Source organism: Lagenorhynchus albirostris, chromosome 6 (assembly GCF_949774975.1).
Source record: "Lagenorhynchus albirostris chromosome 6, mLagAlb1.1, whole genome shotgun sequence".
Lineage (NCBI taxonomy): Eukaryota > Metazoa > Chordata > Mammalia > Artiodactyla > Delphinidae > Lagenorhynchus > Lagenorhynchus albirostris.
In genome coordinates this window covers 120,769,275-120,840,036 of record NC_083100.1, presented here as the reverse complement: position 1 = coordinate 120,840,036, position 70,762 = coordinate 120,769,275, and the positions used below count along the sequence as shown (strand labels likewise).

The window sequence follows — 70,762 nt, the reverse complement described above, 5'->3', positions numbered from 1 at the left end:
CCAGCACGACGCCCGGCCACTAGCGTGTGGTCGGCATGTCGTTGTGCAGTGAATGCTGATCGAGTGCCGGCATCTCCGGGTGTTCAGTGGGCGCCCGATGATGTCACCGCCCCCCCATAGTTTAGATGTCAGGATTTGAGGGCGGCGGCAGGAGGAGGTGACCGACTCTACCCCCGTCAGGTTATCTGTCCCCCGTCTCAGCGCATTCCAGGAGGTCACATGCTGATGGGTGTGTGGCCCAGGTGACCTGTGGCTCTAAAGGTTCGGGGCGGGAGGGACCACAGGAGACGCCGCGCCTCTGTTCCACATTCTGAAATGTGCTGGCCCCCTTCTGAAATGGTTCACTTGCCTTATCACTGAGCGTGGCAGCCACTGGGGAATTTCTGGAGGGAGGAGGGGGTCCTGGAAGGAAACCGCCCTTGGCCCCACTGTTTCCTTAGAAGCCCAAACACAAAGAAAGGGTGGAGTAGAGGTGGAGCTGCGGAGGGGCTTATTTTTTCCCTTCCCATCCGGCCAGCCCCAGGCAGAAAAGGAAGGCTGTTGTCCTTTTAGTCCAGTGCTTCGTTTCCTCTCCAGAGGGTCTGCATGTAGCTGGGATTTTGGCAGCTGGGGACAGGGCTGGGAGGAGGGGGGTTTCTGCATGAAATCATGGTCTGCAGGTGGGTGCAGCGAGTGGGACCCAGGTTGTCCTGCCGGGCTGCACGGTGCCCCTGGGATTCAGATGTTAGCCTTCTCACGTGGGAGGAGAAGCTCAGAGAGGTGAGGGGGCTTGCCCAGGGTCACACAGCAGGTGATGATGGGGCGTCCCCTTTGGCGGGAGAAACAGCAGGATACACACAGGCCTGGGTCATCCCGGGCCTTCCCTCCGTCAGTGCTTCCCACGTCCACATGCCAGCCTCGCGGTGGTGCCTTCTGCTGTGCGTGCCCCTGGGTCAGTGAGGGGCGGCTTCCAGGCATCAAGCACGAGTGCTGGGGACTTCGGGAGACGGTGTCCTCACGGTGGGGTTTCCGGCCGCCACCGATGCTGCCTTTGGGTGGGGCAGTGGGAGCCCAGCTGCAGGGGGAGAGGGACGGCCTCTCCTGGGGACCTGGAACAGAAGCAGAGTCAGTGCTGGGAGCTGGCAGGGCAGCCACCGCCACGGGGCCCTGATCGCGGCAGGAACAGTGCGGTGCGTCCTGGCGGGGCTCGGCTCTGGCGCCCGCAGGGAAGGCCACGGGGGCCGCGCTCACCCGGCGGGGAGAAGCCGCGCCCCTCGCCTGCCCTCTGCCCCCACCCCCAGAGGGCCTATCCTGAGCCTGCCCAAGAGGGTGGACTGAGGTGGCCCCAGCTGTAAATAACCCCCGGGGGCCACAGGCTCAAGGTCCCCCGCAGGGAGGGACACAGCCCGTTTGCCTCCCAGGGGCCCAGAGGACCAAGAAGGAAGCTCAGGACAGAATCACGGCTCTAATACCCACGATTTGCCTGCTGGGAGCGGGGTCCAGAAACAGGGGGAACTGCCACCTCACATCCCTTAGGATGGCTGCTACGAAAAAGCAGAAAATAAGTGTAGATGTGGATGTGAAGAGATCGGAACCCTTGCCCGCTGTTGGCGGGAATGTAAAATGGCGCAGCCACTGTGGAAAGCATTGTGGAGGGCCCTCAAGAAGTTAAGAATAGAATTACTATATGATTGCAGTTCCACTTCTGGGTATACACCCTAAAGATCTGAAAGCAGGATCTCAAAGATACTTGCATGCCCGTGTCCATAGCAGCATTATCCGCAATAGCCGAAAGGTGAAAGCACCCCAAGTGTCCACTGATGGGTGAATGGATGACCAGAATCTTATATGTATATATATATATGACACATGCTATGTGGATGAACCTTCAGGACATTAAGTGATGCGAAACAAGCCAGTCACAAAAAGACAGATACTGTATGATTCCATTTATACAAGGCCCCTAGAGTAGTCAGATCCCTAGGGGCAGAAAGCAGAAGGCTGGTTGCCAGGGGCGGGCGGGGAGGGGGCCTGGGGAGTACTGTTTAACGGGGACAGAGTTTCAGTTTTGCAAGATGAGAAGAGTTCAGAGATGGCTGCACAACGATGTGAACGTGCTTAATGCCACTGAACTGGGCACTTGAAAGTGGTTGAGGTGGTGAATTTTATGTTGTGTATTTTACCACGGTTTAAAAAATAATAATAAATGAATTCAAAGCAAAACAAAGTCAAGGAAACGGATGTGAACCAAAGGGCCCGTGCAGGCCAGGTTGGCGTCACATTATTTAATCCCCAGCATCCTGTGTGAGCTGACTTTCTCCTGCAGGCAAGAACGCTGAGGCTCACGACCTCCCCGGCGGTCCAGCGGTTGAGACTCCGCGCTTCCGCTGCAGGGGGCGCGGGTTCCATCCCTGGTTGGGAGGCTAAGACCCCACATGCCGCACGGCGTGGCCAAATAAGTAAATGAATAAAATTACTTAGAAAACTGAGGCTCAGAGCCATGACACAGCTTGCCCAAGGGCCCTCGGCCAGGCTATGGCAGGCCGGGATTTAAGTCATCTGTGTGTTACGGGTGGGAGCTGCTCCACTGTTCATGCTGGGTTGCAGCGTCCGGCACTTGGCCTGCTGGGGCTCCTCACGCCCCCAGGACAGCAGAAGAGAACGTGTACTTGGTGGTGAAAATGTGTGCACAGATCAGAGAGGCCTGAGTCATGGGGAGGCTTCTTAGAGGAGGGGGTGGGACTGGATAAGGCCTGGAGGGGCACTTCCTCCCCCATGCCCCCCCAGGGGTAGGGCTGCCACACACCATCTCATGTGAGCCCCGCTGTCGTTGCCGGGGGGACACGCGCATGCCTTGGGCTGGGGGGTCCCTCTGTCTGGGCCGGCCACCCTCGCCTCCCTTCTGGGCAAGCCCAGCAGCTGGGGCTTTGAAAACGTTGGTGGGTGTGGGCCGCTGATATTTGCCCAACCAGAGATCCCTGGGCTTGGGCAGGCTTGTCAGATTTTGCAGATAAAAATACAAGAGGCCCAGCTGAATCTGAATTGCGGTCATCAGTGAATAACCTGTAGTATAAATATGCCCGCAGTGTTGCAGCTGTAGTCGATGTGGCCACCTTAGTAGTCGCGGCCGTTGTCCACTGAGGGAGGTGGTCTGGGTGTTCCAGGTCAGGGGCCTGCTGGCATTGGTCATCAAGGCCAGGGCCCAGCCTGTCACGGCTCTGCTGAGACATACGCGGTGGCCTTGGGTCAAGCCGCTACCCAGCGTGAGTTGACCAGGCTGACAGCAGGGTCTGTAATCGCCAGGCGTGAGTAAGATGGGCCGTGTGCTTGACCTGCTCTGCGTGCCACACGGAGCCTGCAGTGGGAGGCTGGTGCTGTCAGCACGTTGGGGGCCTGTGCTCCTGACCTGGCATGCTGGTCCCTGCATGTGCCTTCCCTGCCTCCTGCTGTACCAGTGCCTCCAGACGCAGCCCTCTGGCCGCCACGTACCTTCTGCGGTGTGTCGACCACCTCACATCGGCCTCACCACGCGTCTCCAGTTCAGTGAATGCCACTGCCTTGTCCTAGAGCCTCCCAATCCTATCCTTCCAACCATTCTCTCATCCATCCACCCATCCATTCATCCATCCATCCATCCATCCATCCGCCCACCCACCCATCCATCAGTCCATCCGTCCGTTAATTAACAAGTATTGAGGCTTACTATGGGTCAAACACTGTAGCAGGCACTTTGCATAACATCTCAGCTGTAGGAGGGATTAAAGGAATTAATATTTAAATGTGAGTGGCTGATGACAGCCATCAGATATGAACAAAAGGACCCAGTCTCCCGTGTTTCAGCAATAGGTCATCTGGGGAGAGATTCTCTAGCCCGCCCTTTATTTTATGTTATTTTATTTATTTATTTAGCTGCGCCGGGTCTTAGCTGCGGCATGCGGGATCTAGTTCCCTGACCAGGATCGAACCCAGGCCCCCTGCGTTGGGAGCACGGAGTCTTAACTGCTGGACCACCGGGGAAGTCCCTGGCCTCATCCTTTAGACGGCAGCCACTCCTCCAGGGAAACTCCTGGAGAGGGCTTAGGCTGTGCTGAGGTGGGAGCAGGAACACGGGGTGGGGCCTCGAGAGCAGGGAGCTGTGCTGGCGCTGCCAGAGGCGTGGCCTCCGCCTCGTCGGGTGCCCGTCGGGCGGCGCAGAGCACAGGGCCCGAGAAGCACTCTGCCCTGACAGCTGGTGCCTGGCAGAGACTTGAGACTCTCACGAGACGGAGAAGACCGAGGTCCAGAGAGGGGAGGTGACTTGTCCAAGGTCACACAGCCTTGCAGCCACGGGCCTGGGATAAAGAGTGTGGACTTGTCAGGCACACCTGGTTTGAGGCCTGGTCTGCCTCTCGACCTCACTGACCTACCTGTGAACTGGAAATCACACCTCCCTCTTGGACTGTGCGACACGAGACATGCTGAGAACCCACTGTGAACTGCTCGGCCTGGGACGTGGCAAAGTGCGGCGGGGGGACGGGCTGGACCCCGGTCTCAGCCGAGAGGCTCCTTGTGGCCTCAACCCCACCCCTGCGGCCTCCTGAGTCTGGGCCTCGTCTCCTACCTGTGTGAGGTGTGGGCAGGCCGGCTGGCCCTTGCCATCATGCTGTGGGGCTGTGCAGCCCCCTGGGGCCCGCCTTGCTTCCTGCGGTTTCCGGGCCTGAGTGTCCTGCGGGATGTGCCACCTGCGAGGGCTGTGGAAGGAGGTCGCCACCCCATCCTTCTGGGGCTTTCCCAGCAGGGACCCGGCCTCCATGGGAACCTGCAGCTTTCCCAGCCCTGGGGGCCATGCTCACCTCATTGCCACTTTAACCTGGTTCCTGTCTACCCAGCTTCTTCTTGGCTGTTGTAAAGAATTAAAACTCGTGTTTTAGTGGTCTTGCTGCTGGAGGAGGGACTAGGGGCTGGGGGGCGGGGCTGACTTTACTGGTGGTAGTTTTCCTTTCCTTCCAAAGCAGGGGCCCCTGGCTCAGGGGTCCCTTATCCCCCACTGGCCACCCCACATTCCTCAGCCCTCTGACCCCTTAGCCTTGCCCTGCTCTCTGGAGCGGACGCAGGGATGAGATGGGCTGTCCATAAGAAAAGAAAAGAAAAGCACAGTATAAAAAAAGTGCGGCTCACGAAGAGAATCACGGAGCGGGGGAGGGGCAGAGTGACAGTGGCTGAGGGGCGGGGCAACCCAGCCGCTGGAAGGGGGCGGGGCAACCCAGCCGCTGGAGGGGGCGGGGCAGGGGCGGAGGTGCAGCCCAACTCCTCCCCCAGCAGCCGGCAGGCGGTGAATGAGGCCTGGGGCGCCTGGTCCGCGCTGGGAGGCCGCCAGCAATGCTCTGGCTGCCCTAGGCCAAGAGCAGAGCCAGTTCAAGGCCAAGCTCCGGCCGGGCTTGACCTCGGGCTCTCCGCCTTGGTCCTCTGTGCTCAGGGGCCTCGTCTAGAAAGGGAGGAAGCGCAGCAGCATGGGCTGCGCGCGGGCGGGAGAGAGCAGAGGCCAGTGCCCGCGGCGCACCCAGCTCCTGGGGAGGAACTTTCCCGGCCCCTTCTGGGTTCTCCCGGCTGGCCTAACTAGACGCAGGGCAGATTCACAGGGGAAGTCGACTGTAATTAGGTACATACAGGGGCTCCCTAAGAACACGGGCCCAGCACAAGTCACGCAGGTGAGCCTTACGCGCCATCCAGGAGGAGAGCGGGTGGGGTTGGCCTTCAAAGGGGACGAAGGCAATTTACAGGCCGATGAAAGAAGCAAATGAGCAAATGTTGGATAAACAGATGTTTGCCGGGCTGTGCAGGGGCATTGGGACACGGAGGCGCTCTGTGATCGCACGGGCCTTGCTAGTTTCCCCCGTCGACCACCCCTCCTCACTCGTTATTATATTACGGTTTTCTGCAGCGATAGTTCTTCCCGGAACAGGCCCTCCATCTAAATTCTTTAGGCGGTTAGTTAGGGGGAGGGTCGAAGTCTTTTGGGCCTTGATTGTATTTAGCTCAAAATAATGTGCACGCCGAAGAGACACATTTTGGGGTGGCAAGGTTCGCTCCCCTACACAGCCAGCATCACTTCTTTCCTCATCCCTCCTCCTAGCTCAAGTCTGTGTGTCCCCGCGTCCTCTGTGTCTGTCCGGGTGTCCACCTAGCCGCCCAGAGCTAGGCTCCGTGGGGCTCATGCATCTGCAGCTCAGGAGCACGGCTGGGCTGGGAGAGAGGATTGTTTTCATGCTGTTAGAGGGGGTGGCTTCCTGGGAGACCATGGCTAGTGTTTCGTGTTGGAGAGCGCTCAGCACAGAATCCAGACACTCGGGGCTCATTTTCGCTCCCCCTCGAGGGCTTTGCCGCTGTCACCCTGCAGGACTTTTGCTCTGGTTGCCGGGAGGTCACACTGGCTCTTGGTGGTGGTTACTGTGGAAGCACAGAGCGCGTGTGTCCCCAGAGTGGGAAGGGGAGAGGATGAGCTGGCATGCGGTGGGCTGAGCCACAACGACGAAGACTTACTACTTAATGGCAAGACAGACTTGCCCTCATTTCTGGGGGACAACTCTTGGTAAGCTGTGATGGCAGAAGGATAAGTGCAGCTGATTCAAGAGCTCAACTGGCAAGGAATCATTGTTTTCTGATGTGCGTCCCAAGTGGAGTCGCCTCTTTGGGAAGGGGAAAGCTCCTCCACCTAATTACGGGGCTTCTGCAGGGCAACTGCTGGGATGTCGTCTGGTTAGTTCCTGCTGCCTGGCTAGGTCCGTAGAGACCACAAGGAAGGTGGTAACGGTGAGAGAGAAGCTCTTGATAAAACAGTCTTTTTCAGTGACAGTAACTAAACTGAACACCAAAGGCAAGATTTTGAACACGTTTAGGAATAAGTGAGCACCAGGGGCTTTTGTTGGTAGCTGCCAGCGAAAGGCTGCAAGGAAGGGGAGGCTTGGGGCTGTTCCCCATACTTTGGAGGAGGATTCCAAGTGAGAACTCAGGAGTCGGGACCTCTTCCCGGGGACGGATAAGTCACTCCATGCTACTTGTGTGAACTAAAGTTCTCTGGTCCTCCCCTAAATACTTGCCCTGACCTAAGACTTCAGGTTTTAGTTTTGGACGATGCAAATGCCCAGGAAGGAATGGGAACCCACAGAGCCGTCTTTTTTTTTTTTTCTTTTTGGCTGCGCCATGCGGGATCTTAGCTCCCCTACCGGGGATTGAACCCGTGTCTCCTGCATTGGAAGCGCAGTCTTAACCACTGGACCGCCAGGGAAGTCCTGCACTGAGCTGTCTTTAGTCATTTATTCCTGTGTGTGAATGAGCCTGTGAGACCTGTTCCTGAGAACGGGAAGTGCAGGGCACTGAGGGCTGGGGAAACACAGAGTAGCAAGGTGACTGGATCACTGGAGATGCACCCCATCTAGTCTTGCTGTGTACAGTAGATTCTTCCTGCCGTCAGTAGGTAAGAATGGCTTTTTTCCGTCTATAGATCGGTGGCCCTCCTCTAATCGAGGCGGTCACCAAGTATCAAATGCCCACAGGGATGTCAGAGCTTGTCAGACTCTTGCCAATAATACCATCCAGGGCTGTTCTGGCTGATGTTCTAGGAAATTGGCCAGCTCTCTGCTCCACACCCCGTGGCTCCCCAAGCCCCGCTCCGCCTGGCTCTTGAGCACCCATCTCCCTGGAGTCAGTGCACCTCTGGGGGTCCCGACGTCCAGCCTTGCCTCTGCTTCCTCTGGGATTTGGCAGGAGGACCTTCTGTTCAGTGCTTTTGCTCCCCTCCGTCTGCAAATCTCCCCGAACCTCCTGAGGGCAGGTTTCCCTTCCAGCCTCTGGCCCTGCGGACCCCACTTTGCTCGGACCCCCGGAACAGCCTTCTAAGCCCCACGCCCACACCTGCCCCTTACAGCTCGACCTCTACACGATAGCGAGAGTGGTCTTTCTAAAACCTAAATCAAAGCCTGTCCGCCTGCAGACTTGAACCTCCTAAGTGGCTTCCTGTCACACTTGGAACACATTCCAATCTCCTCACCCTAACCTAGGAGCCCCCGCATGATCCAGATCCCACCTCCCTCTGCACCCTCTGGGGTCTCACCCGCCCGCCCCGCCCACAGCGCTCCGTCCACACCTCCTGGCCGCTGTCTCTGCGGCTTGTTCCTCCGCTCGGAAGGTCCCCTCCTTCCCCTCACTCCCAACCTTTCCTGACACTGATTCCTTTGCGTCCTTCAGGTCCCAGCTTAAATGTCGCCTCCTGAGAAAGACTTTTTTTTTTTTAATTTTAAATGGGGGCATAGTTGCTTTACAACGTTGTGTTAGTTTCTGCTGTACAACGAAGTGAATCAGCTATGTGTATACACCTATCCCCTCCCTCCCATCGCCCGCCCAGCCCACCCACCTAGGAGGTCACGGAGCACCGAGCTGAGCGCCCTGTGCTGTACCACAGGTTCCCGCTAGCTCTCTGTTTTGCACATGGTAGTGTGTATATGAAGAGAGACCTTTTTCTGACCACCCAGTCTGAGGTCATCGGGAGTTCTCAGGTTGCTTGTCCGTCTACTGGTTCTCTCGTCTGAGTTGTCCACCACTGCATCCACAGCTTGGTACATGTTAGGGCCCGGCGTCAGTCAGAGGACGCGAAGCTTTGCAGCCGAACAAACAACTCCTGAATCTTAGCGCCTTCAAACCACAAACGTTTATGTCTCGCCATGGTCAGTGGACATCTCAGGCCGTCGGGGGCGGGGGTGAGAGGCGCTGTGCTCACTGCAGGTGCCGGGGCTGACGGCGTGGCCACCCTCCCAAACACTCCCAGTGGCCGTGACACCGAGAAGGGTCTCACACTGACAGTCTCCTGCCCCCAAATGACTACGTGTCCCTTCCGCTTCCAGGTCATTGGGTAGAACTAGTCACATCGCCTCACTCAAGCACAGGGAGCTGGGAAGTTCAGGTCCCGCCAGTGCCCTGGAAAGAGAAGTGGAAATACTTGTCAGACAGCGCTCTGGACTCGGTTGATAGTTTTGAAAGAGGGAGCATCTAGAATGTTTCTTCTACAGCTGCAGTGGGTACAAGTCACCTTACAGGGGCCTGCTGGGGGATCTCGTATCCCTGCTGTTCAGGCCCTGGGCTCTGCGGGCAGTCAGGGTTCCCTTAGGAGAAGCTCAGCAGACAGGGGTGCCCCGAGACCAGACAGGAGCAGTCCCAGAGGCTCTGTGGCCGGTCACCTCTCAGAGCTCATCCCCCCATGGGACATGCTCCTGGGCTGTGACCTCTGTGAGACAGCCCTTCCAAAAGTGTTCTGATCCTCTCTGCACCCACCACGCTCAGCCGGGGCCTGGCATGTCTAGGAGCCGAACAGATGTTCCTCCCAGGGGAATCCCTCCAAGTCCTGGGAGCTAGAGGAGGTAGGGAGGTGGGGGGGGGCGGGCAGTGGGGGGAAGAGAGTAAGGACAGCATTTCTCAGAAAGCCCACTGCATCCATCCTGCATGACATTCTGTTGCTAGTCACAGCAATGGCACTTATGCACCCAGGAAAGGTAGTGGCCTGTGGCCACTGTGGACCCTAGGGGTGTGGGGACAGGAAACGCTGGTCGTCTCCACAACCCTGATCCTGTCCCCTAAACTGCCCATTTCAGCTGGCCGGGCTGCGGGGAGCCGCTCCACTGTCTCAACGTGCATTTGGTCAAATGACATCATCACAGCAGGTCATTCCCGCTGGGCTGCACACAGCGCTGGCTGCGCGACAGCGGTGCGCACACCCCAGACACCACAGGCCTCGGGACGAAATGCTGTCCCCTAGGTGGTTACGATGGGCTTGAGTGCACATCTTGGCCTCTGCTGGCAATCACAGTTGAAGCTAACATTTGTTAAGCGCTCATCAAGTTCCTAGCACTGTATCTACCGAGAGCTCTATAGGTAATTGCATTTAAATCTTCACACCTGCAGGGCACAGGCGCTGCTCCTATGGGATGGCTGGGGAAACTGAGGCCCACAGAGGCTAAGCAACTTCCTAACCAACTTCCTAATCATTGCTAGTTCTGTGAATCTGTGCTTCCTGATTCTAAACCTGTGCACTTCGTTGTTACTCCATAGGAAAAAGTTTGTACCCGATTCCCCTTCTAGGTTATAAACACTAGAGAGCTTCCTTTTTTAAAAAAAGTTTTTACCTTAAAGTTTATTTTATTGAAGTATAGTTGATTTACAATGTGTTAATTTCTGCTGTACAGCCAGTGATTCAAGTTATACATTATACATATATATACATTCTTTTTCATATTCTTTTCCATTGTGGTTTAACAGGATATTGAATATAGTTCCCTGTGCTCTGCAGTAGGACCCTGTTGTGTATCTATTCTCTACACAATAGTTGGCGTCTGCTCATCCCCAACTCCCAGCCCATCCCTCCCCCACGCCCCCCCTTGGCAACCACCAGTCTGTTCTCCACCTGTCTGTGAGTCTGTTTCGTAGGTAAGTTCATTTGTATCGTATTTTAGCTTCCACACATAAGCGGTATCACACGGTGTTTGTCTTTCTCTCTGAGTTACTTCACTTAGTGTGATCACCTCTAGGTCCATAGAGAGCCTCCTTTTTTGAGAAGCCTCCTACCTTCTCTCTTATAGCACCTGGCAGAGTTTCTGTCATATAATTAGCAGGCAATATAAGCCTTTAATGCGTACAAGAAGGGTAAAACAGAATACTTAGGATAGTAGGGTAACACTAGGATATTCTGGTGACATGTTTTTGGTTAAGACCGTTACTTAAGACTAAGTTAAAGCTTCTGTGCTTTTTGATACAGCTCTTGGTAAAGGGCCTGAATCTGTTAGCTGCTTATACATAGCAATGTAATCGAGGCACAAAGCCTCTCATATACCACACGCAGCACCCTGGTGTATAATTATCAACAAAGAAAGGATTAATTACACGGTGCTAGCTGCTGTGGATATCAAATTGAACAAGAGAGAGTTTTCATCCCTAGAGATATAGAGGCGGGCATTTAAACAATTGATTGCCATACAGTGTGTGACGGACGTGCCATGAGGTTTGTGTAGGGATCAGTGGGGCCATAAATCCTGCGGAGGCGAAGTGGAATGAGGGTAGGACTCAGCTCTAAGAAGGGGCAGTTAGGAAGATCAACCCAAACCCTATTTGGATCGAAATTACAAGTTCCTGAGCCTTGTGGGTGAAAAACCCGTCGGCCACGAGCTTACCCACTGAACTTCCGACATCAAGGCTACAGCTGGGGTGAGGATTCCGGCCCTTGTACGTGACCTGGGCCAAGTCATTGCGAGGCCCTGGCAACCCCATTACTGCTAATGGGGTGTCATCAGCGTGGTGAGTGGTGGCGGCAGGCGGAGGTCCCGCCTCGGGAGCCCCGGGCCGGCGTCCCGACAGCCGCCTGGAGGCATCGTGATTTGCCTCGGTTTCTCCACATCAGGCCTGCCTTTCCCTTTTGCTTTCCAGGGCTCTGGCCTCGCCCTGACCTAAGCCCACGGCGGAAGCACCCCTGCCCGCCACGCCCAGAGTCCCCAGACCTGCTCGGATTCCTTCACTGGAGCAGTGGTCACGTGCAGCGCGTCAGCCGCCGACAGGAGGAAGCGGAGGCGGGCGGGGCCTGCGTGCGGAGCCCGCCCCTCCCGCCCTAGGCGGATTCTCATTGGAGAAGCTTCCTCCTCACCCCGCCCAAGGCTGGGAAACTCCGCTTCGGATTGGCTAGTGCGCTCCCGATGGGCGAGGCCTCCGGGGGACGGGCGGGAGCGGAAGGCAGGGCGCGCTCTCGAGGGGCGGGGTTGCCTAGGCGACGCCGGGCGCGCGCTCGGGGGGTGGGGAAGCGAGCCGGCGGCTCAATGACAAATCGGCGGGGCAGGGCTGGGGTCCGGCCGCCGGAGGAGGCGAAGGAGCGGGCGGGGCGGGTTTAAGGGCGGGGCCCGGTGCGGACGGCCAGGCGGCGCGGGACGGGTCGCAGGTAAGGGTGTCCGCGCCCCGGCGGGGCGCTGCGGGCGACGTGGGGCGCGCCCCGGGCCGGGTGGCACCTGACCCCGGCTCCGCGCAGGGCTGTGGCAGGAGGGCGACCTGGGGGCGGCGGCCCCGCTCGGGCCGGGGGCGGGGATCCTCCCAGACCCGCTTGGGGCGGAGGAGATGGGGGCGGCGCCCCAGCCACCTCCCGAGTCCGGCGCTCCTTCCCTTGTCCCGCAAGTGGCCTCTGCCGCCACTTCCTGCCTTTCGGGCCTCCAGCCGAGGAGGGTACACTTCCTCAGGCCCTTAGTCGCCGCTGTGGTCAGGCTGAGGCTGTGAATGTTGCACAAACTTCTTAGCGCCTCAAGAGCTTGGCCGTGGACTCCCGGGGGCCGCGCTTCGGAAGTTGCGCGGTCTGCTGCGTGTTGGGTTTGCTGCCGTCCTGGTGCTGAGCGCAAAGTTGCCCCCCCACCCCCCGCCCAGCTCCCTTACGCGAGGGGCTGGCGCTGGGGCGGCTTCTCCCGGGGCGCGCCTGGAGCTGCCCGTGCGCCTCGTCTCGCCCCCGTAGGTCTAGGAGGTCGTGCCCGTGGTGGGTTCAGACGCTGGTGCCGAGACAGCTGCGCCCAGGCTGCTCGTGGGAGCAGCGTCCGTTCTGTGCTCGTTTTCGGGTGAATTCTGGAAACGTTGGAACTTTGATGTTGCTTTCAGGTGAGTCTTCCGGAGTGAAGCTCTTGTGTCCCCCGGACTCGTTTAGAATTGCCATTGGGAGAGACTTGGCTGATGGCTCGTTGGAGTTGTCTGTGACTTGGTTTCGTCCCTTGTAGAACAGTGAACTTTCTGCTTTGCCCCGGTTTCCTAACCTCATTTTAAATGTTTTTTTGGTTAGGTTTTGAGGATGGATAGTGGGCACTGATTGTCAGAAGGGCTAGTGTATCTTTCAGACGGGTAAATGACCCGTATTTTAAGAAAGCAGCAAGATTCTCGGATGTCACAGTTGGAAACTGTTTAAGGCAGTGTTCCGTCAACCTGGAACAATATGATTGGAATGTCAAGTTCTCAGATACGGGGTGAGCGGGAAAGGTAGGCTTGAATATTGGGAAGGACAGGAGGGCAAGGTGCGAAGACCCACGTTCTGAAACTTTCTTCGTGGTGTGATCTCGAGCACAGCTCTGCACTTCTCTGTGCCGCAGAGTCCACAGCTGTAAAAAGGTGATAGTCATCCTCCTTGTTAGGATTAAACGAAGTAAGGAACGCTGGCGGCTTCCTTTGTGGCAGTGGGGGTTAGGGTTAGGGGTGGGAATAAGGCCAGGGACACACATCCGTCGTGTGTGGCTTCAGTTGCTACAGCTAGTCTTTCTCCTGCCCCATCTGGGTCTTCCCTTCCTTTTCTATTCATGTTATTTCCCATTGGAAACAGTGACTATTCTGACCTGAGACATCAGCAAGATTTCCCTATGCCCAGGGTTTCGTATGAAAAAAAGTGGGCGGGATAACTTATTAGATGTCTTTTGGGAATACGGGACTGGACACATAAAGATAGGAAAACAAGAATAGGGCCGCAAATGGGATCTCAGTGGGTCTTGGTAGAAGGTGGAAGAGGTGGAAAAGTTCTGATTTCTTGCCTTAATTCTTCAGGGTTCTTGCCTTGGTGGAAGATGGCTTGAGATTCTGGAAATGTTTAGACCACAGGGTTGAGATGATTCTTTGGGCTGCATCACCCGATCCCACAATAAGTCTTTGCATTCAGGTACTAAATTCTTATCCACCTAGAAACATAATTGGAGCCTCTTTCTGAAAGCTAAGTGTGGAGACAGTGTAACAACCTAGAGCAATAGCACTGAGAGATCCTGGCAGCTCTTCTGAGGCTTCCAGTGCAACTTGTCTCAGGGTGATAGCAAGAGTCCCACTTTCACTGGCTCCAAATCCAGCTCGTCCTTGACTTACTGAAGTTACGTCCCGATAGACCCACCATAGGTTGAAAATATCGTAGGTCAAAGACGCATTTAATACGCTTAACCTGCTGAACCCATTGCTTAGCCTGGCCCACCTTAGACCTGCTCAGAGCACCCCCGTTGCCTCCAGTTGGGCAGAATCACCCAAAACAAAGCCTGTCCTATAATAAAGTGTTGAATATCTCATGTAGCTTATTGCATTCTGTACTCAGAGTGGAGAACAGACCGGCTCTGTGGGTATGGAGGGTACGGACTGGTCTTGTATCAGCTGTTCCCCCTTGTGGTCCTGTGGCTGACTGGGGCTGTGGTCCAGCATCACAGAGAGGAGTTTTGTTTTGTTTTTTTCTTTAGTCATGGAAGTATAGTTGGTTTACAATGTCGTGTTAGTTTCAGGTGTACAGCAAAGTGAAACATATATATGTGTGTGCATATATTTTTCAGAACCTTTTCCATTATAGGTTATTACAGGATTTTGAGTAGAGTTCCCTGTGCTATACAGTAGGTCCTTGTTGTTCACCTGTTTTATATAGAGTAGTGCATATACGTTAATCCCAAACTCCCTAATTTACCTCCCCCTGCCTCTCATCCCCACATGCTATCCCCTTTGGTAACCATAAATTTGTTCTCTATGTTTCTGGGTCAGTTTCTGTTTTGTAAATAAGTTCACATTTGTATCATTTTTTAAAAAGACGCCACATATAAGTGGTATCATATGATACTTGTCTTTCTCTCTCTGACTAACTTCACTTAGGATGAGAATCTCTAGGGCTATCCATGTTGCTGCAAATGGCATTATTTCATTCTTTTTTAAGGCTGAATAATATGCCATTGTGTATATGGACCACATCTTCTTTATCCATTCATCTGTTGATGGACATTTAGGTTGTTTCCATGTCTTGGCTGTTGTGAATAGTGCTGCTATGAACATAGGGGTGCATGTATCTTTTTGAATTACAGTTTTGTCTGGATATACGCCCAGGAGTGGGATTGCAGGATCATATGGCAGCTCTATTTTCAGTTTTTTAAGGAACCTCCATACGGTTCTCCATAGTGGCTGCACCAACTTACATTCCCACCAACGGTGTTGGAGGGTTGCCTTTTCTCCGCACCCTCTCTAGCATTTATTATTTGTAGACTTTTTGATGATGGCCATTCTGACCGGTGTGAGTTGGTACCTCATTGTAGCTTTGATTTGCGTTTCTCTAATAATTAGCGATGTCAAGCATCTTGTCACGCGCCTATTGGCCACCTGTACGTCTTCTTTGGAGACGTTGTCTATTTAGGTCTCTGCGCACACAAGAGGGTATCTTACCGCATATTGCTAGCCCGGGAAAAGATCAAAGTCCAAAATTTGAAGTAGGTTTCTACTGAATGCTTATCTCTTTTACACCATCATAAAGGTGAAAAATCGTGGGTCACATCCTAAGTTGGGGGCTGCCTGTACAGAACATAGAGCCCGCTGGATGTTTTTCTAAAGTGAATGAGTGTTGCTGAGGAGGCTGAATGGAAGAGAGCTGGCTGAGTACCAGAGAAATGGAGCCCTTCCGTCACCATGCGGAGGGGGCCAGGGTGGGCAAGGAGGAGGAGGGAGCCTGATCCTTACTGAGCATCAGCCGTCTGCTAGCACAGACCCCCTGATCTAACCAATACCAGGTAAGTATCTGGCCTTGGAGATTTGACCACGAGCTGTGTCCTCAGTTCTTTGGTTCCTAGGAATGCAAATACGGGTGTGCACGTGTACATAGTGGATGTTCCAAAGAGTAGAGGGGCCAAGCAGACACGAGGGCAGGGCGTGTGAGCTTTTGGGCGGGTGAGAGTGGAAAGAAAGACGAAGAGAATGTGGATGCGGAGTGTCAAAGCGGGAAGGTACGTGTGGTTCCTACAGCAACTGCAAAATACCAGCCGGGTCTCAATTTCAAGTTTGTGTTACTCTAAAAAAAAAAGTAAGTGCTTATCATTTTCCTGAGTGTTCTCTGTCGTGGTTGTAGACCAATCTTTGGGGAGTTATTGCCTTTTAAAAAATCGAAGTCTAAATGCAGAAACGGGTGCTATCAATAGATAATGGCTAATACATTGTTGTCTTTGTTGCTTTTGTCAGTGCTTAGTGGGCAATATGTATACAGTATGATTTAGGCCCACCAGATTGGGAATCGACATACAAAATACTGAGTTAGGTCTCATCCAAATTAAAACATTCCAAGCTATGTAATTTTGCTTAGTATACGTCATGAGTTGAAGGAAATAGAGTAGTTTGGTGCTGTGTGGCTGCCTGCCTCAAAAGGTTTTCTGTCTTTTGAGTGAATTTTCTACTGCTGTGTAATAAATTGGCCCAAATTTAGCAGCTTAAGACAACAGACATTTATGATCACATAGTTTCTGAAGTTCAGGATCTGGGAGCAGCTCGGCTGGGCGCTCTGGTTCAGAGTTTCTCCTGAGACGGGGCACGCACAGGCCTGTGGCCTGGGGGCCTCAGTGCTCACCACGTGGCTGCTCCGCAGGGCTCTGCACAACCTGGGCGCTCACCTCCCCCGGGGCAAGTGACGTGTGTGTGTGTGTGTGTGTGTGTGTGTGTGTGTGTGTGTGTGTGTGTGTGTGAGTGTGTGAGAGAGAGAGAGAGAGAGAGAGAATGATCACGATGGAGACTGCCGTGCCCTGGTACCTCCTCTTGGAAGCCGTGTACCATCCCTTCTGCCAGCACATGGACCAACCTGGTGCAGTGTGGGAGTGGGCTGCCCTGGGGAAGCCTGATGACCATTGGCATTCTTGGAGGCTAACTACCACAGTTTCCTTTTGAAGGTTTTGTTTCATACGCTTCCTGAAGTTTGTACCACGGGAGATTAAAATGCAGCTGGAGTTTTTACTATTCTATACTTGAAACGTTGTGTTCTTTCTCTGCTCCTTCATTGTCAGATGCTAGGATTAATTAGCCAAATATGCAGTAGCTTTGGAAATTAGAAATTAAAATCTCGCTAGTCCCTAACCCAAATGGAACAGCTGAGCTTTTTTTTTTTAACCCTGGGACAAATTGGTAAAAAATTATTGCCAAAATGATCTCCTTGATGAACAGCTTAGTCAGTCATTAGTGATCTGTGTTTTTTTTTTTTGTTTTTTTTTTTGCGGTACGCGGGCCTCTCACTGTTGTGGCCTCTCCTGTTGTGGAGCACAGGCTCCGGACGCGCAGGCTCAGCGGCCATGGCTCACGGGCCCAGCCGCTCCGCGGCATTTGGGATCCTCCCGGACCGGGGCACGAACCCGTGTCCCCTGCATCGGCAGGCGGACTCTCAACCACTGCGCCACCAGGGAAGCCCTGATCTGTGTATTTTTTAAAAATAAAACTCACTGGCAAAGTAGCTGAAAAACTCTTGGAGAATGTGGGTGATGGACACAAGGCTGTTTATTAAACGCTTCTTCCTGACTTTATGTATGTGTGAAACTTTCCACAATAAAAAGTTTTTTTGAAAAGGGGGGAGGGAGAAAAGAGGCGTAATCACAGGAAAAAGTTTTCTGGAGCCCTGACCCTAAGACCAATAAATAAACTATGGCATTCCGGGAGGAAGAAAAAAAAAAAAAAGACCCTCTTCCAATTATTATAAAGCTTTGGACAATATTTCTCTGCTTAGCAATTCTTCATTTCTCTTTCGAAACCCTAATACATTTTAACCATCCACCTGGACAGAAGGGCCCTATTCTTTTGGCTTCTAGATGAAATCTTTCTGGAGTGTCCATACGTGGAGAGAAGAATTTAGGGATCCTGAGCCGGAAGCCTGAGTCAGTGACCTCCATGTTTCTTTCCGTCTTTAAAAATTCTATGATTCTAGTACTTTCACGTAACAGATATCCTTTGACTCAAGCATATTTATAACAAGAAGCTTCATAAATCATGTTAGATTGTAACTTCAGCAAATGAAGTCTTCTGAGAATCGCTTCTGTTCATTCCAGCCCAGTTCAAGGCTGTTGGACTTATCAGGAGGCCAAGTGGAAAAGTCAGCACAATTTGCCGTTCCTTTCTTCCTATTTTTGGCTCTTTTCCCATCCGCTGCCCCAGTTTATGAGCTAGTGTCTTACTTTCCTTTATCCTACCGTTTATCCTCTCCCATTGTCCCCTCCTTCCTCCCGCCAGTCAAAACAGGAAAAGATGGGGGCCAGTCAGCCATTGCGGAGTCGCTGATCCCATCGTTAGGACTGGATTTCAGCCAGCGTGGTACCTCTCCTCACCCTTGCATATTAGGCCTTTTTTAAATCTCAAATTGCATATGTTTGTTCAGTAAAGTCTGCCGGTTTTTTAACTTCTAAAGGGTTTCTACACCTGATTCCAAGGTGGGGTGGGTGAGGGCACACCACTGAGAAACCCTCTGCCACCAGCGGGGCGTCCTTCATTTCAACCCGACCGTGACACTCTCTACCCAGGGGTAGCGCCAGACTCCACAGCTCAAGGGCCCAGTCCCACAGGACTGGCGCCGCTTCAGACACCAGTCGCGGGTCCAGGTCGTCACCTGTGCTTCCGACCAAGTGGCTACAGATCGGAGGTCCCCGTGACACCGTGATTGGGTTTCAGGTGCCAGGTCGTCACCTGCACTCCTGACCAGCTGGCTCTAAAGCAGAGGTTCTCACCACCCCCTGCTTGGGCTCAGTTAATTTGCGGGAGTGGCTCACGGAACTCAGGAAGCCCATTTACTCGTTAGATGACCAGCTTGTTACAAAGGATGTGAGTCATCAGCCAGGTGAAGAGGTGCACAGGGTGAGGTCCCCGTCGCAGGAGCACGTGTCCTTGTGGAGTTGGGGCCCCCAGGTGGCGCGTGCCACCGTGCGCTCTGGTTCTCCCGCCTGGAAACTCCTCAGCGCCTTCTTTTCGGTTCCTATGGAGGCGCCGTCACGCAGCATGGCTGATTCAGTCACTGGCCGTTGGTGATTGATGCAACCTCTAGCCCCTCCCTCCTCCCCAGAAATCAGGGGGTGGGGCTGAAAGTTCCAGCCCTCTTTTCAAGGCTGGTTCCCCCAGCGTCCTCGGGTGCTTCCCCAGAGTCCCCTCATCGGCCTAACCCAGTTGTGGTGGGAAGGGGCTTGCTATGAACAAGACGACACTCACATCACCTTTATGGCTCTGAATCGTTTTCAGGAACTGAGGACAAGTGACCGAACATAACATAAGGTGCTCCCCTTGCTCTTGTCATTCAGGAAATTCCCAGGGTTCTGGGAGCTGTGGGCAAAGGCCAAAGACATGTGGGAACTATAATTAGGTCACATCTGAACGACCACGTATACCTCACAGTATCATAACCTCCTAACTAGTGGAAAGCCTGTCCACCGTCCCTTGTCCACTGTCATTCCCTTAGACCAGGCCTGCTGCATTGACCCCGTCTGCCCTGGGCCCCTCTGCTCTTCCACACTGTAGCTACAATGATCTTTTCAACTTGCAAGTCTAATTTTGTCACCCATTTGCTTGTAACTCTTGGAAGGCTGTTCCGTGCACTCAGCAGAAAGTCTAAAATCCCTAAACTACTGGCCCTTACTTTCCCCTCTGCCTTCATATCATGCCAGGCTCCGCCTCTTTCTTTCTGCTCCAGGCAGCCACGTGGGTCTCTCTTCAGTTGCCTGAGTGTACCGTGCTTCCTCTTGCTGCCGGTCTTCCTAAAAGCCAGGTGAGGAAAGGGTAGAGCGCGTGGAAGGGGTTCTGTGCGGGACAGTACTTGGCCTGTGCTGGGAGCTGAAGGAAGGCACACTGGCTGGGGGAAGGCCGGTGCAGGGTCTTGGGGGCGACGGTGTGTGGAGGGTTTGGATTTCATCCATGGTGGGCCGTTAGCGGGCCGTAAACACGCGTCCGCTTGTAGGGGCTTTTGTTTACAGCGGGACTGTGTGGAGAAGAGCTTGTGGGGAGGCTGAAGTGGCGATGAGAGGTCAGTTAGCAGGTCGTGGCCGGTCAGTGGTTGGTGGCTGGGCCTGGGCTGGGGAAGCAGATGGCTTTGGAGTGTGACTTGGAGGTGGAATCAGCAGAACTGGTCGTGAGTTGAGGTGGCAGCGGGGCCAGAGGGGTCACAGGTGACTCCTGGGTTTCTGGTTTTAGTGATGAGTATGGCTGGCTATGGGGAATCACGGAGAAGAGCGGGTTTCAAGGGGGGAAGAGTCAAGAGTTCTCTTCTGGGAACGTTAAGCTGGAGATTCTCGTGAGACACGCAAGCGGGGAGAGGTGGCCCAAGGCAGAGGAGGTGAAGGAGCCTGGAGGTCAGGAGAGCACCCTGGGCTGCGTCCTGAGAGTTCGGGGGCTACAGATAAAGCTGCTGAGACGGATGAGATCCCCACAGGGGAGAGTGGGGACGTGAGGGGGAAGGCTGAGCTCGAGGACTGACACGGGAAGCCAGGTAGAGGAGAAGGACCTGACGGCACCCCTGCCAGTGGGGCTGCAGGGCCCGGGGGGCCGTGTCTGCAGGGAGATGCAGAGGGCTCTTTGCTTGGCCCGCTAGGCGCCTTCCCCTTGCTGGGCACACTTCTGTCCCAGCTGCTGCACCCTTGTGTTTGAGAGGACCGGAGAGGAGAAAGAGTTTAGTTGGAGTCTGCGGCATGGAGTTTATCGGCGACCTTGACGGGACGGTCTCGCTGAGCTTGTGCTGGGGGAGGTGCCGGGTCGGAGCGGATTCTTAACGGAGGGAGGAAGCCCAAGGCCCTGCTGCCCAGAGGGTCTCTGTGGCGGGGGCGGCGTCTGGGCGGCGCTGGCGGAACCGAATCCTGGGCGCCACCCCAGACCCGCCGAGTCAGAATGCGCGTCTGAACAAGATTCCCAGGGAGTCTGCGCGAGAGGCACTGGCACGGAGAGCCAGGCCCATAGAGAAATTGTGTCGCCGGCCAGAGGGGCGTATGTGTTTAGGACGAAGGTTAAGCAGACCGCGTCTGTATGTTGTGGGGGAGGATCCCGGAGGGAGGCGAAGGCCGATTGGCGATGCAGGGAAAGGAGGGTGACGGCAGAGTGCCGCTCTTGGGCAAGGGGGCAGCACGCGGTCCAGAGCCTGCGTGGAGGGCTGGCCCGCAGGAGCCCAGGAGGAGGTGGGTGTGGATGCTGGGCATGGGGGGGGGAGTAGAGGGGCGGCATGCTCGTGGCCTCTGTTTGGGGAAGCTGAGGTAAGGGCACGGGGGCAGAGTGAGCACGGGGAGGGCCTGGGGAGCCTCCCAGGGAGGTTTCTAGGAAGCGGGGAGTGCATGCCCGTTCCGCTTTGTGACCCTAAACGCCCGGCCTGTGACGTTTCCTGAGGCTGGTTGCGTGGTGTGCTTTCCCGCCCCGGCAGCGTTTTTCCACCAGGCGCGGGTGCTGGGAAGGATGGTGAGCGGGAGGGAGGGGCTGCGGGGTCTCTGCCGGGGAAGGAGGGGCGTGGGCCCGCGGGGGAAGCTGCTGGAGGCCAGGGCTGCCGTGTGCAGAGGCCGGAGAGTGCTGGCGGGCCGGCCCGTGAGCCGCTGAGCTAGCAGGTGGCGGCCGGGGCTGGCCCGCCGGAGGACATGGCGCGGATGGTGGTGCCCTGCCGTGGCTTAGCTTCGGTGCCTCGGCCAGTTTCTTTCTCGAGACTTTCTAGAGTATCAGAGTGATACTCCAAAGGTGCAGTGCTTACTCAGAGCCAGGTATCGCGATAGGGCTTTTCTCGTTTCTTCATAATGACCCGGAGAATACAGATCTCCTGTGTATTTTATGCATCACACGGAGGCTGAGACAGGCAGCTTAACCAAGGTCGTTAGCTCCCTCATGGCAGGCTCCAGACTTCAAGTTGAGCGGCTTTTTCTCCTGATCCACACTGCAGTTGGTATATACCTACTTTTTAAAAAGTTGTGGTGAAATACACATGACATAAAATTTACCATTTTGACATTTTTTGCGCGTACAGTTCAGTGGTGTTAAGTACATGCACGTTGTTGTGCGGTCATCACCACTGTCCCGACTCCTAGGCACTTTCATCATCCCATTCTGAAACTCGGTGCCCGTTGGACACGAAGCCCATCTTCCTGGCCCTGGCCCTGGCCCCTGCTGGTCTACTTTTCATCTCTGTGACTCTGACTGTTCCAGGGCCCTCGGATAAGTGGAATCACAAGGGGTTTGTCTTTTGTGGGAGCTTATTTCACTCAGTCGAATGTCTTCAGGCTTCATCCACGTTGTAGCATATGTCAGAATTTCATTCCTTTTTAAGGCTCAATAATATTCCACTGTACGGATGGGCCACATTTTGGTTTCCATTCATCCATCGATGGACACTTGGGTTGCTTCCACGTTGTAGCTATTGGGAATAATGCTGCTCTGAACACGGGTGTACAGGTATCTCTTCAGGTCCCTGCTTTCTGCTCTTTGGGGTATATAATAACTGCTTTTTGTTGTGCATTTCCTCTCAGGTCGGTGTTTTATTGATAGAACTTGTGCTCTAGTTGCCTCTGCATTTCTGTCTCTTGATGAGCTTTTCTGATCCATGAATTCCAGGATTTCACACCACGTTTAAGGTCTCTCCCACCCCACCCCACCCCAGGCCACTAATGGAGCAGCACAGTGTCCAGCTCAGAGTGGGGATTCTGAGGCAGGACGGCTGGGTGGCCGCTCCCAGCCCTGCCACCGACCAGTTAAGTGACCTTCCCATAGGTCACATAGCTCTGTGTGTGTGCATGTGATGATGTGCTAGCAGATAATGCAGAAGTGGTGGTAGCACGTCTCTAAACAGGATCTTATTTGGGTTAGTCACTGGGGACGGGGCCGTGTGCGCTAGTTCCAGACTTGACCTGCGGCCGTCGGGAAGTGAAGCAGCTCCCGTGTCTCCACGGCGGCCTGTGCAGGTGAAAGGAGCTGAGGCCTAAACTGGTGGCCCGCTCCAAGGCCAGTGAGACCCTCAGATTCCCGGGGGGCGGGGGCCTGGCGGGAGAGGTCTTTATTTCAGAAATAAGGAGCTGAGGCCTAAACTGGTGGCCCGCTCCAAGGCCAGTGAGACCCTCAGATTCCCGGGGGGGCGGGGGCCTGGCGGGAGAGGTCTTTATTTCAGAAATAAGGAGCTGAGGCCTAAACTGGTGGCCCGCTCCAAGGCCAGTGAGACCCTCAGATTCCCGGGGGGGCGGGGGCCTGGCGGGAGAGGTCTTTATTTCAGAAATAAATAATCACACATTCTTAAACAGCCAGAGCTTGCCAGTTACCCGCCACCGTTTCTTATTGCTTAGCTTGTAGCTCAGCAGAGTCATCCTTCAAGGGCATAAGCTTCTCAGCGTTTACCAGCTACCACTTGTCCTTCTGAGGCCTCCCTTCTCCGTCTCCCAGACGGAGAACTTGCTTTTCTTATCCACCATGGATTGAGCATCTCCTAAATGCCAGGCACAGGGCACACAGGATGAACGGGCAGCTCTCGGTGTCTCTGCGGGACAGACCTCATCCAGTGCAGCCATGGGTGGTGCTGACAGGCCTGGGAGCCTGCATAGACTGGGAAGGTCAGCTAAGCTGGGCAGCGGGCTGTCCAGGAAGGTGGGGGGGGGTGGAGATACTCAGGCGGCCACTCCATCAGGAGGAAGGAACAGCATGTGCCCAGAGGTACAGACCAGAGGCAGGTGCTTATGAGAAGCACCTCAGAGCTTTCTGGCTTTGTGTTAGTTAATTGAGTTTGTTTGCGTTTAAGGTTGATTTTTTTTTCCCCTTTGGCGGGAGAACAGTTAAAGAGATATGCTTTAGGGAACAGAAACACCTAAAACAAATTTCCTTAGGCACACGGGAGCACTAAGTTGTTTTGCAGATCTAATTTCAGAAGGAAAAAAAAACAGCAAAAACTTGGAAAGGAACTTAGATCATTTAATTCAACTTCCTTATTTTCATAGACATGGAAACTGAGTCATACCTGCATGGGAAGATAAAAATATTCTATTCCCAGTGCTGGGGGCAGTAGCAGCTACACACAGGGAGGGCGCCCTGGAGTTTCCTTCTCTGAGTCAGTACACGTGGGAAAGGCTGAGACTACGGAGAGAAACTGAGTGCTCTGATGACTGCAGTTGTTTCCTGCCAGGACCGTCACTCCTGGAGTCCCCGTTTCGTGAAAAGCAGTAAGAACATGTAAATCTACCAACTAGAGAAGTCCATACCGAGTATCTTTGTTTGCTAGATAGATTTGCCGGAGGGCTCAGCCGCGGCCCTCGTGAGTCTGTGGCTGTGGAGACCCCTGGCTGGTTGGCCAGCAGCCCCTAGAGCTCAGGTGCTCAGAGCAGCTGTCCTGCCCTTCCCGTCACCTGGCCGTCCAGGTTCAGCTGTCCCCTGCAGGGGCCTGGGCTCCCTTCCGAGAGGCAGATCGGGTACGAGGCGGCCAGTCAGAAAGGTCGCTGCCAACCGGATAGCAATCAGATGGCCGTAAGTGCTCACTTAAAGCAGTGGGTGAAGTGATGAGACTCTTAAAGGATATTGAAATAACCTTAAGAGATTAAAATTCTTCAGTGACAAATTCTCAAACCTTAAAAACATAAACTAATGTGATCCACTTGTCAAACTTGGCTTTTGAAATAGGGAAGTAATGGCTTACAGTTTTTAGGCTTTTGACCATAAGTACCAGAAATAAGATATGAATGAATCCCCGAGTGTCAAGTTTACGCCATGCGCTAGATTTCATGATGATCACGGTTTGGGTAAAATCCATGTTATTTAAGTTGCAGCATGATTTATGTGATGATAAAAGGGAAATAATCCGTACAACGCCAGGAAACAAGAGGGAAAGGCAGCTCTGGGGCCTGCCATCAGGGAGCTTCAATTACTGTGGAATGAATAGCAAAAAGCAAGTAAGTAGGAAAAAGGAGAGGAACTGTAGGCTGGGGTCAGGGCAGTGAGAGACGCAAAGGGCAGAGGTGCGGGATGCGAGGGGCGCCTGAGGCCGGGTGGTCTGGGAGGCCTCCCTGAGGACGTGATGTGAATGTGGAAGCCCACAGGACAGGGAATCGAGTCTGAGCGTTGACTGCGAGAGGCCTGGGGTTGGGAGGGGGGCGATGGTTGGGGCAGAGCAGCGGGCCACGAGGTTGGAGAGGGGAGACCCACGATGGGAGAGCAAGTTCTGGTCCTGGCGGCATCGTCCGGGTCCCTGGACATCGGCTGTGTGAGCCAATCGGTGACTTTTCTGCTTAAGCTACTTTCACCTGGGGCTTCTGTCACTGTGGACAAGAGTCCTAGACATACAAGGGGCAGAGCAGTGGGATTCCCTGGAAGCTCCTTCAGCTGTATGTAGAGTTCATGCTTTATTCATTCAGGAGGAAGTGCTTCCGTGTCATGTATTTCCCCCCCTCTCCCCGGCCCTGCCTGGGTCTCAGTCCCTGGACTTGAGTTGTTTGTGTACTTTCAAAGCCAGGTGTGCTGTCACCTGGTGCCCTCGGTGTCAGGCAAGCAGCCTCACACCCAAAGGGTTTTTTTTTCTAATTGAAGTAGAGTTGATTTACAATGTCATGTTAGTTTCAGGTGTACAGCAAAGTGATTGAGATCTATATCTATATATTCTTTTTCAGATTCTTTTCCATTATAGGTTATTATGAGAAGTTGAATATAGCTCCCTGTGCTGTACACTCACATGGTAAAATTCGATGCTTTCCCAAGAGAAACAGTCTTTAAAAAATTTACTTTCTCGTTTACTCAGGGCTCCCCTATTTCTGAAGACTTTAAACTTCAGTGTGAATATGTGGAGATGGTTGTAGTACTTGAATTTACAGAACAGAAGTTAAATAGAAGAGTCTATGATGAATAAGATTCTCTAGTTAGGAGGTGAATATGAAGAGGAAAGCATTCACTTGATGGGCTGAATGAAAAATAAAGAGATCATCTCTAGGGATGACATCAGAGAGGTAAGTGGTGATATTTCTCATCTCCATCGAGTTACTAGAAACTCAGGAAAATAATTTTGAATCAGTTTGTGAAAAGTGAATCAATTTTCGTAAGATAGCAATGAACCATGGCCCTTGCAAAAACAAAGGTGGTAGCACAGTGTTATCTGTGAGACTGTCAGCCAATAGTCATTAGAAAATAAGAATTCCAGGTGAAGTTAGACTCATGGTTCCAGCTAGATGAGTATTCTGATTGCTGCGGAATTAAGGTGATAACTGATTCACTTTGTTATAAAGCAGAAACTAACACACCATTGTAAAGCAATTGTACTCCAATAAAGATGTTAAAAGAAAAAAAAAAGAATTAAGGTGAGAAAATGGCTCCCATCTTAGTTAATTCATCCAATTAATATTTAAATATGTTTTCTGTGACAGGTAATGGGTGAAATCGTGGTAAACAAAATACAGACTCTGTTCTCAAAGAACTCAAAGTTTAATGGGATGGTTTTCAGTCTAGGTGTGAATTGGAATCACCTGCACAGCCTGAGCACCTAGGTTTCCATGTGCCTGAATTGGAATCTCTAAGGGAGTGGGACCCAGGCACCTATATGTTTGTCCTCATTGTTTTAAAAAACTTTTTAGTGTGGAAATTTTCAAATATATATAAAAGTACAGAGACTAGTATAATCAGCTACCTCGTATCTATCTCAGTCAGCTTCAACAGTTTATGGCTAATCTTATTTCATCTACATCCCTACTTCCTCTCTTCCTCCTTGATAACTTTGAAACAAATCCCATATATCATTTAGCTTCTTTTGTAATGAGGTTAAATGTAGTCACTTGAAATTTTTTTAAAGAATAATTCCTTAATATTACCAAGTTCAGCCAGTGTTCAGAATTGCCCAGTTTTCTTGTGTGTGTGTTTGTTCCAGCTGGGACCCATATAAGGCATGTGTATCAGTCAGTTGATACGGCTCTTAGGTCTCAGAATTTACAGGTTCCTCTCCGTCTTTCTTTTTTCTTGCACTTTATTTGTTGAAGACACTGGGTGGCTTATTCCGTAGAGCTTTCTACAGCCTCTGTGTTGCTGATGGTGTGTCCGTGTGGTATGTTCAGCGTTTTCCTGTCTCCTGTACCTCTGCTAAATCAGTAGTTAGATTTAGAAGCCTTTTTGTCAGGACTACATCATTGATAATTATGTGTCTTTTTCAAGATGTCAGGTTGTCTCTTTTTGTAATGTTAGCAGCCATTGATATTAGATTTCTTAACTCATGAGGAGTTGCAAAATGGTGATAGCCCCAATTCCATCATTCCTTGATTAGTTAGAATATTTTGTAAAGGGAAACTTTGTTTCATCTATTATTTGGTCACCAGTTAGTACAGTTTACATAGGAGAAGCAAGATACCTTTTTAATTCTTTCCCTTAATTTACCTTTTTTTTTTTTTTTTTTTTTTTTGCGGTACGCAGGCCTCTCACTGTTGTGGCCTCTCCCGTTGCGGAGCACAGGCTCGGGACACGCAGGCTCAGCGGCCATGGCTCACGGGCCCAGCCGCTTCGCGGCATGTGGGATCTTCCCGGACCGGGGCACGAACCCGTGTCCCCTGCATCGGCAGGCGGACTCTCAACCACTTCGCTACCAGGGAAGCCCCAATTTTTTTTTTTTTTTTTTTTTTTTTTGGAGAACACTGGTGGCATTGTACATGAGGTTGGAAAATGGCCTCTCAAAGATTTAATTTACCAATTTTTAAAATAATGAGTTGTTTCACTAGTCCTCTAAAGGTGATGAATAGGTGCTTTTTTAGTTGCCTTGTGAACAAATTAGATGTGTTTTGGTCCATTGCAGTTATTATCTTTATTGATCTTGAATTGTCCATCTTTGACCCATCTCTTCAACTTGGCTTCTGAGCATGTGTGTGTGCCTGTGCTTGCACACGTGTGCATTTAGAAATTATTATTTTTGTAGCTAACAGCATTTATTGCTAAACTACAAAAAGAACCTCTGAGGAGGGCTGCCACTTTAATTGCTTACCTTCTAGAATCAGTGTTGACAATAGAACAATCAGGAGACATTTCCTTGATGGAACGTGGATGAGAAATGTGCCATAGTACGTGTTATGGAAAATTATTTAAAGTATGTCCTCATCTTTATTTCTTAAAACTCTTCCCTCATCGTTCATTCATTCTTTACACATTCTCTGGGCATTTCTAGGTCTCTGATTCACTGCAGGCCCTGGAGGCACACATAGGAATAAGACACTACCTACCTATCTGTCCAGGGAGTGTGTGTGAGACGGTTTACAAATAACCACAAGTTTGTGTTGTGTCATTAAAAGGATAGGGATGTAGGGGTTCAGTGCTGTCAATTCGTATTCTCACACACGTGCGCACTCAGATATATAGTCATTTTGTCACAACGATGTATAATTTGGTGTAAGGTGCTAGGAAATAGGAAGGCTGCATGTCGACTTTCCGTGTTAAGGGAAATGATGTCCCCTGAGTAGACAGTGTCACTGCGCTTTTCTTCATCATTATTCAGCATTTACACCCCCTGCAATCCTTTTCCTGTGTTCCTTCATCTTTGAGAGTGCTGTGTTTTTGGGAGGGAGGGTCCTTCATGACCTAATCTAGATCGGGTTGTTCCTGATTGGGATCGTAACAGGAAGTGGTAAACAGTTGGGATTTGTCTTGACACTTAGAATAGCGCTGCTTGTTAAAATGCAGAGTCTGATTCATAAATAATCTATGGAGATGCTTTAAGGCCATGAAAAGTATCCTGTTCCTCATGTAAATCTCCCCTTTAGCTTTAGCATCTTACTAATGATTCTTGCCTGAACCGGTCTTTACTCTGATAGCTGCAAAATGTTGGGTTTTTTTTCACTTTCCCACCCTGTACGTTTATCAGTCCGCCTTTGGTGTTCTACTCTAAGCAGGAGCCCTCCTGTCTGCCTTGGTTTGTTTAATATTTACTCTAGGGATGGATTCATGAATGCCTTGTTTCTCAGTGGTTTGTTTTCATTACTGTCCGTAATTATTTTCGTGCTTAGATTGTCCCAGATTTAGGATTGTCTTCCATTTTGATGATTTAAAGGACTAAAAACTTGAATAATATTCTAAGAGACTTAAATATTATGATTATGGCCTATTAGTAATATCCAGGTTACCACCTTCAAGTCATATTATCTGGAGAAAAAGTGCCAAGTGCAATTCTTTGCACATGTACAGTGTTTGATCATTTCCCATGTGCTTTTGTGTACCATGTTACCCAGGACAGATGAATTTTATGAGGACTGAAGAGTACTTTTTTTCTACATTTTCAAATTCTCATTTGATTTTCATGACAACCCTCTGATACAGACAAGGTTGACTCTACCTACTGATTTGTCCTCTCCCAGCTTAAGTTGAACACAAGACTAATGACTGTATTAGCCCATGGGATTGGGGGGCAGTAGAAACCACACACATTTGCATGGTTTATGTATCTAGACCATGACTTGCTTTCAGAATGTTGCTTCTCAGGGGACTGTGTGTTCTTGTGTTTGAATCAGTGCTTAGTGGCAGAGAACCCCCTCTAGTATCAGTGTGTCCTATGGAACATCACGTAGGAAAACCATTTCCCGGCTCTTCTGTCTCCTTGCCAAGCCACCTAAAGGAAGCTGTCTTGGTTTTCTGTACAGGAGGGTACGTGTTCATTCTTACCCCATGCCTTACAGTTAGGCTGGGCTGGGCGACCCACCCGCAGTGGCTCCCTGCTTTCTCTAGGATAGGTTTCTTCAGACAGCATTTTAGGCTCATTTGTAGATGAACAATCTATCTTTTGAGATGCAACGCCCTGTCACTTCCCCACCCCATACCTGCGCTTCCATGTCACGTGATACCGGACCCGCCAGGACGCTTCATGCCTCTGTTGCTTTGCACGCCTTCCGTTATGCGTGGGAAGCTTCGCTCTCTCAGCCCCTCTGCTGAGTGAACTTGGATTCCATGTCGAAGCCTTTCTGGATCTTCTTTTCCCAGAGTTCATCATGCTTTCCATCAGACCTTGTAGCGTCTTTATCATTGCATATTTCCATGCTTTGTTTATACATCTTTCCTTAGGAGATTGCGTTTTCTAAGGGCAGAGATGCACAGCTTAGCACAGAGTAGTGTTTAAATGGTTTTTTTTTGGACAAAAACGAAGCCCACTATAGAGCTTTCCAGTCGGCAGGTAGTAGAGACGTATTAAAGGGTGTCTGTTGGTGTGTCTCCCAAGTCCCCGATGAAAAACTTCTGACTGTAAGGTGTGAGCCTGCCAGGACTTGGCGTTACGGGCCCCGATTCCCCTTGTTGGAAGGTCTGTGTTGTGGCTTTTGTGTACTGGCGATGAACCCAAAGAGTTCTTGGAAGAGATTAAGAGGTTTGCAAGCCCCTCGGAGATGGTTCTGGGAGAAGTGTAATTGCTTTGTAAACAATGGATGTCTGCTGAAGTTAGGGATGGCATGTACTGATGTCTACAGTTTCCGTGGAAACACATCGAAAAGTAAGATGGACTGATGGGTGGGTCAAGGGAGGCCCGATGACTGGGTTTGTGATAAAGCAAATGGAGTAACATGTTGATTGTAGAATCCAGGGCCGCGAATATGGGTTCACTGTGCAGCTCTTTCTACTTTTCTGAAAACTTGGAACTTTTGCTAATAAAATGTTCGGGGTAGGGATAGCTGTGTTATTCTTTAAGAACATGTTTATGGGCGAGGCACATCTGTTATAAACATTAAGTTGTCGACGTGACATTCCTGAGCCTCACTGACTTGTTTTCTTCCTGGTATTTCTCCTCTGCAGCTGCCTCCTTCACATCTCGGTTCTCCCTGTAAGAGCATCCCCTGACCTGCTCTGATCTAGATGTCCCTCCTCTGTGACCCCAGAGCCCTTGGATACTTCTGCCGTAGAATTTGTCAGCCATACTATAATCGCCGACTAATCTTCTGTAACTAATCACTGGACTTTGAGTTTCTGGAGTGCAAAGACTGTTTCTGGAATGCTCTTGGCACAAGAAACAATAGACTCAGAATGGTCTAAACAAATAGGGGGTTATCATCTCCGGTTCAGGAGCCTGGAGGTTTGCAGTTTCCAGGATCGGTCCAGGCTGACTCTCCTGCCTTGCCCTCCGCGTGTCAAGTGCTCATGGGTTATACAGACTGGAAAGAACCACCATGGTTGTTTCAGTTTTTGAGCTTTGAGCACAGATATTTTGGCAAATATCTGTGGATTTGTTGAACAGTCTTCAGTCCATTTATTGTGGTTTCTTCTAGGGAAGCTGCCTTTGTGTTTTGAAAATAACAGCTCAGAGTCAGATGTCTACATGTGTTTGAAAGCACCCCTGCCCCTAATCTGGAAAAGGATTTCTCCATTTTCATACAACTCTAATAATTCATGGAAGCAAGGCTGCTCCGGAGAAATCCCGTGATGGGTTGGTGGTCTGGAGTTTCCAGCCTCAGGCACTGACCTCGGCCCTGTGGTGGCAGCTGTGGGCCAGAAATTAGGTCCAAAGCGGCTTCGCCTTCCTGAGCCTTCGGGGGAGGCCGGCTTCTCATCCCACTTACCCTATTTTAGTCACAATTCCAATGTGCTTAATTATCTAGTTAATTGCTTAGAAGGCTTATTAAAAAGCACGTCATTAGAAAAGGGAGAGTGGACAGAGGGTCCAGCTTGAGGGGAGCCAGCACACAAGTGATCCCACCCAGAGCAGCGGGTCACACGACTGGTTTCCATAGTGATGATGATCCTTGAATCACCTGGGAAAGCTACGCGTATGGTCAGTCTTCACTGCTTAAGAAGACAGGTAGCTATACTACGTGAAAAATAACATGCAAAACTACATACGTATGATCTCAGAAAGATGTTAAATATAGGAGTATATGGATTAAAATATAAGAATATACGGATTAAATTACGGGCAGGAAGTAACGCTGTAATACCGAATATCTCTGGGTGACAGGATTTTTCTCTTATTTTTTAAGATAGTTTTGTGTATTTTCTAAATTTTCTACTGAGCACCGAAGGGGGGGTCAGAATATGTCACCCCAAAAGATGCCACTTTGACATAAGGATTATTTTGAGCTGAAAGCAACTGAAAAGTAACAGACACAAAGAAAAGTTCTCCCTTCCCCTCTCCACGAGGAAGGGCGGGGCGATCCTTAATCACCCAGAGGAGGCCCCCGAGGAATCGGGGTAACGCCCCTTGCTCACAGCCCGCACCCTGCGTCAGTTTCCCCCTCCCGGAAGTGCAAGGCCCCCTCCCTTGTCTTGTCACTTCCCTGCAGCATTCGTTGCTCATTGGTTAAGATGCTCTGTGAACCCGAGTCCCACCACCCCGTGGGGCCGCCACCACTGCGCTCTCCTGCGGGGTTGTGAGATGCACCTGTTCAGAAGCCTCTGTTTGTTTTTCTCTCCTTAATCAGTCTCTCGTCAGCCTGATTTTCAGGGCCCCAGCCAATGAACCAAGGTAGGTTTGTTTTTCCTCCCCTACATTGTTATTACTTTTCATTTTAAATACTTAAAAAAGGATTGTAGACATTCAGAGTGATTCTTGTTCAACTCTTGGCCTCCTGATAATGCAGTTTCCCCACATTTTGCCTCTGCCTTTGTTAAAAATGATCAAATGATGCTCTTTATGGCGGCTGCCTGAGAAGTCCTACTTGTTACGGACGCCGACCCTCCTGGTGGGTATTTCCTTAGGTGTCTTGGGCCCCTATCCGTGGGCTTTGGTTGTAGGAATCCCGAGCTGTCTTCACTGCGGCCCCCCGCAGAGGTTGTAGCCTAGCACCCTGAGCAGCCTGGGGTTACTTGTTATGTTGCTTCCTGGCTTTGGGGGAGTGCTGCGGTCACAGCTTCAGGGCACACTTTCCTGCGGCCAGGGCTCGGGCAGACATGCTTCCTTGCTGTCCTCCGCTGTTGGTGCTGTAGGGGAGCAGGTACCGTCCCAGAATAGGTCTCTTTGGCATATTAATAGTTTTAAGCTGGTTATTTTCCGGGAAACAGCAGGCGTAGAAGAAATTCTGAAAACCAAGTAGGAGTCACCGTTTTGTAAGGGACAGGGACATTTACCAGGGGAATGTCCCTATGCAAGGGCGTCCCCCTCGCTGTACCAGGACACGAGGACGACCGAATCTCTAGCAGCTCCTAGGGGCGGAGAAGGTAAGGACTTCAAGAACCTTGCCCTTGTTTACCCGGCCTTCCCATGTCACCTCTCACAACCGACTCTGCCCATCCTCAACATCCTCTTCTGCTTTGGGCGAGGACGGTATCCAAGGTGAGGGCTTCGGCCGTCTGAACAAGGTACTCAGGTTGTCTGGGTCTCTCCCGGGTCCACATGTTACTAGACTTTGCTGGATTTTCTCCTGTTAATCTGTTTCATGTCAGTTTAATTCCCAGACCAGAAAGAAGAGCCTAGGAAGGCAGAGGGAATCTCTTCCTCCCCAACAGTGGACCAATGTTTTGCTCGTCCATTCTTTTTTTTTTTTTTAAATTTATTTATTTACTTATTTAATTTTTGGCTGAGTTGGGTCTTCTTTGTTGCTGTGCGCGGGCTTCTTATTGCGGTGGCTTCTCTTGTTGCGGAGCACAGGCTCAGTAGCTGTGGCTCGTGGGCTTCAGTAGTTGTGGCACACGGGCTTCAGTAGTTGTGGCACGCGGGCTTCAGTAGTTGTGGCTCACGGGCTCTAGAGCGCAGACTCAGTAGTTGTGGCGCACAGGCTTCATTGCTCTGCAGCATGTGGGATCCTCGCGGACCAGGGCTCAAACCCGTGTCCCCTGCATTGGCAGGCGGGTTCTTAACCACTGCGCCACCAGGGAAGTCCTACTTGTCCATTCTTTACCTGAAGGTGCATTCCTTCGAGGCTCTTGGTGTCTCTGAGGGACTGACTTGTGTGTGCGTTAAATCCTAAGTTACCCAGAGCAGCAACCACCTAGGACCACAGAAATATCAGCTCTGATTTTTTTTCTCCCCAGCATTGGGATTTTTTTTTGAGCCCAGCTGTGCATTTCATAGAAGTTCTCAACCTTGGAGGTCTACTGTCATCACCTGGGAAGCTTTTAGATGCTCTCATGCCCAGGCTCCGATCCCAGGCATCCCAGACCAAACTCCATCAGAATCTCTGGGGATGTTTTTAAAACTGCCCAGGGATCTCCTTGTGCCACCGAGGCTGGGATCACTGATTTAAAATATTGTTGTTTCTGTCATGCAATGGTGTGTGTGTATTTATGTTTTTTCTACTGGCCGTATTTTCAAGTTACTTTGTCAGAAATAGGTGCCCATCGTGTCTAATGAGAAAAAAAAATCTCTTAAAATGAGATAGGAAGGAAACCAGCCTTTTTAAGTTCCTGTTATATGCTAGGCACAGGGCTTCAATCTTTCACATGTGTTATCTCATTTAATACTCAGAAAAATCCTGCAGGGTGGGTGGTGGTTTACTTGTGTCTGCAAATAAGGAAACTGGCTTAGAGAAACTGAATAACTAGTGTCCAGGTCCCACATCTCACGAATGGCAGAGCCAGACTTGGGCCCGTGACATGCCCGAGCCCATGCCCTTTTTCCTTACGCTGTGGCATCTGTGAGAGAGATTTTCCATAAAGATCGTTTAAAATAAAAATTGGCACTTGGGTTATGCAGGAGCATATGGCAGCTCTATTTTCAGTTTTTTAAGGACCCTCCATACTGTTCTCCATAGTGGCTGCCACAACTTAACATTCCCACCAGCAGTGCAGGAGGGCTCCCTTTTCTCCACACCCTCTGCAGCATTGATTGTTTGTAGAATTTTTGATGGCCGCTTCTGAATCGTGTGAGGTGATACCTCGTTGTGGTTGTGCATTTCTCTAATAATTAGTGATGTTGAGCATTTTTTCATGTGTTTGTTGGCCATCTGTATGTCTTCTTTGGAGAAAGGTCTAGTTAGGTCTTCTGCCCATTTTTTGATTGGGTCGGTTGTTTTTTTTTGATCTTGAGTTGTATGAGTTGTTTGTAAATTTTGGAAATTAATCCCTTGTCGGTTGCATCAATTTTCAAATATTTTCTCCCATTCTGTAAGGGAGAAAATTCTGTTTTGTTTATGGTTTCCTTTGCTGTGCAAAAGCTTGTCAGGCTAGTTTCAGGTACCTGTTAAATGTGCTTACTGAGAATACTTTCTCTTCCCCCACCACCAAGATTGCTCTGTTCTACTCACTTTATCTCACTTCTGATGAGGCTAAACTGATTTTGAGTAATGGATTGTTGTGTTGGAAAAGTCTGACTCATTTAGTTCTTAATGTAAATCGACGTGGAATAAATAATTTAGTTGTCTTCCTTTTAACTGCCCTGTGTCGCGAAGGGATGCTGATTATTGAAAGCAGGTCTGCTCACCCCTTTTCAGAGCCCACCTTGGTCCGCTGGGAGGGCCGTGGGGGTGTGTTGGAGGGGCGGGGAGGGAGCGAGGGTACAGAGATGCTGGGGCCCTGAGCGGCCCCCGTGGCATAGCTGGCGCGGGGGTCGCTGCGTGGCTCGCCGCCCCCTGCGGCTCTGTCGAGGGCGAGCGGGTTTGGTGGGCCACCCTCCCCCACCCCCCGTGATGGGGCGTCGGGTGCGCACGCCCGATTCTTCTCTCGTCTCACTTTCCCTCGGGTCGGCTCAGCTCTGGTTTGTGACTCGGCAGCGCCTGGGGGGCTGTATCTCTGCCTGGAGCCTGGGAGAATGACCTCTCTGGTGGAACGTCTGGGTCAGGCTTTTCTGGAGGGCTGTCATGTCATTTCCTTTGGGTGGAACCAGACCGCCTCTGAGTCTGTCTTCTTCCTTGGCAGCTCTTCGTCTGGGTCCTCTGGCCGCGTTTCGCAGAAACCCAGCAGGATGGCCGCAAACAAGAGCAAGAGCCAGAGCTCCCTGGCCCTTCACAAGGTGATCATGGTTGGCAGCGGAGGGGTGGGCAAGTCGGCCCTGACCTTGCAGTTCATGTATGATGAGGTAAGACACGCCTCCCCGTCGGGCCTGCTGTCGCCACGTCCCTCCTCCAGCTGCGTCCCTGGGCCCATTCCCTGGGGCTCATCAGGGTCATGGGGCAAACTGTGCTACAGTGGCTTCTGAGTAGCTTTCCAGGGGGTTCTCACCAGGGGAAGAGCTGCACTGCTGATGTTAGGCGAGTCATTTCGGCTCAGGCAGGGACACGCGGAGTCCCTGCTCGCATCGTTTCCGTCATGGCATTATGACAGGAGCTGGGGGGAGGTGTCGAACGGGCGGGCCAGATGCGTAGCTGTCACAGCCAGCCCGTACAGGCACTGAAGGTGACAGCTGAGCTGCCCTAGGAGCTCCGTCGCTTCTCCTTGCTCTAGTTGCCCCGCTGCAAGCTAAAGCCCCAGGCTTGCATCACTTCCTGGGGGTGATGGCGCTGCTGCCGAGTCCAGTGCGACGGCACAGGCTTGACCCCTGTGGAAACAGGTGTCCCTGCTTGACGGCTGATGGCTGGTAGTGCAGCAGCGTGTCCAGACCAGAGCCGGCGCCTGGGGGCCTGTCGCTGGCACCCTCTTTGCGCGGCTCGTGCCTTCCAGAATTTGCGGCAGAGGACACTGTCACCACGATCAGCTAAGATGACCCTCTTTCCACCAGGCTCCGCCCCGTCCAGCTTCCTGCCACACAGGGCGTGCTGCAGTGACCGTGACATTTTGGGATGTGGCCAAGGGAAGCCGACCTAAGGATGCAGTTAGCAGGGGCCCTGGCCTTGTGATGGGGGCGCGGGGAGGGCTGTGTCCAAGGTGCCCGGCACGGCAAGTGAGTGGGCAGCGGCTCCAAACGCGGTGTCAGAGGCCGGTCTGGAAGGTTTTTCCAGGCCTCACGGCTCCTTACGGGGAAGACGGATGCAGGGCCTGAATTTGCCAGTCGTTCCCAAACCACCCTTACTAGGAACGTCACCTAGTCGTGAAGCCGAAGAAACCTTGCTAAACCGTCATGAAAGAAAAGCTCGGACCAGCTGTGCTAGAGGAAGGACTGAACTATTTTTCAATTCTCTGTAGGCAGCGTCGGCTTGGCCAAACGGTGCGTTCGGGCGTTTCAGACCATCTTGCAGTGAGGCCCGGAACGCACTTCTTGGCCAACCCAGTGCTTCAGTATCCCTGGCATCTGACGAGATGGTTCAGACGCACACAGCTAACAGAGTAGGACGGTATTGCAGAGGTGTGTCAGCACTCAACGAGCAAGACTGTTATTCTGCCGGATTTGGGGTGCGAGTGGTATTTGTAGTATTGCCATGGAACGGATCCCCACACGGACATCCGTCACCTCCAGTTTCCAGGAGTCTGGCCCGGCTGAGCGTGGTGCTGCCCCGGGTCTCAGGCTGTGGGGAGGGTGTCCGGCCTCCTGCCAGCCCGCGGGCTGCTGGCGGGTGCAGGACGGGGCCCCGGCTGCTGGAGGTCGCCCCCAGTTCTCTGCCGCATGGCCCTTTCTGTAGACAGCTCTTCCCCTGGCCGCTTGCCTCTCCCCGGCCAGCAGGGAGGTGTCTGGTAGCTAAGACGGATCCTTCCACACAAAAACGTGGTCCCCGGGTCGTGTCATCACGCTGCCTGTACGCTGTTGGTTGCAAGCCAGCCTCAGGGTCTTGTGCGCTCAAGCGGAGAATGCCGTACAAGGGCGTGACCCATCGAGGGGCCCCGGAGGGTTGGTTCACCAGAGTATTTGTGTATTTTAAAAACTGTGTAATGAATTATAAGTTCTTTTCTCCTTCTCGAGAATCATTTTTGTATTTACCATTATATGCGTAATCTTGTATTCTTTTCTTAAAAGAGGGCCCTGCAATGAATAAGCTTCAGACCAAACCCAAAACCTCCGGACCATCTCCCCCTGGGTCACACCCCACTGTATCTTATCATGAGAAACTTTTTGTTTGTATGCTTCTACATGACCAATTTCTTTTTTTTCTTTTTTAATTGAAGTCTAGTTGATTTACAATGTTGTGCTGATTTCTGCTGTACAGCAAAGTGATTCAGTCATACATATATGTACATTCTTTTTTTATATTCTTTTCCATTACAGTTCATCACAGGATATTGAATAGAGTTCCCTGTGCTCTACAGTAGGACCTTGTTGTTTATCCATCCTCTAGACAATAGTTTACATCTACTAATCCCAAACTTGCAATCCATCCCTCTCCTACCCTCCCTCCCCCTTGGCAGGTCTGTTCTCTCCGTCCGTGAGGGTGTTTCTGTTTCATAGACACGTTCATTTGTGCCATATTTTAGATTCCACATAAGAGCGATATCATATGGTATTTGTCTTTCTCTTTCTGACTGACTTCACTTAGTATGAGAACCTAGGCTCCACCCATGTTGCTGCGAATGGCATTATTTCATTCTTTTTTATGGTTATTGTAAATAGTGCTGCTATGAGCACAGGGGTGCATGTATCTTTTTGAATTAGAGTTTTCTCTGGATATATGCCCGGGAGGGGGACTGCTGGGTCATATGGCGGCTCTATTTTTAGTTTTTTAAGGAACCTCCGTACTGTTCTCCACAGTGGCTGCACCAGTCTACGTTCCCACCAACAGTGTAGGAGGGTTCCCGTTCCTCCACACCCTCTTCAGCATTTGTATACTTTTGTTTTGGAGGGTTGTTTTTCTTTCTTTTACACCAGGGGCCAAAGTGGGGAAATCTAGTAGAATCTGTTTAATTTACGCCAAACTTTTTTTGTTTTTAGCTTATTTATTTATTGGCTGCGTTGGGTCTTCATTGCTGCCTGGGCTTTCTCTAGTTGCAGCGAGCGGGGGCTACTCTTCGTTGTGGTGCGCAGGCTTCTCATTACGGTGGCTTCTCTTGTTGCGGAGCGCGGGCTCTAGGGCCTGCGGGCTTCAGTAGTTGTGGCTCAGGGGCTGAGTTGCTCCAGGGTATGTGGGATCTTCCCTGACCAGGGCTCAAACCCGTGTCCCCTGCATTGGCAAGCGGATTCATAACCACCGCGCCACCAGAGAAGCCTACGCCAAACGTTTTTGCATAAAAGAAGAGAGGCAAGTTACAAAATCTGCCTTGGCAGTCTTTATTTGTTTTTCCTTAAAAATGTGACTTGCTTCCTAAAGATTCCTTATTTTCCTTCTGTAACAGGGGCTGGGGAGGAAGGGACAGGGAGGAGAGGAATCAAAGCATGGGAGACGTGATTAGAAGAGCAGGCGTTAATGGAGATGGGGGGGATTCTGTGTGTCCTGCCCCCACCGCTGAATGACGGGCAGTGTCTGGGGACATTTGGGGCTGTCACAATGGGGGGATGTGACTGGCCGCCAGTGGGTGGAGGCCGGGGATGCTGCCGGGGTGCTGCAGTGTGCCGGAGGGTCCCACACGGGAGAGTCGTCCAGGCCGGAAGGTCTGTCGCGCTGCTGTCTGGGGGGCGGCCTGGCCGGAGTCACGTCAGGGAAGGGGAGGCTGCTCCACCACGCGGTGACCGAGGGGCCCCGGGTGCCAAATCTGAGAGCACGTTCGGACCCCGAGCCCGACTCCGCGGTGAGGTTGGAGCCATCCTGTCTGGCCTGGTGGCTGACACCGCAGGAGACCAGGGCAGTCTAGACGGGACGTGTCACTTTCCCTGTGTATGTTTCTGTGTGTACAGCAAGAGGGAGGGGAAGAGATGCAGAAGAATCGAGAGCTTTTTCTCTTCTTCCTAGTTTCTTCAGAGAACCAAGGGGAAGCTGTGCTTGGCCTTAGTCTCTGTTTCCCACTGGCTGACGTATGTGGGGACCAGAAAGCAGCAGTTGTTGAAGGATTGAGGGAATGGTAAAATAAGAGCACAGCAGCAGAAGAAGAGAGATGCAGTGCTCGTGTCGATTCCCCTAACGGTGCTGCCCGCTAGAACCTTCTGTGATGCAGGGGGTGTTCGGTATCTGTGCTGTCCAACACCTGTGGCTGCTGAGCCCCTGGTGCCCGGCTAGTGGCTGCGAGGTTGAAGGGTCTGGCTCTTGAATCACAGTTGTGAAGCTTGAAGAGACCTTAGGGGCGACGGCCAAGCCCAGCTGATTGCAGACTCACCCGGGGCTCCTTTACCAAATCCCTCTGGAGCTGCAGCCGAGTCGTTCTTTTCCTGAAGCTCCGCCAGCAGTTCCGAGGAGCGGCCAGGTGTGGCTCCCCCGTCCGGGAGGCCAGAGGAAAGGAAACTGAGTCCCGTGCTCGGGGTGCGGGTTGGCTGACACCTCCCGAGCCACTCGGACCCTTTGTTCTTGGTCCAGTGCTTTGCCCTTTGTTTAAAAAAAACCTTTTAGCTTCTGTGGTGGAATCTCCAGGAAAGTTGGATCACGGAAGCAGCCACAGCCTCGCAAGTCTTTATTTTTGTCTAAGTTCTGACTTAGAAAGATGGGAAGGGACTGCCAGTGAGGCAGAGGGAGCGCTGGCCCTGGGAACCCCTGGCCTGATGCACTCGAAGACCGCTTAGCTGCCTGCCTGTGCCGGTGAGGTGAGGCTGCCCACGGTCCGTTCGGGCAGCAGCCGCGCTCGCGAGGAAGGCGTGAGAGGCTGGGCTTAGACTGCGCGTCTGGGCGTCTGCGGCGGATCTCGGCAGCCCTGCAAGCCGGCGCGGTGGCTCCTGCTAACAAGGAATGGAGATGCCAAGGCTGTGATCTAAGCTCCCACAGTGAGCGCCCTTCCCCGGCGCGGACGCATCTCCCCGCTGCCGTATGGGGGACGTTCTGACTTCCAGCGTTAAAGGGGCGGGTGGGACTCTTGCTGCTTCATCCTTGGAAGTGCAGGAGCAGGCAACCGAGGTGCTTTAGGGTGTATGGAGACCTTCGCACTGGGTGTTGCGGTGGTTTTTTTGGGGTGGTCATGTATTTGTCTCTCTGGAAGGACGTTAACAGGAGGACACGGCTGTGAAGCATAGGCAAATTTTCATATTTTCTCTATTTTAAGATTGTTATATGAGTGTAAGAGACTCTTGAGTTTTATTTACTTTTCAAATTAATTAATTCATGTATTTTTGGCTGCGTTGGGTCTCCGTTGCTGCACGCGGGCTTTCTCTAGTTGCGGCGAGCGGGGGCTGCTCTTCGTTGCGGTGCGCGGGCTTCTCATTGCAGTGGCTCCTCTTGTTGCGGAGCACGGGCTCTAGGCGCGCGGGTTTCAGTAGTTGTGGCACATGGTCTCAGTAGTTGTGGCTCGTGGGCTCTAGAGTGCGGGCTCTGTAGTTGTGGCACGCGTGCTCAGTAGTTGTGGCGCACGGGCTTAGCTGCTCCGTGGCATGTGGGATCTTCCTGAACCAGGGCTCGAACCCGTGTCCCCTGCATTGGCAGGCAGATTCTTAACCACTGCGCCACCAGGGAAGTACCCTCTTTAGTTTTAGTATTAGGTTATCTTTAGATTTAAAATCATTTGAATTAGTAGCTATTGATTGACAACACAAGGTCCTTCAGAGGGTCCATAAGTTCATATCGATATTTTCAACTCGATTTTTAAATTTTTAAAAAATTTAAATGCTAGCTTTATGAAGAATTCACATACCCTGAAATTCACATTTTTAAAGTGAACCATTCAGTGATTGTCAGTGTATTCACACAGACGTGCGGCCATCACCACAGTGAAATCGTAGAACATTTGTATCACCCCAAAAAGAAGAGCCCTGCACTGTAGCAGCCATTCCTCATTACCACCTCACCCCCCGGCCCCCGGCCTGGCAACTGCTTTCTGTTTCTATGGATGTGCTGTTCTGGTCATTTTACGTACGTGGAATCAGACAGTGTGTGACCTTTATGTCTGGCTTCTCTCACTGAGCATCACGTTTTGAAAGTTCATCCACGTTATAGCTGTATCAGTGCTTCATGCTTAAAAAAATTGAGATGTAACTCACCTCATAAAATAGACCCTTTTAAGCGTACAAGTCAGTGGTTTGTAGTATATTCACAGACCTGTGCAACCATCACCACTACTTCCAGAACATTGTCATCCCCCAGAAAGACACCCCTTACCCACGGGCAGTCCCTCTCCACCACAAATCTGCTTTCTGTTTCCATAGCTTCGTCTGTTCTGGACGCTTCATATAAATAGACACATATATTATGTGATATTTTGTGTCTGGCTTCTTTTACCAACCATAATTTGTCAAGGTTCATCCACGTTATAGCATGAATCAGTACTTCTTTACTTTTCATGACTGAATAATACTCCAGTGCCTGGATATGTCACGTTTTCTGTATCCATTTGTCAATTGATAGATATTTGGATTGTTTCTACCTTTGGCCATTATGAGCAATGTTGCTGTGAACATTCATCTACAAGTTTTTGTGTAGACATGTCAGAATCTCTTGGGTGTGCACCTAAGTGGGAAATTTCCTGGATTATATGGTAACTCTGTGTTTAACTTTGTGGGAACTACAGAAAGGCCGTGTTTTCCATGGCAGCTGCACTGTTTTACAACGTATGATGGTTCTGATTTCTCTGCCATCTCGCCAATGCTTGTTATTGGCCATCTTTTTTTTTTTTTTTGCCGTACGCGGGCCTCTCACTGCCGTGGCCTCTCCCGTTGCGGAGCACAGGCTCCGGACGCGCAGGCTCAGCGGCCATGGCTCACGGGCCCAGCCGCTCCGCAGCATGTGGGATCTTCCCGGACTGGGGCACACACCCGCATCTCCTGCATCGGCAGGCGGACTCTCAACCACTGTGTCACCAGGGAAGCCTTTGTCCATCATTTTGATTATAGCATCCTAATGGGTGTAAAATGGCATCTTATGGTTTTGATTGGCATTTGCCTGATGACTAATGATGCTGAGCATCTTTTCATGTGCTTATTGGCCATTTGTATATCTTCTTTGGAGAAATGTTCAGATCCTTTGTCTATTTTTTCATTTTTTTTTCTTTGCCTATTTTTAAAGTGGCATTTAATTTCATTTAATTTTAAAACTGTCTTTTTATTATTGAGTTTTAAGAGTTAATTTATATATTCTGGGTACAAGTGCCTTATTAGATACATGCTTTTCAGATATTTTCTGCTATTCTGTGGGTTGTCTTTTGACTTTCTTGGTGGTGTCCTTTGAGGCATGAAATTTTAAAATTTTGATAAAGTCCAATTTATGTATTTTTTCCTTTTGTTGCTTGTGCTTTTGGTGTCATATCTAAGAATGCATTGCTAAATCCAAGGTCATGAAGATTTCCACCTTACGTTTCCTTCTAGGAGTTTATAGTTTCAGCTCTTGCATTTAAGTCTTTGACATGTGGAGATATCCAGTTATACCAGCATGAATTCAAGTTTAATAGTACATTGCTATCATTAACTTTTTTCCCTGAATATCTTGACTTATACTATCATTAAAATAATTACTTATTTTATGTATAATGCAATATAAAGAAAATAGCTTTGAAATATTCATATCATTGCTACTGAATAATATAACCACTGAGGGAAGTTCAACATTTCTTTGAATTTTTTTTGTCCTTAGTCTCTTTTAGTGGGATGTATTCTATCCAAATATTCTTTTTTAAAGTCTCTTGGATTAATTCTTTCTCTGTCGGGTTACATTACCAATATAATATTCATTTACGTTCATTTGCTTCAGTTTTCCTGTTTAACAGCTTTTAAATTTGTTTTGTTTTGTCTTCCCAGGGTGTGTTTTCCCTCATTTTTTATAGCTGCATAGTATTGCATTCTGTGGATCCCTGTCCTGGGCATTCGGGTGCTTTTTCATCTTTTGCTGCTACACGTGGTGCCACAGTGGATAACCTTGTATGTTGCTGTGCAGGTGTGTCTGTAGATTAGATTCCTAGGAGGAGGACTGCTTCTCTCGCTCGATTAGGGGTCGCCATGTTGGTCTCCGTACAGACTGTACTGCTGTCTCCTGCCATTAGCAATGTGCAAGAGGTGTGTTGTCACGCTTTGGGATTTTTGCCAGTCTGGTAGGTGAAAAATGGTATCTCCATGTAGTTACCATTTTCTTTATTAGTGAGGATGAGCATCTTTTCATGTTTAACATCATATGTGTGTATTTTTCTGTGAATTGTTTATGTCTGTTGCCACTTCTTCCCATCGGCTTGTTGATCTTTTTTTCCTCCCTGTTTCTAGTTAATATATAGTTCTCTATGATATGGGTTTAAATACTTTTTCCCTGCTTGTCATTTGTCTTTGTTTATAGCGTGTTGTGTCATACAGAAGTTTTAAAACTTTTTATGTAGTCTAATTTATCAATTTTTCCTTACATGGCTTCTGGATTTTGAGTCATAGTTAAAAAGGCCTTCCCTACTTCAAGGTAATAAAGGGATTTCACCCATGTTTTCTTCTAGTACTTGAGGGTTTTATTCTTAACATTTGATCTTTGACCCATTTGGAGATTTTCATGTTGTATTGTTATTTAAGCCTCTGAGTACCTCTTGACCAGTTACTTTTCAGATGAGTTTTATAATTCTGTTGATTATGAATAAGAGCTCCCGTTTCTTACCCTTGCCAGTGTTTAACTGTAATTTTATACTGACAAGCATATTGCCAAGCGTTCTGCCCTCTGCTTGGTCTCTTCTCATCTGTAAAATGGGGATATCTGTTCTTATTGTTTAAAAACAAAATAACAAATGGTGGAGTTGGAAGCAACAAACTAGCTAAGAAGTTCTCTGTATCCTTAGTGCCTCACACGTGGTGTGATGATCGTCAGCGCTCAGTAAAGCCGCGGTTGATGATAAGCAAAGCACCCGTATATTGAAATTGTTTTGGCAGCTGTTCTTTGTCTTAGAACTTTGCTACCTGCTAATCGTGTCGTCCGTTTGCCCAGTTCGTGGAGGACTATGAACCTACCAAGGCTGACAGTTACAGGAAGAAGGTGGTCCTGGACGGGGAGGAGGTCCAGATAGACATCCTGGACACAGCCGGACAGGAGGACTACGCGGCCATTCGCGACAACTACTTCCGGAGTGGGGAGGGCTTCCTCCTCGTGTTTTCCATCACCGAGCACGAGTCATTCACAGCCACTGCCGAGTTCAGGTGCGTCCGGGGGGGCCCTCTGCCTTCCGTTCATGGCAGCCTGGGAAGGAGTCTGGGGCTGAGTGGAGTGCGTCTCAGGACGAAGTCTCTCTGAAGAGCTTGCTGGGGCTTTTTGGATCTTGGCACTTGATAGCTCGTCATTTGTTATGCTCTCTTTGGGCTTCTCAGGTTTGTAACTTCCACATGTAAATGATCTTAAGGATCTGTTGTTCCTCGAGAGGACGAAGCCGTTCCCTACAGCCAAGAGCCGGTAGTTTTGTTTTCATGTAAATCCCGAGAGACAGGGGTTGGTAAGCGTTAACTATCTTTATCTTTTTCCCAGTTTTGCTAGAAAAGCAACAGTTCTGCCCTACTCTGAGGCTTCTGAAACCTCAGATGTCAGCAGAGTGGACGCCTTGGGTCAGAGTGACCGTGTGCTGCTCCCTTGGGGACATTAGCTCAAGTGGGGCAGAAAGCACCGGCTTCAGGGTCACATAGACCCGGGGGGTCTGAGTCCCCGCCCTGTCACGGTACTGTGACCCAGGGCAAGTGTCCTTAGCGTTCTGTGTCTTTACCTGAAAATGCTCTTGTTGATGAGATGAAATAAAATGACACGTTAGACTTAGATTTCCTAAGGAGAACCCTTCATGGTGTGGCGGCCCCAGGCTCTTCTCACTGTGTGGGCACAAGGTGAGTATCCACCGCTGTAATTTATTTAACATCGCGGTATGTCGAGATCCTTGAAGTTCATTTTGTTACAAAGAAATAGTGAGCTGTGTGGGCCTAGTACTCCCAGGGATTCTAGTGGGAAGGGTCTCTCTCTTTCCCCATCCTTTTCCCATCTCTCTTATACACTTGTGCGTTTTCATCCCCCTCCTTAGAAACAGATCCATCCAGGTGACTTTTTATTTATTTTTTGGCCGCACCGTGTGGCGTTGTGGGATCTTAGTTCCCCGACCAGGGATCAAACCCGTGCAGTGAAAGTGCCGAGTCCTAAGCGCTGGACCGCCAGGGTGACCACCCCAGGTGACTTTTCGTTCTAAGAACCAGAACTAGAGTCTAATAGGGAACTAAAAAGGAAAAAAACAACCGGTAATCTTTTTTCATTCTTTAGCAAGTTCTGGTCAGAAATGAAGGTCATCAGCCCAAGGTGAGAACGAGGAAGCTAAACGTCCCCCCAGGATGTGGAAGGAGCATCGGTGGGCGGGGGTGGGGGGGGCAGCGCTCAGGAGCGGCCTCGGGGGAGACGGGCAGAGAGGAGTCAGGAGAGCCTCAGTTGTTGTCTTCGTGGCCCCAAGCCTCCCGAGGGCGGACGACGCAATTCTCGGCGGCTGTGGTGTGTGTGTCGTGAGCTGTTAGCCGGCTAGGACTCCCTGTGAGAAATCCTGTTATTCGTAGCTCCTCCTGATGTACCGAGAAGCTTCTGTAAGTGGCTATAGTCCACGTGTGCCTAGTTGGCTTTGCATCTACACGATCCTGCTGTTACGCCTTCTTGAGGACCGAACGGGATGGATGCACTCACCGCCCTGTTTTCTTCCCCGTCCGGAGCCTTGGGTTTCCCATCGGCCCGTGAGTCACCCATTAAGGAAGTGCTGGCTGTGCCCCCACTCACTGCACACACACGGATACACTCGTGCCTCCTTACCTCCTCCTGGGAGGAGGGTTTTGGTTATTATGAAAGAAGAGAAAGGACAGGTGATGACCTAAAAGAAAAAGGAAGGGGAAGTTAGTGCTTGTGGCTTCAACTCTGGGAAGTTCGATAAAAGCCCCAGGCTGCCCCGGTTTCCCACGGTGCTGGAAGCAGACGGGTGTGGGTAGATCCTCGGAGCCCCTACGCTTAAACTCAAGTCGCTTCATGCCTGTTAGCAGTTGTAAAACAGCATTTCTGCATTTATCTTCCAAACGGAAAGCCTCCAACGTAAAACAAAATGTCAGTACACCCTCTCTTCCTTGAAACTTTTAGGCTTGTTACAAGAGACCAGAGCTTGGTACGCCTGTTTCTCGTTCAGTATGTTTATCAATGAGGTGATTAGTCACGGCTCTGCAAGACTAACGAGCCAGAATGTGATCAGTTTTTGCTGTTCACCATGTATACTGATCAGTAACTTCTAAGCATAGTGCACGCTCTTTGACCCCTGTGAAATGCAGAGTGTGGCAAAGCTCCTCAGAGACAGGTTTCAAGCATCTGCTTATTTTTCATTTTGCTTAAAGGGGGGGATAAATCAGGAGCTTGGGATTAACAGACACACAGTCTGCATACAAAGTAGAGAACCAGCAAGGACCTGCTGTACAGCACAGCCAACTCTATTCGCTATCTTGTAATAACCTATAAGGGTGAAGAATCTGAAAAAGAAGGGATGCATGTATATGTGTAACTGCGTCACTGTGCTGCACACCTGAAACTAACATGACACTGTAAGTCCACTACACCCCAATTGTAAAAAAATGATATCTGGTAGTGAAACCGACTGTATGGGAAAAAATTTAAACGTTTTTATTATTATGAAATGTCACCCCATATTATATAAAAGTCAGTGCAAGTCCCCACCAAAACGTTTTTGAAGGGGTCTCTTTTGGGAATGTGTGGGAATACAGAAGTAGGCAGGTTCCCCCTGGTTCAAAATAATGGAAGCGGAATGTTTAATTTCTTGAATACTCTGTTTTTCCAAAATGATTTTAGGTAGCTGATTATTTTTAGTAGAGGTAAACTTTAATGTGCTACAGGTAGCAGTTATTTTAGAGAAGATGTTTTTGAAGTACTTTTCCATAGGCCTTATAGTATTTCATTTTTTTCCCCCACTTTGTAGTAGAAAAATAAGGCATGTTGAAGTGGGGCTCCTGCCTCACAGACCTGGGCGGGGGCGGGGTGCACAGGTGCAGACAGAGTTGAAGCAGGAGTGGCACAAAACCGTACTTACCTTTACTGTGAGCGTCCCTCAAATGTTGCTTTGCTTCTCTGTAATATTCTACTTGACTGAGGAAAAAGAATCACCGCTTTTTGTCCCACTGCATTGATTTCACGGTCTGCTAACAGACCATATGAAAATCCCTGGGTTTCATGGCTTTTATTCTCACAAAGAAATCAGACTTTTTTTTCCCCCAGGGGCATTATTAAGCGTTTCGTATATGAAGATACTTCTTTCATCTGGTTTCTACCAGAGAGGGTCCCAGGTTTCTCCTTTGTTTTGTTTTTTGGCCGAAGCCTAAATTGGGGATGCTGTTGAAATGCAGAATCCTGGGCTCCTGCCCACATATCTGCTCCTGGGCCCAGAAACCTGCGTTGTTGTTTTTTTTTTTAAGAACTTTTCTCCCGTTTTGCTGTTCATTTTATTCATTTATTTCTTGGCCACACCATGCCGCATGCGAGATCGTAGTTCCCCCCCACCGGGATGGAACCCGGACGCCCTGCATTGGGAGCGCAGAGGCCTAACCACTGGACCTCCAGGGAAGCCCCCAGACCCGCGTCCGTAGTGAGCACCCGCGTCCCTGGGGCGCAGCAAGCTGGGAGCAGAGCCTGCAGCCGCTGGCTGGCCACGGGCTGGAGCGGTGCCCCCTGGGGACGGGCCTGGGCCAGCGGCCCGCCTGTGGGGGGACCGGCGCCCGGCCTGGCCTGCTCAGTCGCCTTCTTCTTGACCTGTCACCCAGGGAACAGATCCTCCGCGTTAAGGCGGAAGAAGATAAAGTCCCGCTGCTGGTGGCGGGGAACAAGTCTGACCTGCAGGAGCGGAGGCAGGTGCCGCTGGAGGAGGCCAGGGCCAAGGCCGAGGAGTGGGGCGTGCAGTACGTGGAGACCTCGGCCAAGACGCGGGCCAACGTGGACAAGGTGGGCCCCGCTCCCCCCTGCTGGTCCTGGGGAGCCGGGGGGGGCACCTCGCGGGGGTCCTGGCGTCACACAAGCGGCACGGGGAGGGCGCGGCCTCCACGGACCCTGCCCTCGCGGCCTCAGCGGCCTGCGTCCTCCAGGCGCAGGGCCGGCGCCTCGGGGGCCCTTGATTTTGCCCTTGCTGGCGGGTTGGGTAGATTTGTTCTCTTCACCTCCCTGCCCACCGGCAGAGCCACGGGGTCCAGTCTTTATAACTTCGTCTCTGCGTCCAGGGACCTCTCCCCTCTTCTCCACCCCCAGCGTAGTTTTTCGTTCAAATAAATCTCTGAAGTGAAGGAAAGGATGACCTTGACAGTGATGAACACCGATGGTTTGAAAACCCACCTTCCAGTGATTGCGATTGTGAGGGCTTCTTTTAAAAAGCTGAAGTTCAAATCGGTTGCCCCAGACCTAAAAGCTGAGGTCGTCTCTCTGCCGTCACGGCCTGGGTTCCGTTAGACCGACGCGCGTCGCTTTGCAGCCAAGCCGTGGACGCGTCTGCGCCGTCTGTGCAGCACCTGAGTCCCTCACATCCCTTCTCCTTTCTCCTTTGCTTCTCACCTGAGGAGAAAGGGATTTGAAGCCAGGTGTCACTTCAGCTTGCGGGGTTGCTGGAAGGACGCTGGTGTTGGGAGGCGTCTGCTTTGGAAGCCTCTCCAACAACGTCAGTCTGTTAAGCTGCATCTGCCGCGCGAAGCAGGTTCACGCGGCAGCTCCCTTTTCTTTGATTGCTATCTCGGCTCTTACGTTGATTCTTGTGCATTTCCAAATCTTTCCGTTTCTATCAAATTGTTTTCTAGCTGTAGAGTTAGAAAACACACAGGAAGTCCAGTCGTGCAGTTTATTTTTAAAAAATCAGGAAGACTTTCCGGGCTTGGAACTGCCGACCTGGGGGGTGGGAGCCGTCACACCGGCTTGTCACCTCCCCTTCCTGCCCGGGACCGGCCGGACCTGCCAAACGGGAACCAGCAGAAGCTGATGCCGGGCAGCGTTGTGTTCGCTGTGAACAGGTCACAGGAAAGGAGGTTGGCGATGAACAGCTTGGGCATCACGTGAAGCTGGACACACGCCCTTCCTTCCCCTCCCTCCGCCTGCCTTGTGCTGCTAGGACAAGGAAAAACCGGCGACATTCGAAGCTGTTCACGGTCCCTGTTATGGGGGAGGGGGCGCTTTCCTGAGAGGCTGAAGGAAAGGGGTGCTTAGGTCAGCCTGATGCAGTTTGGGGGGGTCCTTTCCTGCACCCTGAGCTAGTGGTGAGGGCTCGTGGAGTCCCCCACTCAGAAAGCCCAGTCTCGCTTTCCTCTAGAAAGTAACAGGAGCCTGTTCTGCGCAAACGTCCAAAGGTCAAAGGCTACACTCAGTCTCACGCTTTCCGTCTTCTCTGTGAGAAATCTCAGATCTTTCTTTGTAGGAGGCGTACTTTGGCTGCTGGCATGTAGTCGGTACCGGGGCGTGGTTGCTGGTAGCAGGGGGCAAAACCCAGGCCACGGTGACAACTGATAGCATGCTGGCATTCAATGACACGTCTCATCAGCTGTTGATGAAGCCCCTGCAGCTGGCATCACGCGGAGCGGGGCAGGGAGGGGCAGACGTGGGGAGGGTGACACCCCCTCTGCCCCTCCGCCCCCCTGCCCTGCGTCGGGGGCCCCATTGTTTGTTCAAGCTGCATCCCCTCCTCCGCCCCACCTGCTACGTTCCCCGATCTGAGTCTGCCGTCGGGGTTAGGCTGCGAAGCCGTCCTACGTGATGGCGCTCGTGCCTTTAGGCTCAGGGCAGGACTCCTCAGCTCGGTGGAACGTGGCGGGGCCCTGAGGCGCTCTCCTCCCTTCCCTGTCCCCGTGGTTGGAAGCCAGGACGCCTGCTGACTGTTGTCACTCTCGGTGGTTGGAAGCCAGGACGCCTGCTGACTGTTGTCACTCTCGGTGTCTCTAACTGTTGTCGGTCTGTCCTGTGATGTTTCATCCTTCATCATACTTATCCCCAGAACAGGTTTCATCAGTTTGAAATAAGCTGCTGAGTGGTAGGTACTAATGGTATGACGCTGCTGCCCTTAGCTTGACCCGTTGTGTGATGTGAGCAGAGAGGTTTCCTTTGTGGAATTAGAATACGTTTCTAACATTAGTTGTTCTCTTCTGCTCTAGACCTTTTGTTTTTTGGGGTTTTTAAAAAATTAATTAATTTTTATTTTTGGCTGCATTGGGTCTTCGTTGCGGTGCACGGGCTTCTCATTGCGGTGGCTTCTCTTGTTATGGAGTGTGGGCTCTAGGCTCACAGGTTTCGGTTGTTGTGGCACGCGGGCTCTAGAGCACAGGCTCAGTAGTTGTGGCGCATGGGCTTAGTTGCTCTGTGGCATGTGGGATCTTCCCGGACCAGGGCTCAAACCTGTGTCCCCTGCATTGGCAGGCGGACTTTTAACCACCACGCCACCAGGGAAGCCCTAGACCTTTTGTTTTTGATGGCCCATGGTTTTTAAGAATACATTTGGCTTTATATATACTTTAAACTGTAATTACATACCCTGCTTGGTCGAATTTCTTCATTAAATCATTAAATGGCTTTTTCTTCCTTGTTCTTTTCACCCCTTCCTCCCCACCCCAGGTGTTCTTTGACCTCATGAGAGAGATCAGAGCAAAGAAGATGTCAGAAAACAAAGACAAGAACGGCAAGAAAAGCAGCAAGAACAAGAAAAGTTTTAAAGAAAGATGTTGTTTACTGTGAAGGCCAGGGTGCTGGACCATGTCGCTCGCCACTAAGGACAGAGGGCAGGTTCCTCAAGCCAAGACTCCAGTCGACCTCTCGGCCTGTTCCCTGCTCTCCCCAACCTCATTCACACACGCTTCTGTAAATGGGGAAAATATTTGTGAACCAGTGGCTGGCAGAAGAAATGAGCCCTTGACTGTGCAATGGGATGGCTCCTCTGTCGGGAGGTTTCAGAGTTTCCTCCCTCTTTTCCTTCCTAAAATAAGCCACGTATGTAGTGCTACAGGCAGGCGTTAGCCAAGTGTTAATTAAGAAGGACTGTCCTAACTTCTTACTTTTTCCCCAGTTTTGTAACATAGCGTCTTTTGTTTTGAAATAAAAGTGTCTTATTTTATTAGGTCTTGGGAGGCGAGGGTGGGGTGAGGCTACCCCCACCCTTGTCAGCTCAACAGTGGTTCTCAGAAACATCCATTAGGTTCTAATGACGCTGGAAAATTCGGAGATTTTTGGGGGTCTCTTGGCCATACCCTGTGGATCTGAAGCAGAGCTAAAAAAATAAAGTTGAATGGGGCCAAACAGATCAACACCAAGCCCAGAAATCCTTCTCGATAGGAAAGAAGGAAGAGTTGTACCCTTCGTAGTTAAGTATCAGCCAGTTATAGTCTGTGTTGGCCGCTTTTCCCCTGTGGCATTCTGATTTTTGTGTAGGAGCTTCTTTTTTAATAAGCGACATGAAGACTCAAGAGCAATATACTGTATAAATGATATACTTTTCTAATCAGAATTTTTAAACGAAGTCCTTTGGCTAACTCCTCTCGTAATTGCCAGTCATAGGGTCAGGGCCCTCCTTCTCCATCCGCAACCCACGCTCTGTCCTGACCCACTCCTCCTGGCAGAGGCTGAGAGGACCTTTTCTTTTGTTTCTTTCAATGTAGCCCAAGTTCCTCTGAAGAACGTGATGACTTGATTGTGTTCTAAACTCATGAAGCCAGAGCCTGTGCCAGACACCTGCTACCTCTCATAGAATTGCTCAGTAAATTCAGAAGAAGTGGAGAAGCCACTGCCCCTTTACCTCTGAGAACTGGCTGCTGTTTCTAATATAAGTTTGTTTCTGAGACAGCCATCTCGTTAGTTAGAAAAAGATTTTTATGGATGAGATATTGTCTTTCTTGTGTCAATATTCTGAATTCAGCAGTCAGAAAATTTTTCATGAGCAAAGGAGGACAGCCATGAAAACCTAGTGCTCAGCATACTTTTCCCCATTTTTCAGAAGTGATATTTCACACATAGGTGCCAAAAGTGAATTGGGGTGGGGAGAATGGGAACCCTTGGAATTTATGGTTATTACAGAAATTGTAGAAATTATGATCTGACCGGAAAACCAACAATCTTGTATCACCTCCCAAAGAATCGTGGGCTTTTTTTTCAATTAAAAAAAGCAGAAATGTACAGTTTTTCAGAATTTCAGCCTTCTTATTTTATCCTTTTGTCATATATGTAAAATGTAAGTATTAAAGAAATGGACAGGTATTCATTATCGTTCTTGTTAGATGTTCTGCAAACTTTATTTCAGTTAATTTTTTGAATTGGGCTGGGGGAAATTTATAAGTATAAACAGTAACTTTAATTTCATCTTTCCTTTGGAAGAGATGACTACTCTTCTTAAAATTTAAAAAGTTGAAGGCAATCACACTCTTGCATTTTTTGAAACAACATTTTTCTTTTCCTCCTAGTTTGCCACCTGTTTGATATCAGTTCTGGTCGAGAGTAGGTAGGTTTGGAATATGTACACATAAATTAAGGATGGTATGAATTGTTCCATGCTATGGAAATTATTCTTAGTTTATGCCATTAGTGTATTTCTGAAATTATATTTACTGGGTAGTGATCAGAAATGGATCTTCGCAACAAAATGATTTATAGAGATGAGATTCTTTCCCATAGGAAAATAAGGAAGCAATGTTGTTCTTTATAAATTTGAAACATACTACCTTGCTAAATGACTAGATATTGTGTCCATAGGCTAACTATTTTTCTGAAGTCTTCCTTCTAGAAATATTTGAGCACCTGCTTGGTGTCAGGCTCTATTCCAAGTGCTGCAATATTGTGTTGAGCAAGATAGGCCAGAGCTCTATTCTCCTGCAGCTTACGTTTTAGTGAGGAAAGAGACAAATAATTGAAAACATCACAGAAAGTGCTTTGATGATCATAGAACTAACTGGGTAATAGGATAGGAAATGTTTCTGGGCCATAGAGCTGATTTCAATTGGATGGTCAACAAGTGTCTGAAAGGGCGTGACATTTAAGCTGAGACCTGAAGGAGCCACGTGAGCTCCCAGGCTTGGGAGCAGCTGGTCCGGAGGCCCTCACTCAGGTGTTCACAAAAAGACCCTAGAGGCCAGCACATGGCTGCAGTGTGATGAGTGGCAGAGCAGTAGAAAAAGACCTAACAAACAGGCGATAGATTCAAAAAGTGATGCAGGGGAACAATACCTAGATGTATAATTCCCTACAAGTGTCCTAGTTCATCAAATAGCAGACACCACTGATTATAAGACATCACCATAATTTATGTACCACTAAGGAAAAACTTGCCGAATTATGTGACTCCATCCTGACACCAATGACATGAATATGTGGGGGAAAAAATAGATGCTGTAGGTTAGGCAAATGATACATAAATTTAAACTAAATGAAATTGGGGTATAAGATTCACCTATGTTGGTCTAAACACTATATTATAATAAAATAGTATAGAAGCTTAACAGTGGATAAGTATTAACAGTGGGAAAGTACCCCACGGTGTAGGCGGGGGTGAGGGCAGTGCCAACCACAGTGTACCTTGTGAGCCTGCACAACGGGTGACAGGTGGCACCACAGAGCACACTCACAGGTGGACAGCTCCAGTGGAGGAGTCCTCATCCTCTCCCAGTGGGAGTGCCCCAATCCCTCCTACGTTGCACCGCATCTCAGAAACACAGCTCAGAAATGGGCTGGGGCTTCTACTCCAACAGCTACGAAGCAGACCCCACCCCTGACAGGGCTGCGACAGTCACAGAGCAAATAGGAGGTGCTGGGTAACATCCGGTGCAGGCTCTGGTCACGACACCAGTCACACCCCTGTCAAGCTGGTAACAGCACATGCTGAGGAAGGAGGCAACAGGCACCCACACTAAAAGCAGCCCTGGCACCGAAAATATTAAACCCATGCAGGCTACACAGGGATGCTCCCACACTAAAATAGCCCTCCAAGACCACAGTAGATAATTGTTGCTCCTAAACTAATAGAGCAAGAGAAATACAAGTAAAATGAAGCATCACAGGAACCACTCCCAGTGAAAAGATCAAGAGAGCGCCCGTGAAAAAGCAATGAAATGGAGTCTAACAGACACCACATTCCAAAAGGAGGTAATGGAAGTACTGAAGGAATTAAGAAAGGCTATTGACAGAAATGCAGAGGAGTACTGTAAAAAGGAACTAGAAACTAGAAGGAGGAGCCAAGAAAACTTAGAAACCATTTGCTGAGATGAAAGCTGAGCTCAAGGCAGTGAACAGAAGAATGAATAATGCAGAAGAACAAATAAGTGATCTGGAAGAGAGAATAATGGAAATCACCCAGCCAGGACAGCAGGCAGGAAGCCAAATTGAAAAAAAAAAAAAAAAAAAAAGCAATCTAAGAGACTTACAGGATAATATAAAGTGTGCCAATCTATGCATAATAAGGATTCTAGAAGGAGAAGAAAGAGAAAAGGGGATTGAAAATGTATTTGAAGAAATTATGGCTGAAAACTTCCCAAACCTAAAGAAGGAAACATATCCAGATACAGGAAGTACAGAGGGTCCCAAAAAAGATGAACACTACAGACCTACACCAAGACATCATATAATTAAAATGGCAAGTTAAAGAGGATTCTGAAGGCAGCAAGAGAAAAACAAAGAGTTAATTACCAGGGAACCCCCCATAAGGCTATCAGCTGGTTTCTCTACAGAAGTGCTGCAGGCCAGGAGGGAGATGCAAAATATGTTCAAAGAAGTCCTAAGGGAAAAATCCACAACCTAGGAAACTCTACCCAGCAAGATTATTTAGAATAGAAGGAGAGAGAAAGAATTTCTCAGACAAGCAAAAACTAAGAGAATACAGCAATACTAAACCTACTCTAAAGGAAATATTGGAAGGTCTTCTCCAAATATAAAAGAAGCAAGAAGCCATAGGAAAGAGGTAGTCACAATTGGAAAGTAAATCACTTAAGCCAGTATACAGATTAAAAGGAAAAAAAATCAAAATTCTTATGAAAGCAATGATAAGCACAATGAACAGCAAAAGGATAAACATGAAGATGTAAAGGAGGACATCAAAATCATAAAATGTGGAGGAGGAGAGTAAGAAAATGTAGATTTTTTTCTTTTTTTTAGAATGTGATTGAACCTATATGACTGTCATCTAAAGCAAGCAGATACAGGAAGTGGTTAACATACTTGAAAAACAGGGTAACCACAAATCAAAAACATATAATTGATTCACAAACACCAAAAAGAAGAGAACACAAGCATAATATAAAAGAAACACATCAAACCACAAAAGGAGAAAAAAAGGAACAAAGAAGAAACAGAATCAACTGGAAAACAAGGCTGAACTGCCAATAAATAAATACATATTTATCAATATTAGCTTAAATGTCAATGGACTAAATGTTCCAATCAAGAGACAGAGAGTGGCACACTGGATAATAAAACAAGAGCCTACAATATGCTGTCTACAAGAGACCCACTTTAGGGTAAAGGACAGACACAGACTGAAAGTGAGGGAGTGCAAAAAAGATACCTCCTGCAAACAGAAATGACAAGAAAGTGGGGTGTCACAATACTCATGTCAGACAAAACAGACTAAAACAAAGGCCATAAAGAAAGATAAAGGACACTATAGAATGATAAAAGGAGCAATACAAGAAGAGGATTTTACACTTGTCAACATATATGCACCTAACATAGGAGCACCCAAATACATAAATACTAACAGACATAAAGGGAGAAATTGACAGGAATACAATAGTAGTAGGAGACTAACACCACACGTCAATGGACAGATCTTCCAGGCAGAGAATCGATAAGGCAACAGAGATCCTAAATGATACAATAGAACAGTCAGACTTAATTGATATTTTCAGGACATTACCTCCCTCCCAAAGCCAGAATATACATTCTTTTCAAGTGCACATGGAACATTCTCTAGGACTGACCATATACTAGGGCACAGAACAAATCTTGATGAATTTAAGAATACAGAAATTATTTCAAGCATCTTTTCTGACCGCAGTGGGATGGAACTACAGATCAACCTCAGAAAAAGAAAAGAGATAAAAACGATTACATGGAAACTAAACAACATGCTATTAAAAAAAAAAAAGCGTCAATGAGGAAATCAAAGGAAATTTTAAAATACCTTGAGACAAATGACAATGAAAACACAACCATACAAAATCTATGGGATGCAGCAAAAGCATTTCTTAGAGGGAAGTTCATAGCAATACAACCTGTTCTCAAGAAACAAGAAAAATCTCAAACGACCCAACCTACCGCCTAAAAGAATTAGAAAAAGAAGAACAAACCAAAGCCTAAAGTCAGCAGAAGGAAGGAAATAATCAAGATCAGAGAGGAAATAAATAAAATAGAGATTTTAGAAACAATAGGAAAAAATCAATAAAACCAAGAGCTGGTTCTTTGAAAGGGTAAACAAAATTGACATACCTATGGCCAGGCTCACCAAGAAGAGAAGACAGAGAACCCAAATAAAATAAGAAATGAAAAAGGAGTAACATCAGTCTATACTGCAGAAATACAAAATATCATAAGAGAATAACATGAACAATTATAAGCCAACAAATTTGACAACTTAGAAGAAATGGAAAAGTTTCTAGAAACATACAGTCCACCTATATTGAATGAAGAAGAAATAGATAATTTGAACAGACCAATTACTAGAAGTGAAATGGAATCTGTTAAAAAACAAACAAACAAAAACCAAAGAAACTCCCTACGAATGAAAGTCCAGGACCAGATGGCTTCACAGTTGAATTCTACCAAACATACAAAGAATTTATACCGATCCTTCTCAAACTCTTCCAAAAGATTGAAGAGGAAGGAACATTCCCAAAGACATTCTGTGAAGCCACCAGCACCCTAATACCAAAACCAGACAAAGATACCACCAAAAAAGAAAATTACAGGCCAATATCTTTGATGAATATAGATGCAAAAATTCTCAACAGAATAGTAGCAAATCGAAACCAACAGCCCATAAAAAAGATCATACACCACAACCAAATTGGATTCATCCCAAATTCACAAGGATGGTTCAACATATGCAAATCAGTTAGTGTGATATACTACAGCAACAAAAGACAAAAACCACATGATCATCTCAATAGATGCAGAAAGTTGGAAGGAAAGAGGTAAAATTGTCATTATATGCAGATGACATGAAATTATTTATAGAAAACCCTAAAGACTCCACACAAAAGCTACTGGAACTGATAAATGAACTCAGCAAGGTGGTAGGATACAAGATTAACTTACAGAAATTGGTTGCATTTCTTTAAACTGACAGTGAAATATCAGAAAGGGAATGTAAAAAAAAAAGAAAAAAAAAAACCTTTTAAAATCACACCCCCCAAAAAAGATACTTAGGAATAAACCTGACCAAGGAGGTAAAAGACTTTTATGCTGAGAACTATAAAACATTAATAAAGAAAACTGAAGATGATTCAAAGAAATGGAAAGATATCCCTTGGTCTTGGATTGGAAGAATTAATCTTGTTAAAATGGTCAAAGCAATCGACAGATTTAATGCAATTCCTATCAAATTACCCATGACATTTTTCACAAAACTAGAACAAATAATTCTAAAATTTATATGGAAGTATAAAGGACCCAAAATTGCCACAGTAATCCTGAGGAAAAAGAACAAAGCAGGAGGCATAACCCTCCCAGACTTCAGACAATACTGCAAAGCTACAGTAATCAAAACAGCATGGTATTGGCACAAAAACAGACATATGGATCAATGGAACAGAATAGAGAGCCCCAAAATACCCCCCTACACCTATGGTCAATTATTTGACAAAGGAGGAAGAATATACAATGAAAAAGAGACAGTGTCTTCAGCAAGTTGTGCTGGGAAAGCTGGACAGCCTCATGTAAATCAATGAAGTTAGATCACACCCTCACACCATACACAAAAATAAACTCAAAATGGCTTAAAGAATTAAACATAAGACATGACACCATAAAACTCCTAGAAGAGAGCAGAGGCAAAAATTCTCTGACATAAATTGTACCTGTTTTCTTAGGTCAGTCTCCCAAGTCAATAGAAACAAAAGCAAAAAATAAACAAATGGGATGTAAACTTACAAGCTTTAATGCAGCAAGGGAAACCATAAACAAAATGAAAAGACAACCTACAGACTAGGAGAAAATATTTGCAAATGATGTGACCAACAGGGGCTTAATTTCCAAATTATACAAACAGCTCATACTCAAAAAACCAAACATCCCAATCGAAAAATGGATAGACAACATAAATAGACATTTCTCCAAAGAAGACATACAGATGGCCAACGGGCACATGAAAAGATGCTCAACATTGCGAATTATTAGAGAAATGCAAATCAAAAGTACAATGAGGTATCACTTCACACTGGTTGGAATGGCCATCACTAAAAAATACACGAATAACAAATGCTGGAGAGGGTGTGAGAAAAGGGAACCTTCCTACACTGTTGGTGGGAATGTAAGTTGGTGCAGCCACTATGGAAAACAGTATGGAGTCTCCTCAAAAAACTCAAAATGGAGTTACCATATGATCCAGCAATCCCACTCCTGGGCATATATCTGGACAAAACTCTAATTCAAAAAGATACGTGCACCTTATGTTCATAGAAGCATTATTTACAAGAGCCAAGACATGGAAGCAACCTAAATGTACAAGAACAAATGAATGGATAAAGAAGATGTGGTATATATATACAATGGAATACTACTCAACCATAAAAAAGAACGAAATAATGCCTGCAGCAACTTGGATGGACCTAGAAATTATCGTACTAAGTGAAGTAAGTCAGAGAAAGACAAATATCGTACGGTATCACTTATATGTGGAATCTAAAATACGACACAAATGAACTTGCCTATGAAACAGAAACAGACTCACAGACATAGAGAAGAGACTTGTGGTTGCCAAGGGGGAGGGGGATGGGGGAGGGATGGATTGGCAATTTGGGATTAGCAGATGCAAATTATTACATATAGGATGGATAAACAACAAGGTCCTACTGTATAGCACAGGGAACTATACTCAGTATCCTGTGATAAACTGTAATGGGAAAGAATATGAAAAAGAATGTATAGATATGTATAACTGAGTCACTCTGCTGTACACCAGAAACTAACACAACATTGTAAATCAACTATATGTCAATTTTAAAAAAGAAAAAACAGTGGGAAAATACTAACATATACAGTTAATGTTAGTAGTAGTAAACTTGACTTTGGTATTTTTTTAATTCATTAAAATTATTTAATCAAAATTATAAGTGCATGTGCTGGAAATTCTAATGGTCTAGAAGGGCTTGTAATGGAAACGCTTTACTTTTGCTCTTTCCCACTCCAGCTCTGGTCCTTGAAAGTCACATTTAACCATTTCTATTCTCACAGCAGTGGTTAGATAACTCCTGTATTTCTTCATACTATTCGTAGGCCATTATTGCTTGGTAGGAGCGGAGCACCCACAATATAAGGATACCCCATACCACACAGGTGGGCGACCCACACACTGGAGAATAATTATATCGCAGAGGTTCTCCCACAGGAGTGAGAGCTCTGAGTCCCATGCCAGGCTCCCCAGCCTAGAGGTCTGGCATCGGGAGGAGGAGCCCCCAGAGTTTTTGGCTCTGAAGGCCAGAGGGGCTTGAGTGCAGGAGCTCCACAGGACTGGGGGAAACAGAGACTCCACTTTGGTGGGCGCACACAAGGTCCCGCATCCACCGGGTCCCAGGGCAAAAGCAGTGATTCCATAGTTGTCTGAGCCAGACCTACCTGCTGGTCTTGGAGCGTCTCCTGGGGAGGCAGGGGGCAGCTGTGGCTCTCTCTGGGGTTATAAGCTGGTGGTGGACCTATGTGAACCCAGGCTGGAGGCAGATGTCTCGTGTCCTTGGCAGCAAAACCTGGCCCCACCCAAGAGTCTGCAGGCTGCAGTGCTGGGACGCCTCAGGCCAAACAACCCATGGGGCTGGAACGCACCTTCACCCATCAGCAGACAGGCTGCCTAAAGACTTCTAGTGCCCACAGCCACCTCTAGACATGCCCAAACCCACCTACCAGTGGGCAGGCACCAGCCCCTCCTACCAGGAAGCCTGCACAGGCCTCTTGAGCAGCCTCACCCACCAGGAGGCAGACACCAGAAGCAAGGAAACTATGATCCTGCAGCCTGCTGAACTGAGTCTGCAAACACAGGTCAGAACCTACCCTGGGACCAGCTGGTCCTTGGGTGACAAGAGGAGAGTGTACTGCTGGGATACATAGGACATCACCTACAGAGAGCCACTTCAAGGTTAAGAAATGTAACTAAGCTACTACATACATAAAAATAGAAATAGAAAACTAAACAAAATGAGACAGCAAAGGAATATGTTCCAGACGAAGGAACAAGATAAAACACCAGAACAACTAAGTGAAGTGGAGATGGGCAATCTACTAAGAAAGAGTTCAGAGTAATGATCATAAAGATGACCCAAGAACTTGGGAAAAGAATGGACACACTGAGAAGTTACAAGAAGGTTTTAGCAAAGAGTTAGAAAATATAAAGAACAACCAAACAGAGTTGAACGATACAAGAACTGAAATGAAAATTACATGAGAAGGAATCAATAGCAGAATAAATGAGGCAGAAGAATGAATCAGTGAGCTGGAAGGCAGAGCGGTGGAAATCACTGCCACAGAACAGAATAAAGAAAAAAGAATGAAAAGAAATGAGGACAGTTTAAGAGGCCACTGGGACAACATCAAACACACCAACATTCACATTATAGGGCTCTCAGAAGGAGAAGAGAGAGAGAAAGGGCCTGAGAAAATATTTGAAGAGGTAATAGCTGAAAACGTCTTGAACATAGGAGAGGAAACAATCATCAAAGTCCAGGAAGTGCAGAGCCCCATACAAGATTATCCCAAGGAGGAACACGCCAAGACACATAGTAATCAAACTGACAAAAACTAAAGATAAAGAGAAAATATTAAAAGCAACAATAGAAAAGCAACAAATAACATACAAGGGAATCCTCATGAGGTTATCAGCTGATTTTTCAGCAGAAGCTCTGCAGGCCAGAGGGAGTGGCATGAAATATTTAAAGTGAAAGGGAAAAACCTACCACTAAAAATACTCTACGTAGCAAGGCTCTCATTCAGATTTGACAGAGCAATCAAAAGCTTTACATAGGGCTTCCCTGGTGGCACAGTGGTTGAGAGTCTGCCTGCCGATGCAGGGGATGCGGGTGTGTGCCCCGGTCCGGGAAGATCCCACATGCCGTGGAGCGGCTGGGCCCGTGAGCCATGGCCGCTGAGCCTGCGCGTCCAGAGCCTGTGCTCCACAACGGGAGAGGCCACAACAGTGAGAGGACCATGTAACGCAAAAAAAAAAAAAAAAAAAAAAAAAAGCTTTGCGTACAAGTGCTAAAAGAATTTGGCACCACCAAACCAGCTTAACAACAAATGCTGAAAGAAATTCTCTAGGCAGAAAAGAAAGGGCCACAACTAGAAACGAGAAAATTATGAAATGGGAAAGCTCACCAGTAAAGGCAAACACACAGTAAAGTTAGGAGATCATCCACACACAAATATGATAACAAAACCAGTAATCATGAGAGGAGGAGAATACAAATGCAGGATATTTGAATGCATTTGAAATTAAGAGACCAGCAACTTAAAACAATCATGTATATATGTAGATGGTTACATCAAAACCTCATGGTAACCACACAAAAAATCTATAATACATATACACAGAAAACGGAAAAAAGAATCAAAACACAAAACTAAAGATAGTCATCAAATCACAAGAGAACTAAGAGGAAAGGAAGAAAAAAGGCCAACAAAACAGATCCAAAACAATTTATAAAATGTCAATAAGTACATGCATACTAATAATTACCTTAAATGTAAATGGATTTAATGCTCCAAGCAAAAGACACAGACTGGCTGAATGGATACAAAAACAACACCTGTATATATGTTGTCTACAAGAGAACCACTTCAGATTTAGAGACATATACAGACTGAAAGTGAGGGAGAGGAAAAAGGTATTCTATGCAAATGTAAATCGAAAGAACGCTGGAGTAGCAATTCTCATATCAGACAAAATAGTCTTTAAAATAAAGACTGTTACAAGAGACGAAGAAGGACACTACATAATGATCGAGGGGTCAATCCAAGAAGAAGATAAAACAATTGAAAATATATATGCACCCAACACAGGAGCACCTCAGTACATAAGGCAAATGTTAACAGCCATGAAAGGAGAAATTGACAGTAACACAATAGTAGTGGGGGACTTTAACACCCAACTTACATCAATGGACAGATCATCTAGACAGAAAAGCAGTAAGGAAACACAGGCCTTAAATGACGCATTAGACCAGATGAACTTAATTGATATTTATAGAGTGTGCCACCCAAAAGCAGCAGAATACACATTCTTTTCAAGTGCACATGGAACATTCTTCAGGATAGATTACATGCTGGGCCACAAAGCAAGCCTTGATAAATTTAGGAAAACTGAAATCATATCAAGCATCTTTTCTGACCACAACGCTATGAAATTAGAAATCAAATACAAGCAAAAAAATGCAAAAAACACAGACACATGGAGGCTAAACAATATGCTACTAGAAAACCAAAGGATCGCTGAATAAATCAAAGAGAAAATTTTTAAAATACCTAGAGAAAAATGAAAACACAGGGATCCCAAACCTGTGGGATACAGCAAAAGCAATTCTAAGAGGGAAGTTTATAGCAATACAAGCTTACCTCAGGAAATAAGAAAAATCTCAAACAATGTTAAGTTACACCTAAAGCAACTAGATAAAGAAGGACAAGCAAAACTCAAAGTTGGTAGAAGGAAAGAAGTCATAAAAATCAGAACAGATAAGTGAAATAGAGACTAAGAAAACAATAGAGAAGATCAATGAAACTAAAAGTTGGTTCTTTGAAAAGATAAACAAAATTGATAAACTTTTAGCCAGACTCATCAAGAAAAAAAGGGAGAGGGCCCAAATCAATAAAATAAGGGGTCTTCCCTGGTGGTCCAGTGATTAAGACTCCATGCTTGCACTGCAGGGGGGCACAGATTCAATCCCTGTTCAGGGAACTAGGATCTCACATGTTGCATGGTGTGGCCAAAAAATAAATAAAAATTAAACAAGACAAAGTAACAAATGAAAAAGGAGAAGTTACAACGGACACCACAGAAATACAAAGGACCATAAGGGACTACTATAAGCAACTATATGCCAATAAAATGGACAACCTAGAAGCAATGAACAAATTCTTAGTAAGGCATTATCTCCCAAGACTGAACCAGGAAGAAATAGAAAATATGAACAAACCAGTTACAAGTACTGAAATTGTCTCTGATTACAAAACTGTGAACAAACAAAAGGCCAGGACCAGATGGCCTCACCTGGAAATTCTATCAAACACTTAGAGAAGAGTTAACACCTACCCTTCTGAAACTATTCCAAAAAATTGCAGAGGAAGGAACATTTTCAAACTCATTCTACATTTGGTAGAATTTACCTGTGAAGCCATCTGGTCCTGGACTTTTGTTTGTAGGAAGGTTTTGTTGTTTTGTGGGGGGCAGTGTTGTTGTGGGGGGTTTTTTTGTTCTTTTTTTTACAAATTCTATTTCACTTCCAGTGATTTGTCTGTTCAAATTATCTATTTTTTCTTGATTGAGTTTTGGATAGGCTGTATGTTTCTAGAAACTTGTCCATTTCTTCTAGGTTGTCAAATTTGTTGGCATATGAATATTCATAGTATTCTTTTAAGGTTTTTTGTATTTCTATGGTATCAGTTGATGTTACTCCTTTTTCATTTCTTATTTTATTTAATTGGGTTCTCTCTCTTTTCTTCTTCGTGAGCCAGGCCAAAGGTGTGTCAATTTTGTTTACCCTTTCAAAGAACCAGCCCTTGATTTTTTTCTATTTTTTTAAATGTCTGTTTTATTTATTTCCTCTCTGATTTTGATTATTTCCTTCCTTCTGCTGACTTTAGCTTTTGTTTGTTCTTCTTTTTCTAATTCTTTTAGATAGTAGGTTAGGGTATTTGAGATTTTTCCTTTTTTTTTGAGGAAGGCCTGTATGGCTATGAACTTCCCTCTAAGAATTCCCTTTGCTGCATCCCATAGATTTTGTAAGGTTGTGTTTTCATTGTCATTTGTCTCAAGGTATTTTTTAAAATTTCCTCTTGGATTTCACTGTTGATGCATTGGTTTTTTATTAGCATGTTGTTTAGTCTCCATGTAATCAGTTTTTTCTCATTTTTTTTTTTTCTGTGTTTGACTTCTAGTTTCATGCTGCTGTTGTCAGAAAAGATGCTTGAAATGATTTCTAGACTCTTAAATTTGTTGAGGCTTTTTTTCTGCCCCAGTATGTGGTCAGTCCTCGAGAACGTTCTGTGTGCACTTGAAAAGAATGTGTATGCTGCTTTGTTTTCATTTGGGTTTTGTTTTGTTTTGTTTTGTTTTGTTTTTGGTTTTTTTTGGAGGTAATGTCCTGAAAAGATAAATTAAATCTAACTGTTCTATTGTATCATTTAGGATCTCTGTTGCCTTATTGATTTTCTGTGTAGACGATCTGTCCCTTGATGTCTGGGGGTGTTAAAACCTCCTATGTTATTGTGTTCCTGTCAATTTCTCTGTTAGTATTTGTTTTATGTATTTGGGTACCCCTATATGGGGTGCATATATGTTGATGAGTATAACATCCTCTTCTTGTATTGATCCTTTTATTGTTATAGAGTGTCCTTCTTTATCTTTCCTTATGGCCCACGTTTTAAAGTCTAGTTTGTCTAATATGGGTATTATGACCCCTGATTTTTTGTCCTTTCATCTGCATGAAATATCTTTTCCATCCCCTTACTTTCAATCTATTGTGTGTCTGTTGCCCTAAAATGGGTCTCTTGTAAGCAGCATACAGTGGGCACTTGTTTCATTATCCAATCTGCCACTCTCTCTTTTATTTATTTTTAAATTAATTTTTATTGGAGTATAGTTGATTTACAATGTTGTATTAGTTTCTGCTGTATATGTCTTTTAATTGGAGCATTTAGTCCACTGACATTTACAATAATTATTGATAATTTATTGACATTTTAAACCTTGCTTTCTAGTTGATTCTGTATTTCTTCTTTGTTCCTTTCTTTTTGTTTTTCCTTTTGTGGTTTGATGATTTCCTCTTATTTCATGCTTGTGTTCTCTTTTTCATTTTTTGTGAATCTATTGTATGTTTTTTACTTGTGGTTATCTTGTTTTTCAAGTATGTTAACCCCTTCCTATATCTACTTGCTTTAGACTGATAGTCATTTAGGCTCAAACACAGTCTAAAAAAAAAATCTTACTATCCTCCCCCCCATTTCACGATTTTGATGTCCTCTACTACATCTTCATGTTTATTATTTTTCTGTTCATTGTGGTTATCATTGCTTTCATAAAATTTTCATTTTAATTTTAAAAAAAGTTTTAATCTGTATACTAGCTTATTTAAATGATTTACTTTCTGATTCTGATATTCTTTTTCCTATAGATTCTTGCTTCTTTTCTTTTGTTTTAAATTAATTAATTAATTTGGTTTTGGCTGTGTTGGGTCTTTGTTGCTGCACGCGAGCTTTCTCTAGTTGTGGTGAGCGGGGGCTACTCTTAGTTGTGGTGCACAGGCTTCTCATTGCAGTGTCTTCTCTTTTTGCAGAGCATGGGCTCTAGGCACATGGGCTTCAGTAGTTGTGGCTCGTGGGCTCTAGAGCACAAGCACAGTAGTTGTGGCTTAGTTGCTCTATGGCATGTGGGATCTTCCCAGACCAGGGCTCAAACCCGTGTCCCCTGCACTGGCAGGCGAATTCTTTTTTTTTTTTTTGCAGTACACGGGCCTCTCGCTGTTGTGGCCTCTCCCGTTGCAGAGCAAGGCTCTGGACGCACAGGCTCAGCGGCCATGGCTCACGGGCCTAGCCGCTCCGCGGCATGTGGGATCCTCCCGGACCAGGGCTCGAACCTGCATCCCCTGCATCGGTAGGTGGACTCTCAACCACTGTGCCACCAGGGAAGCCCGGCAGGCGAATTCTTAACCACTGCGCCACCAGGGAAGTCCCTTCTTTTCTATTTAGAGAAGACCTTTCAATATTTCCTTTAGGATAGTTTTAGTATTGCTGTATTCTTCTAGTTTTTGCTTGTCTGAGAAATTCTTTCTCTCTCCTTCTATTCTAATTGATTATCTTGCTGCGTAGAGAATCCTAGGTTGCAGATTCTTTCCTTTCATGACTTTGAATATGTCTTGCCACTCTCTTCTGGCCTGCAGAATTTCTGTACAGAAATCAGTTGATAGCATTATGGGGGTTCCCTGGTAATTAACTCTTTGTTTTTCTCTTGCTGCCTTTAGAATCGTCTTTAATTTTGTCATTTTAATTATAATATGTCTTGGTGTAGTCTGTTTGGGTTCATCTTGTTTCAGACCCTCTGTGCTTCCTGTACCTGGATATCTGTTTCCTTCTTTAGGTGTGGGAAGTTTTCAGCCATAATCTGTTCAAATACATTTTGATCCCTTTTTCTCTTTCTGCTCCTCTGGAATCCCTATTATGTGTAGATTGGCACGCTTTATATTATCCCATAGGTCACTTATTGGGCTTTAATTTTTTTTCCTTTGGCTTTCTGTCTGCTGTTCTGGCTGGGTGATTTCCATTTTTTCTCTCTTCCAGATCACTTATTTGTTCTTCTGCATTATTCATTCTGCTCTTCACTGCCTTGAGCTCAGCTTTTGTCTCAGGAAATGAATTTTCTAAGTTTTCTTGGCTCCTCCTTCTAGTTTCTAGTTCCTTTTTACATTAATTTGCATTTCTGTCGCTAGCCTTTCTTTAGTCCTTCAGTATTTTCATTATCTCCTTTCGGAACTTGGTGTCTATCAGACTAAAGAGGTCTGTCTCACTGTTCGTCCTTTCAGGGAAGTTCTCTTGACCTGTTCATTGGGAGTGCTCCCTCTGCTTCCTCATTGTACTCGTATTTCTCTTACCCTGTGACGTTAGGAGGAGCAATTATCTCCTGTGGTCTTGGAGGGCTATTTTTACACGAGAGCACCCCTGTGTATCTTGCATGGTTTTAATATTCTTGGTGCGAGGACTGCTTTTAGTGTGGATGCCTGCCTCATCTTCCCTCAGCGTGTGCTGGCCATTATCCCCTTGATAGGGGTGTGCAGATGCAGTGGCTGGTGCCCACCCCCGGAGTCTGTGGCAGTGGCGTGGAACCCATATTTAGAGTCAGTAAAAATATTTAATTTTTTAACCTTCCCTAATTGCAACGCTCTCATTCATGCTGTTAGCTTGGCCTTCTGGGCTGATTCTGGAGTGGCAGGGCCTTGGCTTCTGTGGCTTCACCTAGGCTAACTGGAGTACGCTGTCTTTCAGGCTCCCATGTCTATATTACTCCTCCTGTTGGTAAACCATTTGACCTCTGGGTTGTCAAGAGGTTCATCTAACAGCTCAGACCTGCTGGAGTAATTTTGTGCCATGGTCTCTATCCACTGTTGGAATAAGTCTCCGTTCTTGGCAGCCGGAAGCAGATCTGCAGAGTTCAGGGTGATGTTCTTTGACCACCAGCATAGATTGTACCTGATGAGGGGTTAATTCATCTAAGTGTTGTCCCAGGATGAGCTTGGAAGCTCATTAACCAATGGGGCTGTGGCTGCTACTGCCCACAGGCAGCTTGGTCATCCCAGGGCTACTGAGTCCTGTTGTGTGAAGTAAGCCACTGGTCTCTGATCTGGTCCTAGCTTTCGGGTCGGGACTCCTGGTGCCCTCCCTGATCTCTTGTGACCGTGTAGGGTGAAGGGCTTGTCCAAATTTGGAAGCCCCTGTACTGGTGCTCTACTCTGTCTTTAGAATCTCAAAGGCCCACCGGTGGTCCCTATTCCGCTGAAGGGATTCCCTTTCTCCTCCCTTTAGAGTCTCATATAGAGGTTTGGCTATAAGGCCATAATCTGGGATCCAGAAGGGGCAGAACCCAGCCATCCTGAGAAAGCCTTGGAGTTGCCTCTGTGGTTGGATATGGTAACACACTCATTGCGGTTTTTCCCTCTGTGGCCAAGGCCCGAGCCCCTGGTGCCAAAACAAATCCTAAATACTGAACCCATTGCTGTGAGATCTGAGCCTTAGTTGGGGAGACTTTCTATCCCCTTTCTGCTAGAAAATTAGGATTTTAACAGTATTTTGATCTGAATCTTGCTTTTTCTCACTACTTATCAGTAAGTTATCAACATATTATAGCAAGAGTTCTCTCCTCAGGGCTGAGTTCCCTCAGCTTCCTTGATAACATGTTTCCAAAAAGATGGGGGCTGTCCTAAAAATCCTGCAGAAGCACTGCCCCAGTATTTTGGGGAGCCTTCAGGATGTCAAGGTCCCTCCATTCAAAGGCAAAAACGTATCGAGAGCCTGGATGAAGGGGAATTCAGAAGCATGCATCTTTGAGGTACAAAGCAGAGAAATACCGAGCGCTCCCCAGCATTTAGGTGAGGAGGGTATGTGGTTTGGCACCAGTGGGTGAATAGGGATGACGGCCTCATTCAGTGCTCCGACGTCTTGCACAAACCGGCACTCCCGCTTAGGCTTCTGAACAGGCAGCACTGACATGTTGGAAGGGGACTGGCAGGGCCTAATGCGTCCATGTTTTAGGAATTTGCTGAGCAGCTGTTGCATCCCCACATGGCCTCAGGCTTTACTGTCTCTTCCAGGGATATTTTTCCTTCATTGTATTTCTATTGGGGGAATACATTTTGCCCTCCCTGGCACCAAGGTATCCCCAACTGCACAATCTACTTGTTCTCTCATTTCCTGGGGGATGTCTTGGGGAATATTTGGATGACCAGCAGGTGGGTCATCTGGGGCTACTAATAGATGCACGCTCTGTTTGAATTCTTTACCTCCTTGGATTTTATCCTGTCCTAAGAACATAACTAGCTCCTAATTTATTTAGCAAATCTCTTCCGTGGAGGGGGACAGAGCATGGTGGCATATACGAAAAGGAGTGAATAATAATAATGGGCCGGACTCCGCAGGCAATGGGAGAAGTAAATCGCCTTCCCTTTGGCTGTCCATCAACTCCCAACACAGGACAGTCACGGTTGGGGAGGGGGCTGCCCGGCCAAGTCACAACAGAGCAGGTGACTCCGATGTCCACAAGAAGCTCAGTTCTCTGACCTGCCACATCGAGGGTGACGACGTGAGGCTCCACTGGAGTAATGAGGACAGACAGAGTGGGATCTGGAGCCGGGCAGGCACTCGGGCCATCAGTCGGCATGCGGGAGTCTCTCATCCGAGATATTCGCAAGGAACTGGGGCTGGTTGGGGCTGCCCCGCGGGCGTCTCACAGGAGGGCACTCAGGACATTCCCCCTTCCAGTGCCTCCCCTGCCGACCACAGGAACGTTGGTTCGGGCCCAGGCGGCTTCTTGGTGGTCTGTCCGGCCCTCTCAGCCCTCCAGGGTTCCACTCAAGGTGGCCGGTGAATCAGAGAAGCCAAAAGCTGCGTTTTCTTTATTAGCCTCTAGGATAACTACTGGCCTCCTCCATTAACGCTCAGTCATTATTGCCAACTGAAAGAGAAACGCACAACCTGAGAGCTGTGCGTTGTTTTATTTGGGGCAACTTGAGGACTATAGCCCAGGAGACGGCCTTTCAGGTGGCTCTGAGAAGCTGCTCCCAAGGGGTAGGAGGAAGGTCAGTATGTACGTGATTTTGGTGAAGGGGGTTCATGCCATCCAGTCAAGCCCAGTTTTACAGAAGGTGGCTGCTCGTCGTGAGAAGCAGACGTCACCATTTATGATTTTAGTGCTTTTCTAGATACGAGGAGAAACGGGAATTGGGGTCATAAAATCTTGTCCTGAAAATATCTAACTCTCTGAAGGCCTGTCCTGCCAGTTTCTCCCAGCGCACGGAGGGCCTCCTTTCTGCTCTCCACCCTGAGCTCCTTTCAGGGGGTGTTGAAGGTCAGCGGCTGCAGCGGCTTAATCCTTGCAGAGGTGGATGGCAAGTGCCAATGTTTAGCTGGCAGCGCCCCCTCATGGTCATAAATTCGACCATGGTTTGGGAGGCATTTCATGGCCATTTCATCCCATGGTGCTAGGAAGGCTCATTCCTAAGTCTGGCAAAGATTTTGCTGAGAGGCCACTCAGTGTGCTACTACTGGACCAGGCCTTATCAACAGTAACCGAAGGTCTCTGGACCACCTGCGTTACCAGTCTGTTATGGTCCCGGAAAAAATCCCCTCTTGCATCTTCCCATGTCTAGAGCTGCACTATTACAGTCGTTGATCTCATACAGAACCATAGAGTTGATCGACCGCTTCAAGTCTCTTCGTCA

The 70,762-nt window shown here is 48.3% G+C and overlaps 1 protein-coding gene across 3 annotated transcripts; it reads left to right on the top strand.

Moving 5' to 3' along the window:
• The first annotated feature begins 11,802 nt into the window (after positions 1-11,802).
• RALB (RAS like proto-oncogene B) lies at positions 11,803-52,558 on the top strand. 3 transcript variants are annotated; one of them, XM_060153150.1, is made up of 5 exons: positions 11,803-11,926; positions 35,455-35,614; positions 44,355-44,563; positions 48,188-48,365; positions 51,003-52,558. In XM_060153150.1, exons 2-5 carry the CDS (start codon positions 35,501-35,503, stop codon positions 51,120-51,122), a joined length of 621 nt encoding a protein of 206 aa, XP_060009133.1. In that variant the 5' UTR covers positions 11,803-11,926; positions 35,455-35,500; the 3' UTR covers positions 51,123-52,558. The 3 variants fall into 3 exon arrangements, with proteins under 3 accessions (XP_060009133.1, XP_060009134.1, XP_060009131.1); XM_060153151.1 differs by lacking the exon at positions 11,803-11,926 and adding an exon at positions 12,436-12,624; XM_060153148.1 differs by lacking the exon at positions 11,803-11,926 and adding an exon at positions 20,755-20,903.
• The last annotated feature ends 18,204 nt before the right edge of the window (positions 52,559-70,762 follow it).

Bases quoted from the DNA above. Each gene is read 5' to 3' on its own strand.
- RALB (XM_060153148.1), top strand. From the start codon at position 20,755: ATGTTGTGGGGGAGGATCCCGGAGGGAGGCGAAGGCCGATTGGCGATG. The intron at 20,904-35,454 runs GTGGGTGTGGAT...CTTCCTTGGCAG, and splicing joins CCGCAGGAGCCCAGGAGGAG to CTCTTCGTCTGGGTCCTCTG. The intron at 35,615-44,354 runs GTAAGACACGCC...CCGTTTGCCCAG, and splicing joins TGCAGTTCATGTATGATGAG to TTCGTGGAGGACTATGAACC.